This window comes from Mirounga angustirostris, unplaced genomic scaffold (assembly GCF_029215605.1).
Source record: "Mirounga angustirostris isolate CCGP_5_RB_7025 unplaced genomic scaffold, mMirAng1.0.hap1 SCAF_5, whole genome shotgun sequence".
Taxonomy (NCBI): Eukaryota; Metazoa; Chordata; class Mammalia; order Carnivora; family Phocidae; genus Mirounga; species Mirounga angustirostris.
The window spans coordinates 136,692,170-136,764,258 of record NW_026991713.1 but is presented as its reverse complement, the minus strand read 5'-3'; positions in this window follow the sequence as shown (position 1 = coordinate 136,764,258).

Here is a 72,089-nt window from a genome sequence, read left to right as displayed (position 1 = left end):
GGGCTGACCTCCAGCTGGACCTGGAGAAGCAGAGGCCCCTGGGGGACAGGGAGGGGGGAAGGGAGCCAGGCTGAAGCAGTAGCTTCGCGCGTCCCCGCTGCTCTGACAAAATACCACACACGGGGTCTTATACACAGCAGACATCTATTTTGGAGGCTGGAAGTCCAAGATCCAGGCACCAGGAGATCCCGTGTCTTCTCGCTGTCCCCTCACACGGAGGAAGGGGTGAGGGCACTCTCTGGGGTCTCTTTGATAAGAACACTAATCCCGTCATGGGGTCCACCCTCATGACCTCATCACCTCCCAGAGGCGCCGCCTCCTAACGCCATCAGCCTGGGGGATTGGTTTCAACATAGGCATCTGGGGCGACACAAAGATTCAGTCTGCAGCTAGACTTCATTCTATCTGTCCCCTCCCCAGGCCCCGTGGGACCTCCACAGGCCAGCTGCGCTCCTGGACAGTCACACCTTCTCCATATGGCTGGACTGACCCCAGGCGACCGTAACGCCCTGACCTCCAGAGCTAGGGCATCACCGGCCCTATTCTTACAAGTCCCTGACTTGTTTGTTTCCCTACAACCTGCCCACATTTTTATAAAAGTTCCTTTATTAAACTCTCTCACATGCTCCATCAGAGTGTACCTACTATTTCTCTGGGGGACTATTCTTTTTCTGACTGTTAACAGCTAGTGACTAGTCCAAGGCCTGGCAGGTAAAATGGGCTTATTTGTTGAAGGGAATAAATAAATGGACTCACGATCTGACCATATCTCTTTGGGGAAAAAACAAAGGAACGGAAAATTAACTTTAAGATTACCTACCCGCAATGCATGAGTGGGGGAGTGACGAGCAAAACCAGAACGTTTCGGCACTAAGTACTTTTGAAATTTAGGTCACCATGTTCTTAGAGGCAGAACCCTAAAGTAAGAAATGCACAACAGCTCATGTGTCTGACCTCGATTTTTGCCTTTTTAAAATAAGTCTGACCTGTAAGACATATATTTTAAAAACTGACCTAGTTTATGACCTGGTTGGAGTTCCTCAATGAACATATCAAAGACTCAGGTCAAGGTGTACAGTCTATTCTCGAGAGAAGGGACAGTGATGTGGTTCAAAGCACATGAAAAGGTATAGCTTATTTAAGGAGCAAATGATATGGGGCCTGTTATGTCACTAATTTTAATTAGTATATAGGTCAATGCTGATAAAATGGATAATTTTGCTTTCCTGAGGTGACCTCACCTCCAGACCTCATGATTTCAACAGAAGCCTTGTCCATTGGTGACGAGCAAGACCAACTCCACAAAAAGACTCTGAGACATAATAGTTATGGGAGTGGGTGGTGGAAGGCAGCATCAGGGCCAGAAACATCTGACTTAGACCCACCTCTACTGTGTTACTGTGGGGAAGTTCCTCGCCCTCTCTGAACATTAAGTTCTTCACTTATAAAATAGGGATAACAGAGTAACCTTGCATTATGATGAGAATATAATTTCTATAAATGTTCTAGAATTGTGTCTAAAAGCACATAGGGGATACCTAACAGATGTTAGTATATTGTGCATTGGGTTGACGATTACAAAGTAAAATACTTCTTGCTCACTGTTGTAAAAACTCGCTTTGTCTGTGATTCTCTTTAAAAGGCCAGGAATCACCTATGTACCCAAGACTTTTGAGAAACTGTGACTTAACGGAACTGAATGCCCTTTGAGTGCAGGGGCTTTGCTTGAATCCCGGAACCTGTGTTTCTCCTCTGACTTGGGTTCCCCCAGATGCAGGGTTTGGACTGAGCTCACATTCCCACTGTCCAAAAGTAGAGCCTTCTTACGAAACCTTTCCTAATGGCCCAAATTGAAGAAACAATTCCCATTAATTTAGGCTAATTAACTTAACAATTTTTGAGCATTCCAGATGCAAAAAATCTGCTCTGTTAGGCTCTCTGAGACTCGGAGTACATCTTGCGAAGGGAGATGCAAAATAGCTGGAGCTCAAACCCCGAGGCTCACAGACCCAGCTCAGAGCTCTGGAGGCTGATGGGGAGATGCAGCGTGCAGTTCCCGGGGAAGGCGCTGGTCGGAGCCAGTGTCGGACCTCTGTTAGCTGGCTGCAAAACCAGGCTTTGCACTTTTCCCCTTCCCTTCTAAGAGGAAAAAAAAAAAAAAATTCCTCTTCAAATTTCTTTCAGCTAGCAAAAACAGGTACAAATGTAGGTCTTTCATAAAAGTGAAGTGCTGTAACAAGCTTCCAAAAAGCAGGGGATGTCTGTATGTCCCTTTGGATGAGCAGGACCATCAGCAGCAGAGTGGGTATGGCATGCAAGAAGGGAAAACAGCAAATAATGAGATGAGCCAGGCACCATAATTAGCCACTAAAGCTTGATCCTGCTGAGACATGCAGAGCAACAATGTAAACTGTGCCTCAGAACTATGGCAGCCAAGGAAACCGGGCTATTTAGATGCCATGCCCATCCATTTTTGGATCAGCACTGCTCCTTGGAAGGGCGTTGGTGTGCAGGCCAAGTGAGCTCCAGGACCTGGGGGCCACCCTCGGGTGAGACCAGTGGTGCTGGCCATCGGGAGCCACTGCCAAGCTGGAAATGGCAGGTGGACGGGCGTTGGGGCAGAATGCCAGCGCACACCACCCTGGCTCCCTCTCACTACTCACATCTGTTTATGTTCCTTGTCAAGTTCAACCCAGCTGGGTCTTCCTCAAGATGGTGGCTGATTGCACTTCTGAGAAGAAAAGAAGGAGGGGAAGGGCCAGGAAGGAGAGAGAAGAAAGGAAAGAAAGCTTTAGGGGAGGAGTTCTATGAGACCTTCCCCAGCACCTCACCTCCAGTTGGACCCAACACAGTAGTTCATGTTAACCATCTCTCTTCCACCCAGCCTACACACCTCTTCACACTTGGTCAGCGTGTCTGCTAGTTTAGATTTCATGCCGGGGGGAGACATACAGACCTTCATGCCCAAAGGGGTCAGCTCCCTGGGTGTGCTGCCCTAGTTTGGCCATGGTTGATACAACTTCCCACTTACAGTTTTTTGGACTTGCACTTGGACATGTCAAAAGACATGCTAGTGGTTCTTCTGAGCTCTAGACATCGTGGGCCATGAGTCAATCATGTCATGATGGTCAGGGTCAATCATGTCTGCCAGCACCATGATCCCTGCAACCATGAGGGACTCAAGTGGAGTCCTAGGGTCATACATTTAAATCCAGTGCAACTCTTCCTGAGACCACCAGTTCAAGCATCCCTCTCTTGGAATCAAGACCTCCAGGTTGGGGCGCCTGGGTGGCTCAGTCGTTAGGTGTCTGCCTTCAGCTCGGGTCGTGGTCCCAGGGTCCTGGGATCGAGCTCCACATCGTGCTCTCTGCTCCGCGGGAAACCTGCTTCTCCCTCTCCCACTCCCCCTGCTTGTGTTCCCTCTCTCGCTGTGTCTCTCTCTGTCAAATAAATAAATAAAATCTTAAAAAAATAAAAATAAAAAAAAGACCTCCAGGTTATCAGAGCCATCATTTCAAGGATGGGATTAGCAACCTCCAAGCATGTTGTTGAGGGTCATGGTGAGAAAGTCAGCCCTACTTCTGCCTCTTGTTATCCAAAATGGTCCTTTCCTCCATTAAGGATAAAGCCTCAGGTGTGCACAGATCCTTAAGGCAAGCAGCCCAACCCTGCAGAGTCTCATGCCTAAATTGGAGCCTTGGTGCCTCTTTAAGAGTCCAAACTGATGTGTGTGAGTCTGGTATTTCTGAATGTTGCTTTATGTGGTAATCCCTGCACATCCTGCATTCCTGTGCCCACCCATTGTCACCTCATCTTCACTATGCGTGGGAATGAAAGACAGAGTCATGTACCCCAAGATGTCTTGGGGAAGTCAGTCATCCACTTTGAACCTCAGTTTCTTCATCTATAGAGCTTCCCAGAACCTATGGATACGTTGCAGTATGGATGAGAGGAGGTTATGGTTGCAGATAAAATCATTTAATAAATTGACTTTAAAACACAAAGATTATGTGGGATTATCCAAGGGGGCAACAATGTAATCACAAGAGTCTGTATAAGCAGAAGAAGGAGGCAGGAGAGTCAGCATCAGATGGAGCACAAGAAAGACTCCACCGGTGATCTGGCTTTGGAGATGGAAGGAGCCAGGAGCCAAGGGATGCAGGAAGGAATGCAGGATGGAGCCAAGGGATGCAGGAAGGAATGCAGGATGGAGCCAAGGGATGCAGGAAGGAAGCTGGGACAGACCTTGGCTCGAGGACTGTGAAAAGCACCAGCAACAGCCCTACAATACTGTCTCTGTCCACAAAATACCATCAGCTGGGGGCTCATAAACAACAAGCATTAATTTCTCACAGCTCTAGAGGCTGGAAGTCCAAGATCCAGGTGCCGACAGAGTCCGTGACTGATGAGACCCCGTTTCCCGGTTCACAGACAGTATCTTCCCATTGTGTCCTCATGTGGGGAAGGGGCGAGGGGGCTCCCTGGGGGCTCTCTTATAAGGACACTAATTCCATCCTGGGGGCTCCACCCTCATGACCTCGTCACCTCCCAGAGGCCCCGCCTCCTCACACCGTCCCCTTGGGGTTGGGTTTCAACATACACATTTTGGGGAAGCATGAACATTCACTAAATGTGTTTTTGAATGGAATGAATGACATCTTAGGGTTTGGTGATGACTTCATGTCTCTTAACTAGACTCCCATTCTTGTAATTTAGAGCAGGTGATAATATGTAAATGGAGGTCCATCAGCAGCTCTGACTTCCCAAAGTTTATAGAGCTGGAGAGGCAATATCTCAGCACATGGAAGACTTCAAGGAAAAAAAGAAGTCTATTCAGGACAATAACGCTGGGGCTGGGGCACAAGATGCATGATTAATTGCCATGCAATGAGAGAGTGGAGAACACTTTCCCAGCTAGAGGGTGATGAGGTCTGCCTTATCCATAGTAATATTTGCTAAATTGTATGATCAATCACCCAGATGTTAGCTGCTCATCAGAGGTGTTTTATACTCAAATTTAGGACCATGTGATGCCATTGTGCTGTGGAAAAAACTCAATCACGAGTTAGGCATTTTTAACACCCATTTTAGGCTTGTTAACCCTAATAATAGACTCAAAGAAGTGAAAAAATTACTTATAATACCAGTTTCTGTGTGAATCAGGGGATCTATATAGAGGCTTTTTTGCTCAACCTGGTAACTGGAATAAAGCAAAAAGAGAAAGAAAGCAGAGTCATTTTCTCCTTTAATCAATTTGTAGCAGGATTTTTAAAAAGATGACTTTCAGAGCCTCTTGGCAGTGGAAGAGGATGGTGGGAGTGACTGTCACCATGGAGACGGGGTTGTTCGCTTGTTCAGACCTCACTCCGTATCTTTGATCATTGGGTTGTCATTGGCTTCGGCGCCTGCCTCTCTGCAGCCTCAAACGTACACTTATTTATCTCGTTGCCATTTACATTTCAGAAGATCCACTCCACTGAGCATTCTGGGCCATGCCCATCCATCAGCCCGAGCACTGCCTGCCTCCCTCGCTTTGCCCCCCAGCCACGTCCCCCAGCCCTGGGTGCTGGACGCCCTCCCTTCCCCGTGGTCCAGCCCCGGCGACCTCAGGCCACGGGAGGCAAAGGCTGGTGTTAACTGAGCAGGGCTGTGCTGCTGTTGGTCCTGTCTAAGCCGGGTTCGCTCTGCAGCCGATTTTTAAACATCTTCCTGAGTCTTTTCCGCAGGGTTCATCATCTTCGCAGGTTGGTCAGTCACTGGGTATTTGGGCGACAAAGACAAGTGTCCACAAGCTATTGAACATAAAGCATGTTGCATGAATGATAGAGAAGAATACAAGGTAAGATGTGGGTACACATTCAGCGATCAGCACCCACTATGGGTTCCAATGGGTTCTCGAGAAAATAGACCTTTCCCTGTGCTTTGGGTTTTACATAAATTGACCCCAAAGTGAGAATATGCTGTGGAAAGGGGGAATATTGAGGTACCATCTGATGCCTACACAGATCTTGCCTCGAAATCTTCTCCTGAATACTTTCTTTGGAGATGATGGGTTGTATGAAAACTCCCTTGACAATTATTTTAAATAGAGCTTCCCAGAGCCCAATTCCCTGAGATATTTTGGGAAAACTGTGCCCCCAGAGGTCCTAAGGCAGCCCGGTGTAGGACGCACAGCTCTGGACTCATATCCACAAAGACAGCATTCCCTGAATTGGCACTCTTCCTGAAGAGGGCATTAGGTTAGTTTTATTGCCTTTATGCTCGTTGCATAAATAAATAAGGGAATAAACAAATCTGGGAAAATTTAAAGGCTGCCATGTTCCCACCAATGAGAGAAAACCACTCTGAATATTCCTACCTTGCAGACATTTTTCTACAGGAATCATGATGAATATGAAATACATTTTTTTCATGCAGACAAAAATGGCATTGCACTCCATGTACTAACATGCCACACACTTTCTCATTAACAGCTGTGGCCTCCATGGGCCACAGAGGGGTGTCCTTTCAAAGACACAGTCTTCTTCATTGGCTCATTAAACAAATAGATACTGAAAGCCTCTCGTGTGCAAAGAGCACTTCTGGGCCTGGGGATTCAGTCGCAGATCACTGGTCCTGGCCGTGTGGAGCTTACATTCTAGCAGGAGGAAAAGGAAAAACAAAACATAAGCATAATAAACAATCGATCATATGGTATGTTTAAAGATAAAAAGACTAGTAGAGCCAGAGAGCTGGAGACGCTGGAGATGGAAGGATCGTGGTGGAGGGTTCTGGATGCAGGGAGCTGGGGCATCAGGAGTGGCTTGTCTGAGGGACAGGCGTGGCACATAGTGGTGGCGGAGGGAGTGGGCCACCAATGAACAGCAGAGGACAAGATCACCAGGGAGCTCCAGCCACCGAACATCTCCTTCATGTACATCATATGGGCAGTGGTCTTGGAAAGGGTTGCAGTGGGAGTCCAGAACTGCCAAGAAACAAGAGGATGACAAAACTCTGTAGGGAAGATGCAATCTAATGGCTGATATTCAGAGCTGGAAGTTCTAGGAAGGAGAGACGGAGAGATGTCTTCAAGTCACAAGAGAGGAACTAAGAAGACAGTGGTCCTTCCTCCAGCAGTGGGGAAGAATCTGGAGAAAGATCATCTTTAATCAAGAACCAGGGGTCCATCAGGGCAAGATGAAAGCACATCCAGGGACGGTAATGACTGGCCGCTGAAGGGACAGCGTTGACCTCCCCCTTCTCTTCCACACACTGTACTGCTGTACTTCCACCCCGTACTAGCTTCGGTTTCCCGGAGCGAAACCTACAACCCAACTGTCACTGTCATGTGAACAGGTGAGATTTACTAGTTTTAATCAGGAGGATGCCTGTGGCGAAACAAAGCAAAATCCCAAAACATGTAGCCCTTCCTGAAAAGTCAGGCACCAGCCCTCCTGAGAGCTCAGGGAAGGACCTCAGAGGGGCTCAGGGGAAGCGGCAGGGGGGCACAGTCTCCGAAGCAGCAAGCCCACCCAGACCCTTGCACTGGGTCAGCGTCATACATTTCTGTAGGTCTGGGGAGTATCTTTGGAAGCAGTGTTGGGGCAGTTATTCAGCGATGATCTGTGAGTCCTTGTTCTCCATTGTCAGCCTCCCCCCCACATTCCGTACTTCCAAGCACACTGGTGCCGAGGGGAGGAGGGGGACATGCTCTGGGACATCTGTACGAATCTTCACCCATCTTCTAGACTTGCTCAGAAATTAGTTTCTATTTTTACCTCCTCTCTGCACAGAGGGACAATTGTTAGAAAAGTCTAAAGCAGTATTCCAAAATTATGATCCTGCTTGCCTCGCCTCTGACATTGTTTCTACTTTATGTTTACATGTGTACCTTTTCAACTGTTTCCCAAAAATCATCTATTGGGATCCTCTATTAATTCTGTCCATTTCTGACTTCTAATAAATTTAAGTGCTGAGACTATATTTGCTTATTCATTTCTCCTAGCATTATTTGCTTGCTTCTCATAGAAAAAAAAAACCACTTAATTTATTCTTATATATTCTTAGAATTCTTATATATTCTTTTTAGTTTCATAGTAAAAGGATTTCTAAATATGAGCTCTCTGGAACTCAACTTTTGCTGAATAACATGTGCTTGAAACATAATATTATTATACTTAGTTCCTACCCTGTATATAATTACAATTGCTATTTTTTCACTGAATCAAGAGATGGATTTTTTTTTCAAAAGTATCCAAACCAATTCCTTTTTTTGGTTAATTGTTACTTCTGTTGTGGTTAAGGAATGTTTTCTGAATACAACTCCCACTTTGGGGTCTTTATTTGGGTTTTCTTTGAGTCCAACTTTTGTTTATATTCCAAAAGCACTTGGAAGGAAAGTGCATTCTCTTTACAATGCATACTGTTTTGAATAGAGCCTAATAATTATACCACCTTGTTTTTATTTTTAATTTCCATGGTTTATTCTTGAGCTCTGTCAGAAGAAGACGCCTTTCATTATGATGATAGTTTAAATTTTTAACAGTTATTGTTGATACCATAGTATTTATTAAACAAATATTCATAAATGTTCTATTTCCATCGGAGAGGATGAGGGTTTTGCCTTGAACCCTACTTTTCCCAACTTCCTCTAACAATGCATTATTTTACACACCTGTGCTTAGTATATATTTGCTAATCCTTCAATTTTTATCTTTTGTGTGTCCTGTCTTCTTAGATCTCTTTGTAAATAATACATTGTGTTTCTTACTCGATAGGAGAGATTTTGTCTTTAATATCATGAAAATGAACATAGCAGGTATATCATGATTATGATTTCAGTTTTTCTGTTTAATGCCTTCTTGCTGTTAATTCTTGCACTTTTCCCCCAGCCTACTGTTATTCGGAATTTAATAAAACTTGCTTTTATCCTACAAATAGGTAAAGGGTGTTTAAGACCCCATTCTCTACCCCATCAAGAATATCGACCTGCTTTCAGAGTAACTGCTCTGGGTACAAAATTCGGTGGTCTTATTACCCGCCTCCCAAACACACTTGGAAATGCCATAGGAATAATCCGGGTCCTTGGCCCAGATGGCTATCATCAATCTGTCGCAGTAACCTCTTTCTTTTCTTTTAATAATATTTATATTTGCACTAAAATTTGATTCTTCTCCAACTCCTGGCAATGAGCTCCCTAGATGTGTGTCGCCAGACAGACCTGTGGCCGTCAGCCAGAAAAACCAGAGAGGTCACAGGAAGGCTGGGCGTGAGACTCAGACCCTCTGCGGTAGAATCTTCCAGACGTCTGCCCTCATGTGAGCTGGCACTGAGTTCTCTGGTTTTTTCTCTGTCTGTCTGTAAAGCCCTTGGCCCAGCCCAGTGCACTGCATGGCGATACTGCTCAGCGGTGTTGGGCTACGGGTTGTGAAGGCCACCCTGCGCTCCGCACCTTCCCCCGGCCCCGCCCTCATCCCTGCAGCTCTGAGCCTGGGGGTGGAAGGTTCTAGGCTCCCTATGGGAAACTGCCTTCTAAACTCCTCAGTGGACCCTTTCCCCGTCTTCGCTCACCATGCGATCCCTTGTCTCAGATTCTCCAGACACATTGAAAGTAACTGGCTTTTTTGAGAACATCCTTCTCTACTTTCCAGTGATCTTAGATATTTTTCCATACTCTTGTATTTGGGGCTCATTTTATGAGAAAGAGGAAAAAAGCAGAACACTGAGGCTGAAACTGTCACCTTGAACCCTAGACTCTTGTCAGCCTGGTATAGTCCCCCTTTCTCTGAGAGTCCCGGGCAATTTGGGGCATGGAAACCCAGCCTTCTCGATAGAGACAAAGGCCACTTTCACCACATTGCTCCCAGATGCCAGCCCGATATTGATTTTGTTTTAACCACGCTGAAGAATATCGTTAAACATACTAATGAGGGGCGCCTGGGGGGCTCAGTCATTAAGCGTCTGCCTTCAGCTCAGGTCATGATCCCGGGGTCCTGGGATCGAGTCCCACATCGGGCTCCCTGCTCGGCGGGAAGCCTGCCTCTCCCTCTCCCTCTGCAGCTCCCCCTGCTTGTGCTCTCTCTGTCTCGCTATCTCTCTCTCTCTCTGTCAAATAAATAAATAAAATATTTTAAAAAAACATACTAATGAGTGGTCCACAGGGCTTTCTATGTTTAATGAAATCCCTCTTGCTCCTGAATACAGACACCATTTGTGTGGTTGGCTTTCATTTGAACAATTTCTCTTTTGAATTTAGGTCTCGGCCACTACATTCCCGTCCCTACCCCATGACAAGTGTTTTTTCTCTCTCTCCCACCTCTGCCCCTCTTCGGGCCAAATTCCCACCTTCCTCTAGGCCTGGGGAATAGCCAAGGCGCCTGGTTGCTCAGTGGAAGGGTTAAGTTTTGAGACAGAAGCTGGGCAGGTGCTCAGGGAAGCTCTGAGCGATCAGGGGACAGGTGGTACTGACCACACAGGCCTGGAGGTGAACATCCGAGCGAGAAAGGGACACAGCAACAGACCCGTCTGCAGTGAGCATGTGCCCAGAAATGCCAGCCTGAGGGACAGACCCAGCTCCCGACACATCACAGAGCCTGACCCGGACGGGACAAGCCCCAGAGGGACCAGAGCTCAAGACCCAAGGTGCAGACAAGGTGAGGTAGACAGCACTGGGTCACCACCCTGTCTGGAAAACCCGCCATCCGCCCGCTGACCCCCCCATGCCCCTCCCACACAGAGACCCCATCACCCACTCTGGTGCCTGTTCCAACAGTGGCCTGCCCTCCCAGGACTCGGCCACAGCCCCGCGTGTGCAAGATGGCAGGAAAGCATTTGTTTGACAGCTAAATCTTTTATGTCCTATTAAATGCCCGTTTGCATTTTTTAGCAATCTCTCTTTGTAATTCAATGTATTGATCAAAAAAGTGGTTTCTGTCTGTGGAGAGAAATAGAGCTACACGTCTGGCTTTTGTTTGTTTGTGTTTCTTAATGTTTTGTACTCTTGAATTATTCATGTACCCAGAGGCTCCACACGACGGCCACATTTTTATAAATCCCCCAAATAAATAAGTAATAGCCTATTGAGAAAAACTACTTTGGTTTACCTAAGATGTTGGCTGCTGGTGTCTGATAAGTCACATTCAGCAATGCAAGCCAAAGGACAGGCCAGGGCAGTGTCACGTGGCATGCTTCAGACATTAGAAGTAAAAATTACGGCCCCCCCGCTCAGGTGTACATTGGAGATGAACACAGCAGGATAGCTTCTCTGGTAAGGGTTCCTGCTTGCCTTCCTCAGAAACTTCGCTCCCTCCTACATTCTGGACAACACACAGTTAATTGAATGACAGATGACTTTATGAGAGTCTTTCGTTAAGAGAAAATAAAGGCATTTTTGTTCAAAAGCATTTTTTTATTTTACAACTCTTTGCCCTGCAACCCACGAGGCTCCTGGTTCCTCCGAGGAGATTTAGCAAGGGTTGATTCACTTTGGCAAATTGCAATGGAAAAGGAAGATAATTTTCCTTATTATGCTTGTCCCGAGTTTCTCTGATTGAAGAAGGGAGAGGAGGAGGACGTGCATTTTCCACTGACGGAAGCTGCGTTCATCTCAAGACTGGGCGGGGGGGGGCTGCTCATGTCCCCACCCCCCAGGACTCCCCCAGGGGCGTCCTGCCCACCTGTTCCTCCATGTCACCTATGAGGCAGTGGCTCCCCCAAAACACACCAAAAGCGGCTCTGAGGCTGTTGCTTTGTGTGGCTGGCAATACAACATTTAAAATGATTCACCCAACATTAAGATATTTCCCCTTTTTGTGATCGATCTCATGTCCTCTAATTGCAAGGGCAAATCTCCATGACAACGTGCTCGCGGGAGCCAAGCTGTGCAGCCAGATCTGCATGTCCTCCCTTACTCCACACTCTCGGGAGGACCTCATGCTTCTGGATTTTTCCATGGCTCTCCTCCTGGATGCTTCCCTACATGACACACATTTTATGCACACTTCCCTGGCTCTCTCCTTTGTGGTGAAGCGCATTAAACTTTCCCTTAGTTTCACTTTGGCTTAAGATCAATATTTCGACTAAATTCATATCTTTGATATATAGCATTTCACTAGGAGAGTATAAGAAGCCATATATTATTTTGCTCTTAAGAAAAATGGGAATCTGATCTGGAGATTACCTGCTAAGCGGTTGTGAGGATTTATTTGAATTCCTCTAAGAACCTGTTAGTGTATAATTTGTTGCACAGGATTTATGACCCTCCCATGAGATTTCACTCACCGCCTAAGAACGTTTCCCTGACCTGTCAGAGATGTGCCACTGTGCTGGGATTTTCGTGTATTTTTATGTATTCATGCCGTGGCGCTTCTCATGAAGCTTTGGCTACGTGGCACTGACCTGGCTTGGACATGTTTCAACATGACGACAGTCTGGCACATTCCTTCATAATCGAGTTCCTCACATTTTGAAATACAGCCCAAGGGGGATTTAATTTCCTCTGCTCTCGCAAACCTCTAAAATGGGTATTCACCGCAGCAAAAACATCTCTGGGTTTTCTTGATCTAAATCTTACTGGTGATGGGACTATACCAATATGACGGTGGCCAAAGAAAACATCTCAGTCCTGCCTTAGGTTCTTTCTACATTGAAGAGCAACAGGTCCAGGAGAGGTGGGCATGGGTGGGTAGAACAGTGTTTTGCTGCTTTTACTCTGTTTCTCATCCAGCTCTTCGGGATTGTACAATACATTACTAGTGTGTTAAACTCAGCTTGGGCAGCACAGCTCAGGTGACCATATGATTTCTAATGCAAACTGTGCATTTTGGCTTAAGAAGGAAGGGTGTTAATAATTACACAGACAGGAACCCTGGTCAAGACAGTCTCAAGCCACCTGGGAAGTTGGCTCTGGAACAATGTGAGCTATGCCAGGTGGACTACCGGATCCCCACTGTCTTAAACTAAGGGGAAGAGGTTCAGCGCCCAGGAGGGACCTGGGGGCTGAACTATGGGAATTACGGAGCTCATCATGAGCGCCCAAGCCCCTGCCTCCTGTAGTCTCCCAGCAGCCATGCATCTGTTCATGACACCAACTCTAACTATGGTTTTAGATTTCAAGGTCCCTGGGGCACCTGGGTGGCTCAGTTGGTGAAGCGTCTGCCTTCGGCTCAGTTCAGGATCTCAGGGTCCTGGGATCGAGCAGCATCCAGCTTCCTGCTCAGTGGAAAGCCTGCTTCTCCCTCTCTCTCTCTGCCCCTCCCACCACTTGCACACTTGCTCGCTCTTTCTCTCTAATAAATAAATAAATAAAATCTTTTTAAAAAGAAGATTTCAAAGGATCCTGATTGCTGCTCACCTCACAAAAGGGTGGTGGATTTTATTAGCCAACACATAGAAAGGGATGGGCCTCATCATACTGGGAAAATGCTACCAACTTCAGGTGGTAAAGAAAAAAGTTAATGAAAGTATTTACCATCCAAGAGTTAAGAAATCAATTAAACAGGCTGTACCTGGAACACTGTTTGTAAGTCTTAGGTTTGTTCAGGATATTAAGGAGTGCCTGGACTGGTTTATAAATTGCCTTTGACTTGCCATTAGAAGAAGAGCCAAAGCACTGTGGAGAACCAAGGGGCTGAACTGTGCCACTCTACAGGGAGAACCATCCTGAAATGGGGATTAGGATGCCAGAGGGAAAATGGAGAATAAGAAGATTCTAGTATGTCTGATGCACAAGAAAGACAAGCCCTCAACTGTGAGCTGCAGAACAAATCCCAGATGTTCTCTGAAAGAAAAGATACTGTGCATGGGAGATCCTCCCGCCCCATGTTTGGTGAACGGTCCTTTTTCTCCTGGTTGAATTTAGATTCCTTGAACTCTCGGGGCCACTGGCCTAGAATGAGTAACACGGCCACGGGGCTGAAACCAAGACCTTCTTCTACTTCCCTTCCCCCCTCAGGCACCAACGGCCTCTCCAGCAACACAACATGGGACTGGATTGTGTTAAATTCTGGCTTCGAAAAACATAACTTGATAGCTGTTCCAGAGCTGGGACATGATCTTTTCTTCCTGAAGGAAGTGGCTCTCGAGTCAGCAATGTGATGATCCTGTGTTTCTTATTCACTCACTGAGCAACAACTTCTGGGGTCCTCAAGAAATCGATTCTAGTGGTCCACAGCCTGGCTGACTAAAGACCCACTCCCCTCAGCCTTTGGAAGGAGATCCATCTGACAGAGTCTAAGAAATAAGAATAAGAAAGCCCTCTCCTTTGGATATTGACTCATAAGATTAAGAAAATTTTATTCTATTTTGACTACAGTTTAAAAAAATGCATTTTAACACTTTCTCTAAAGATTTCTAGCCAAAGAACTTTCTCCGGTATATCAGGATTTTTTGCGGCACAGAACAAAAATATCCCAAGCCCGCCTAAACAAAAAGAAGAGCCCCTTTCATCTCACATGTCAAGGAGAGGGACCTATCTGTGGTCTCGGATAGGAGTGAAGCTTCCTTGGCTTTCCATTTTCTCCCTTACTGCTTCCTAGACTCCAAAGGTGGACACTGATGTTTAGCGTCCCCAGGGAGATAGCAGCTGACCATGTCCCCCCTGCCCCCACCTCACGCTGTGTTCTGCCCTGGCCCTTTGGTTCTGGGCCCATCCGTTATTGCCAACACCACTTCTTCTGTTGTTGCTTCTTCATGCTAAAAGACAAAAGGCTTGCACTAGGCTTTTGGGCCAGCTTTCCATCCTTGACTCTACTACTGACATTTGAGACAGGATGACTCCCTGGGTAGTGGAGGGTGTGGAGCAGCATCCCTGGCCCCTACCCCCTAGGTGCCAGGGGCACCCACTCCTGCTGAGCTGTGGCAACCAAAATGCCCCCAGACATTGCCAAACGTCCCCTGAGGGGCAGAACCACCCTTAGGGACAAAGATACCTGGGTTGATGCTCTAACTCCTCATTTCCGTGTGATTGTAGGTGAATTAATTCATCCCTTTGTGTCTCAGTGTCTTCATCTGCAAAGTAAACTTAATTAAAACTTTAAAAATAATAATACCATGGAAAGTATTCTGACTTCCACAAGATAATGTAGAGAAAACATTTAACACAGTAGCATGTCATAAAATACTCAAAAAATTATAGTCATTATTTAAAAATAAATCCAAATAACCAGCTAACATTTTTTATTTTAGGAGAAAAATTTTGGGTATCAATTTAGTGTCCATGGGTAGCAAATTATTCTGTAAACAATGTATTCATTCTAGTCAAAAGCTGTGTTACAGTGTATTTGACCTAGAAGAGTCTTGTTATACTTTGCTCCTGAAAACCTCAGCTATTACTTACATATTTATTTATTCTCCACCCTCTCAAATTTCTATTTCCAAAGACCCTTAAAAGTTGTATCAGCATTCTTGAATTTATCCTCACCCCAATATTACCTTTTTCAAAATTTTCAAAATGGAAGAGAAAAAAGAGTAAAAACTGAAAGATGCAAGGGAGAGAGAAACTACTTTAAATCTGACTTTGAATTGAAACATAATCATGAAGGTCTGAGGCGAGAAAGGGACGCACAAGTTCTGGGAAGTGGACAGCCGTGGCGCATAATGATATTTAAAGTTCAACTCTTAAGCTTCAGCAGCGAGAATGTGTGAGGGTGCCTGTCCACCAAGCATAGCAGCCCCTAGGCTGGGGTCTCCGATTTTGAAGAGTATCACTCTCGTAAAAATAGAAACTAGATTTCTAGAAACTCCAGAAATTCTCTTAAGATTTAACATGGGGCTTCACATGATTTCATGAGCATTTTCCCAGCTTGAGGCCAAGAGTGTAGCCATCACCTGCCAGGCTCACGAGTGCCAAGGATGCTGTTAGTCAATTGTTAGAATTGCTACCTGGAGGGCGCCTGGGTGGCTCAGTTGGTTAAGCGACTGCCTTCGGCTCAGGTCATGATCCTGGAGTCCCTGGATCGAGTCCCGCATCGGGCTCCCTGCTCGGCAGGGAGTCTGCTTCTCCCTCTGACCCTCCTCCCTCTCATGCTCTCTGTATCTCATTCTCTCTGTCTCAAATAAATAAATAAAATCTTTAAAAAAAAAAAAAAAAAAGAATTGCTACCTGGAGTGTTGATTCCAGGCCCCAAAGGAAGGTGACACAACTCTACAAACCATATTGTCAAAATGTATCACCTAAGTTCTAGCAGACAGTGGACAGTCGGCCCGTTGGAGGACGTGGGGAGTCCCACGTACACATCTCTCCACCCACCTGCCAGACCCAAGCTATCAGCACCCACGGAAGGAAGAATGGAGCACCACACAGGACCCGGGAGACAGAGGACGCGTCCACACCGCAGAGCATTAAATGTCCGAAGCCAGGGTGTGGCAGGGGGAGAGCAGAGCTGAGTTTTTAGGGCAGTGAAAGTACTCTGTATGACACCGTGATGGTAGATGTGTGTCATTACACATTTGTCCAGACCCATAGAATGTGCATCACAGAGAGTGACCCTGATGTAAATTATGGACTCTGGGGTGATGACGACGGGTCCCCGTAGGTTCATCAGTTGTGACAAATGATCGGCTTTGATGGGAGTGTTGATGGTGGGGAGTCTGTGGGAGGACAGGGGGTACATGGGAGATCTCTGTACCTTCCCCTCAATTTTGTTGTCAACCTAGAACTGCTCTAAAATATAGTCTATCAGGAAAATGGAAAAGAAAAGCAGTGGCCTTTAAAAAAAAAAAAATCACAGATGGTAAGAGGAAAAAAACTCTTTTGTTTCCTAAATTTACCCCATCACTTTGCATACATAGTCACAATTATTATTTGCTTAATAAAAGTTCATATTTATAGGGGGTCTTCCGAGCTCTCGGCTTAAATGCTTTACATGGGTGACTTCTTTGTACCTCAAAAGAAAAGTGAGCTAGGTATTATTTGATCCCCATCTTCAGAGGAGGGGCCTGAGAGCGGAGAGGTCTGGGAAACTGTTCAGGGTCCGGCAGGTGTGACAGAGTGACCTGCAAGACCCAAACGAAAGGCCACACCAGGCTGGGCTCGCTGAAGAGGTCACTGTGACGGTCCCACTTCTGGGAGCACATAAACTGGAGGAGAAAACTGTAAAATTTTAAAGGAACAATCATCCTACCTTATAGCCGGAGGGTTCAGCCATTAAGAACAAGCCACAGAAACCTCATAGCAGGGGAACGAAGTTGGGCTCGGGGACCCCAAATGCATGTCAGGACGTGGGGGCTGGTGAATCAGGAGCTGCACCAATCGCCCTGGTTTGAAAAGCAGTGGTCTTACTCAATTACGAGAGATTTGTTCAGGGAAAAAAAAAAAAATCGAATCAGGACAACTCACTTTGAGAAATACGTGCGGATATCTGGGGCACGTTTTTTTTTATTTATTTATTTTTTATTTTTTATTTTTTTTATTTGACAGAGACACAGAGAGGGAACACAAGCAGGGGGAGTTGGAGAGGGAGAAGCAGGCTTCCCGCGGAGCAGGGAGCCCGATGCGGGGCTCGATCCCAGGACCCTGTGATCATGACCTGAGCCGAAGGCAGACGCTTAACGACTGAGCCACCCAGGCGCCCCATGGGGCACGTTTAAAGACGGAAGCCAAGGGAACCGGAGCGCAGAGGTGCGACCTGACATGGGGATCAGATGGTCTTGGAGGAGGAGGGGGAGCACAAGGATGCGAGGAGCCCCCACATACCCATGCGGAGAACAGTCCAGAACTTGAAAAGCAGCTGCGAACGCAGGAAAGGACCCACCATTTCCAGAGTAAAAGTCGCAGGGAGATGCCAACAGCTCAGCCTGCCTCCCAGGCTCTGGGCGGTCCCGCCCCCGCACCTGCGCGCCCCGATGCCCCTCGCTCCGACGGGACCTCCTGCCCTGTCCCCGAACATGCTCCTGGTCCCTGTCACTGGCACCGCCCGTGTCACCCGTCCTGCGCTGCGGCCTCCATGCGGACAGGACGCGGGTCCCCACAGCAGGCCTGGCCCGAACTCACCGGCACAGGTGCGCGCTGCTGGAAGCCCGGGGACCGCGTGCCCCTGCCTCCCGGCCGCGGCCCCGCATCCGTCCCTGCCCCGCGTGGCCCCACCTCACCTTCCCGCGGGCCCCCCCGCCCCCGGCTGGCTTGCCCCTGGCCTCCCGCCGCCTTGGCGTCTAAGACGTCATCTCCTGCCCAGCTGTGCAGACTGACACGGTGGGACACTGTCCCGAGGGCAAAAGCCTTGTCCCTGGGACACAGCGTTTCTGGTCCTGCACCTGAAGTTTCTGCGCCCAGCCGAGCTCCACACACTGCTGATTGCTCCTATCATAGGGTTGGGGGGGAGACTGGGAGGGGGGCACTTCACTGCCATTGCACACCTGCTCGACCCACCCCTCTGACCATAGGCAGACTCCTGCCTCCGCTTCAACATAGAACAAAGTCCCGAGGCAAATATCTGTCCCAAGTCTCCCCGCCTCTCCCCCTCACCACCCAGCCCCCAGGCTGTCACTCATTTGGGGTGGCCGTGTGTGCTCACTCTGGGTGATGAATCCCATAGGCTCTCAGCCAGTCAGGACTACCCCAGCTCCGGACTCAGACACAGCCTCCCACGAATGGGAAAGGGGCAGCTGGTGGCCAAGTCCCAGCCACTCACACAGAAGGCAGAACCCGCTGAGGGTCTTCTTAGGAAGACTTGGCTTCCCTGACAATGAGGAAGATGCAAGGGGCGAGCTTGCTGAGGCTATCCCTTTCCCGCCGCCCTGCTTTGACATGGACGTGATGTCCGGAGTGGCAGCAAGCCAGTTTATAACCATGAGGTGAAAACATCAAAACAAAGGCCAGCAGGGGAAGAAGGGAGCCAGCGACCTCCAAGTCTGGGACCATGCCGCACTTCTACTTACTAAGTTACTAAGTACTTACTAAGTAAAACTAAGTTTTAGTTACTAAGTAGATACAGTAAATATCCTCTAGGCCCTATAGCCAGAGGCATTGCTAACTAACACAGTGCCCTGCCCCAAATCTGTTCCTTCCAGCATCTCTAACTGGCTTAATGACCCGAGCAACAAGTCTGGACGTATTCACAAACTCATCCTATTTCTTCTTCCCTACCTACCTACTGGCCGGGTTTTCTTGGAGTCACTTCCTCTCTTCCTTTCATTAGTACTTCTTCCTTCTACCTTCCTCATCTCTAGCTTTGGTTACTCCACAATTAAACCTACATTTGAATCCCAATCTTTCAATCCACCTGCCATGCTGCCACCATTTTTGTAAGCCGGACGGCTGATCACCACCCTGTTGGAAAAATTCATGCTCCTGCCCAGCCGAGAATATGCATTATCCCATCGCGACATCCCCCAGAGGCCTCTCCACAGTCCTACCTCTCCAGCCTTCCTGCTCTCGCTGCCTGCACTCAGCCAGATATCCCATATTCAAAACTATGGTTTCCTTAGAACATTGCTACTTCAGACCTCCGTGCCTTTGCTCCCAGCTCACTCTCTACCCGGAAAGCTTTTCTGCTTTTTCTACCTTGCGTGAGAGATCTATTTTCTGAGATGCAACATGTTACTTCTCCTATAAAACTTTTCTGCTCCCCTCCATCGCAGTGGAAATCCACTCTCTCCTGTGTATGCCCACTTTGTAAATAATTGTATCATGTTGAGTGCCATATTTCACAACGTGAGTGAGGCTCTATGTCCCTGTGGGTCCCATGAGGATCGGGACCATATCGCCTTTGTGTCTACAGAGACTAATACAGATCTTGGCAAATAGCACACACTCAGTAATCACTGTAGGAATGAATGAGTGTAAACTTATTGTGTGGATGGTACAGTATTTCACTTTTGTTTGCTGACCTGTCTCTTTGCCAGAGTGGGAGCCCCTTGAAGCTGGGCTTCTATGTTCCTCATCTTTGAATCCCCGACACATAGCATGCTGCTCAGTAAACAGTAAACATTCAATAAATGTTGCATCAAACAAAACAGGATGGAGGTCATTCCTGCATCATGGGAAGAAGCGAGCTCATGTGTTGGTCATCTTACGTAGCTCAGACACTGCTTTGTATAGAAGGGAAAGTGAGACATGGTGGCCTAAGAACATGAGCTGAATTGAGATTACCCGCTCTCCAATTCCCTTCTGTCAAATATATTCTGTGTGACCTTGGCCAAGGTGATTAACCTCTCTTAACTCAACTTCCTCAGATGCACTATAGGCTTGAAAGTGCTTGCCTCACATGGCAGAGTAAGGATTAAATGGGGTAGGAGGTTTAAACTGCTTAGCACAGACCGAGTATCCACGTCATAGGGCCCCTGTAGCAAGCACCCCAGCCTGGGGTAAAACAATAGACATTTACTGTCTCCCCATCCTGGAGGTTGGGAGCCCGAGGTGTGGGCGTGCACAGGGCTGGTGTCTCCCGAGGCCTCTCTCCTGGGCGTGCAGACGCCGTTCCCTCCCCGGGTCCTCACGTGGTCGTCCCTCTGCCTGTGTCTGTGTCCTATAATCCTCTTCTTATAAGAACGCCAGTCAGATTGGATTAGGGTCCACCTAGTGACCTCATCTGACCTTAGTCACCTCTTTAAAGACCCCATCTTCAAGTACAGTCACACCTTCAGGTCCTGGGCATTAGGATGTCTACACACGAATTTGGGGGAACATGATTCAACCCATAACACCCTGGCAGATGGAATGCCACAGGTACATAACAATACAGTTTATAAGTACTATTTTTGAGTAAATGGTCATTTATTCCTAAATTTATCACTTCATTTACTGATGCATTAAAAATACATGAGTCAGGTGCCTTCTGTGTACTAGACCAGATCAGCTCCCTTTGAAGCCAGGGAGGGAAAGAAACAAGCAACCACAGTGTGGTTGGTGAATGCACCTTGGACTCCACAGCTCTGGTTGTGCGCAGGTAAAGAGTGAAAGCCCGGGCTGCCACAGCCAGAGGAACATTTACTGATATTACTGATGTTCCCCAGGAAATGCAAACCTCCATGTTCCCGAGCAGAAGGGGAGCCATCTGTCTCCACCACCGGCTTGCCAGTGGCCCTTCTCACCGGAATCACCTGGCTTTCAAAGCAAGAAGGCCGGGAGGGCTCTGAGGGCGCAGGGAGCTGCAGGCTGTGCGCATGGAGAGGCCAGACTCAGCAGCCTGGGTGGGAGGAAGTAAGCTTCTTTCCAACAAGAGCGAACAAGCTCCATGCTCAAAACTTAACCTCTGAGCAACTGTGCACAAAGAGGCGAACTACACCTCACACTAAAAGAGCTGATTTCAAAAAGTGGAATTAGCAGTGAACAACATCACACACACGTGTGCACATGCATGCACACAGTGCAGACATGCACGTGTGTGCGCACGCGTGCACACACGTGCAGACATTCATGCATGCACACGCATGATGCACGCACACATGCACGCACACACATGCACATGGCCTGTGCCACAACCAAAGGTCCATCCAGAGTGATGAGAGAAGCAGCCGCTGTCCCGGCTGCATGGGTGGGGAAAAGATGCTTGAAGGACACATTACAGACTTATTATTGTCACATAGAGTTTATCACACGGAACCCTCTTAAATTCACTGCCAACTATCATGTGCTAAACGTTTATATGGATTCAAATACTCTCACCTGATTTTTTTGTTGTCTCTTTTAGTGATATTTTCAAGAATTTTTGGGGTGTTGTGATAGCTGGTCTGGACAAGGTAGACCAAACCATCCACCACACTGAAGGAAAGCAGAATATGCCACTGAAGATATGCCACTCAGGCGAGAAGATGATTTGGCTGAAGGCACTTGAAAAACCTCAGGTCCAAGAAGGGTGCTCTGCCCTCCCCTTCTTGTCCTGGAAGCAGGATGAAAGACCCCCCCCCCCCATAGAGGATGTCCTCCTGTGCCCAGGGGAAGGTAACGTTCACATCACCAAGGACGAGCTGAAGCCAAGAGAATTCTGTGCAAATAGACCTTGTTAAAATAATCCCATCTTGGGGCGCCTGGGTGGCTCAGTCGTTAAGCGTCTGCCTTTGGCTCTGGTCATGATCCCAGGGTCCCGGGATCAAGGCCCACATCAGGCTCCCTGCTCTGCAGGAAGCCTGCTTCTCCCTCCCCCACTCCCCCTGCTTGTGTTCTCTCTCTCGCTGTCTCTTTCTGTCAAATAAATAAATAAAATCTTTAAAAAAATAAATTAACTAATTAATTAAATTAAATAATCCCATCTTCCTTTAGCATCCTTATATATTGAGTTATTTTTCCAAAATTTCCTCTGTTGGTTCAGTCTGGTAAGAAAGCTTCAGGTTTGCTTCTTCTTGGGTCTTTCTTCATTGCTTGTGAAGTCTGCACGTCACCTACAACTTACACTAAATGGCCCTGTGTGCTTTTCCCCTGCTTTGGGTTAATGCTCAGGCCCAGTCTGCTCAGAGACCCTAAGAGTATGGAGTGAGGGGAAAGTTTCCACCTGATGGAACCTACTAGAGCTGTGTCTATGTGGCCCCCAAGTAAACCGTACCTTCGTGCCCTTCGCCTAGATGCGGCTAATCATGCTCTGTATATGCCAACCTCAGATTACCCTAAAGACCGCCCAGCCCCCGGGCCACGGGGAAGGCTGTGGTCGGGCGGACAGCCGGCTAAGTGCTAGGCCTGCACACAGTACCATCAGCACAACCCAGGGCTTCCACGGGTAGAGGCCAGACCGCCCTCTGGATAAAGTCCCTGCTCGCTGGGGGCTACACAGAGGGTGAGGAGCTGAAGGTCGCCATCCTACGTGGGCGGCAATGTCGGAAAACCAGGCGTACGTGAACAGCATTCAGTGTTTTAAACAGATGAAGTGAGGGGCGAAGTCTCTCGGACTCGTTTGCTGGTACGCATAATTGTCACCGTGCCATGCACTAATTGGGCATAAATCCTAAGTAGCACACCCAAACGTCCATGATTGGAATGGCGTGCATAGCTGAGGCCAGCAGGCCAGCATCCAGGGGCCATGCCAGGGAGCGAGAGATCAGGGCGAAAAGGGAGGCACCCACGCCCGAACCCAGAAACACGGCCCCGTAGCCACAGTTCCTCGGGGGACGGCCCACCAGGCTCACCGCCCCAAGCCCCCGCCAGGCTCCTTCCTGAAACTTCTGTCACTGCTGAGGGAGGGGTGGTCCCAGGCTTCCTCCGCAGCCTGGTGGCCGTCGGCAGGCCCCGGGGCCCCACGTCAGCCTGTCCCAGCGCTGGGGACTCAGGCCACACTTCCTGCCTGGGAGCCAGGCCCCTCGGCGCCTGCAGACTCAGGGAAGATGCGCACTGAGCGTTCTCCTGACCACCGCACCCAGGAAGCTACTGAGAGGCCGCAGAGATGGCTCTGACGGGACCCAGCCTCCTAGAGATTTCTCCTTCCTCGTGCTCCCAAGAGGGTGGCGCACAGGTCATGAAAGCCTCAGGGGCTCGGCCCAGCACTACCACGCGTGGAAAAACGTGTGGGGTGACCTAGGACAGAGTTCCCCGCAAAGTCTGCACCTTCTGCAGATGTTTCTGGGCACAGCGGCCAGGAGCTCGAGCTCAGCAAACACTGGACTTCATTTTCTCCTCGTGGCAAATAAGGACAAGGGGGCTTGACGACGCCCCTACCTCTAGAAACAGAAGAAAGGCGTCCAAGGCCAAAGCCAGTCACTCTGCCAGCAAAGAATGGCTTGTTTCAAGGCAAATTCTGTTGCTTTTGTTTTTTTTAGAGATGTGGTTTTTAACCAAAGGAAAGCAGTTTTGTTTTCTGAACTGAATTGCGTAGAAACCCACAGATCAGCAGGTGAGTCGCAGGCTACTGATGGTGAGGCGTTCCCGTGGACACCCCTGGACCTGGGCCCGGGCACCAGACCAGAGGGCCGCTCAGGGGCTGACTTTTAATTTTATGGTTTCGGGATTGCATCAGATAAGATAAGGCTTTCTAAGTAGAGCACAGCCCAGCGAGGCGAGATCTTATCTCCTCTCCAGCACAGTGCGAGAAAAGCGCAGGCAAGAGAAACCAGATATGCTCACGTGTGCACGCATGTGTCCGTGTGCACACATGTGTGCATGCATGTTTGACTGCACGCACTTGATTGCATGTGCATGCGTGTGCACACATATTTGTGTGCGCTGTGTGAGTGCATTTGTGTATTTGTGCGTTTGTCTGGGTGTGTTCCCAAATTGTCCTTACATAGGACAGAAATAAGTGATTTTCCAAAATGGAGAAATCATCACAAGTAAACTTTGAAGGCATATTAAAAACTGGTGACCTGGAGCTGGAAATGAAAGGAGAAGCAAGGGTCTTTGCTTCAGTGAAGATGGTCAGGATCCTTGTCCTCTTCTGGAAGCCTGTGGCAGGGCAGGGACGTCAGCAAGACATCCTTGAAGTGCACAGCACCCACCCAAGATAGAAAAGTTCTGCTTTCTGAATGCAGCCTCCGTGGGCAGCCATCCTCGGGACCCTGGACCTCTGGAGAGCCTTGAATTCCTCTACAAATGGAGGTCAAAGCTGAATCCTGGACGACTCCCAGAAAGGGGCTTTGAGAGTGAGGATGTGAGCCCATATTTTCCAATTACAAAGCAAAATGAACAGCATAAATGTACTGATTTATAACCTAGATGCCTCCTACCAGTTTGAGTCTGCATGCTCGTTTTGGAGGAACCCTCATCAAATTTGATTAATCAGGTAGCTGTAAAATGTCCTGATAATTGTAGCAAAATAGTAGAAAAAGCAGCCAGACGTTTTGGGTATAATCTTAAGACCATCTACTTGGAGGTGTTGGTTGGTTCCCTTAAAATAGGTTAGTTCTCAGCCTAGAGATACTCTTTTTAAGGGCACGTTTTCTTCAAACCGGTTTAATCAGTGGTGGTGTGCATCCTAAGATTGGTCCTCCAGAGAGAGACATGCACTGTCAATTCTATGGTATATTAAGAAGAAAATCCTGGCAAAGAACAGGAGAGGAGGACAGAGGGAGGGAAGGAGGGTGGGAGGATGGACGAAAGAGGTTTTACAGCAGGAACAGATATTTTTACTCTATTGTAACTAAATGTGTAACGTTAAAATGATATGGGTTGAGGGTGCCTGGGTGGCTCAGTTGGTTAAGCGACTGCCTTCAGCTCAGGTCATGATCCTGGAGTCCCTGGATCGAGTCCCGCATCGGGCTCCCTGCTCGGCGGGGAGTCTGCTTCTCCCTCTGACCCTCCTCCCCCTCATGCTCTCTGTCTCTCATTCGCTCTCTCTCAAATAAATAAATAAAATCTTTAAAAAAAAAAATGATATGGGTTGACCCCAATTTACCCAAATAATTATCTTGCTTTACTTCTTCATTTCCAAGATGTTTCTGGCCTAAACATATATCCCTTCAGTGTTTGTAAGTCACTAATGTGCTGCCTCTTCTCTGGTTTGGAGCTTCCCTGCAGATCCTGGGTCTCCAGACCATCTGTCCCTAGGTCATAACTGCAGGGAGAGTGCCGGGAAATCCTGCACAGGCCTCCAGGGCATTAAGGAGAAAAACAATCCCCTAGAAGGATAAGTTCAAACACAGCCAAGAAATGGTGCTGCCCGACCATCTCCTGCCTGCAGTACTTGCATGAGGCGGGGACCTCTACAACCCCAGGGTCGTGGACAGGACTTTGCGGACATCTTCGGCAGCTCTGCGGGATGGAGGAGAGGCTCTTTTATCTTCCGTGACTCTCTCTAGGGGGGCGGGGAGTGCAAAACACAAGTGCAGTAGCTGTTCCCTGCAGACGCTGGGAGCTGTTGTTGCTAAGCCCGGGAAGGACCGGCTTCCCGCATCCCCGTGGGATGCTCAGTGAGGCAGCTCCTCTCCTATGAGCCAGAAGGAGGGCGAGGAAGCGGGTGCATGGAGGGGGAGCATTAGACCATGATTGGAGGGATTTATGGTATCGCAGGGCGCACGCTGTCCATGTTGTGGAATTGCCCTTACCCTGAGGAAACCTCGATTTTATCATCCCTCCACTGGCTTTCCCTGAATAGCCCCCTGGGCACTTGGAGAGCGTTCCCGGGACCGCGCTCTAGACAAAGCCCGCGAGAGGGGAGCCGCCACGCCTGGCAGGGACATCTAGGACAGCGGGGAGTGAAGACGCCTGACCAACACGCGAGTCCGTGACCGACGGGGTGACACTGAGTCAGCGGCCAGGGCCTCGGCCAGGCAGCGGGGCTTTGGGAGCCATCCTCCTGGGCGCCCCTCAGTGACCCCTGCCCGCCAGGTGGAGATTCCCTAGAGGTCAAGGCACTTCCTCGGGGACAGGGCTGGGGCGGCGGGCGCGTGCAGGGCCGGCTCTGCTCGGCAGCCCCGAGCTCTATTTCCCGACTGTCTGTCAGAGTGACTGATCGTGCTCCTTGGTCTCTTCTCTACCTCATTTTCAAGTGACTCCTTTTTTTCTCTAATTCATAAATCCTTACTTTCATGGGAGCCTTCTATATGATACTTTATCAAATGCCTTTTGAAAGCCTCTGCAGAAAATATAACCTGTGTCGCGGACTTCCTTCTCTCAGCTATTTCTTCGGTAATGGAATCAATTTTTTAGAAAGGGAGCCACGCAGCGGGGCAGGGACGGTTCCTGGATGTGCCGCACCTCCCCCACGAGGCTCCCAAAGCAAGTCGTGCGGGCTCCGGGTAATTTACCCTCATCATGCGCTCTCTGTGAATGCCACAGATAAATTCTCGACTTTTCCTGCAGTGAAAACCTTTACTTCCTCCAAACCCTTTAATAGACACTCTCAAAAATCATCTTCTCTTCCAAATCTCCGGGAAGCATACACACTGTCTTCACATAACGACACGCAGCGAGGCATCCAGAAACAGCCACGGGATGGACGGAGGCCCTTCCCTTGTCGTGTTCTGATCCTTCTGCTGCCCCAGCCTGGGGATAAGGGGCTTTCTCTTGCTCTCTCTCTTCTTAAGATTTTGTGTTTTTTGGAGCAGTTTTAGGTTCACAGCAAAATTGAAAGGAAGGCACAGAGGGTTTCCCAGATACGTCCCACCCCCGCACAGGCATAGCCTCTCCCCTGTCAACGTTCCCACCAGATGGTGCATTTGTCACGGTCAATGAGCCCGCACAGACACTCCACCACCGCCCAGAGTCCACGGTCCACAGAAGGGTCACTCTTGGTGCCCTGCATTCTGTGGGCTTGGAACCATGTCCATCGTAACAGTGTGAGACGGAGCAGTCTCCCTGCCCTACGCGCCCTCGGGCTCTGCCAGCCGTCCCTCCCTCCGAGCTCTGAGTGTGTGTGCAGAGCACAGGGAGATGGAGTCTGCTCTGGCCCATGGTCCTGAGCCGCAGGAAGACCACTGTGCCGCCACATTGTCCCCCCTTACCCGCCTTCCGAAGCTGACCCCAAGACCCCCTGGGGCTCTGCGCCCATGCACGAGGGGACACGCACCCCAGATCCTTTTCCTTAGCTGCTCAAGTGTTACAGTCTGTCTGTAAGGGGAGAGAACTTTGCCTATACGACCCAAAAAGAAAAGCCAAGTTCAAAGTGGTTTCATTTATGTTATCTCACACTCAAAAAAAAAGAAAAGCTAAATTCACCTCCTGATAAACTTGAGAGGATTTTTTATAACATCCCTTAGAAATCACTTCCACTTTAGCCTTTATGTGATAAGAATATAGGGTAATAATAGCACAGTGATTCGGGGGCCAATTTTCCTTAAGTACTTCTTCCGTGAGATATCGAGCCCTTTTGATATTTGGAAGCGTCAGGACTCTGGCCTCTGAAAAAGCTGCATAAATTGAGGAATTTGGACAATGAGGTTTGGTCTAGTGTTCCCGGCTCACGACTGCTCGATGGCTCACAGTTCCTACTGATTGGGCAGCACATCGAGATCCCCCACAGCCTCGGCTCCAACCCTCCTGAGCTCGGGGGTGCCTGCACTGCCTTTGCTAAACCCCGCTGCTGGAGCCTTATAATTCAGCTGCAAAAGTCAGTGTGAGCTGAAGCTCAAGCTACAAGCCGAGAAGGCCTGAAGAAAAAGATCACTTAAACTGCGTTTTCGGGCAGGGGGAGATTTAGAAGATGGTGAGCTGACAGTAAGAGAAAATAATACTTCATCCCTTGTCTCAATTTTCTGCTTAATCTCAGTGTCCCGGAGGAAATGTTGATCTTCTTCCAAACTATCTTCACTCCATGAAAAATATTTTCCTTCTAAAACTCTGACAATCTCTTCAGATGAGAATTCATTATTTAGAACATGTAATGTGTGTATATGGAAATTCATCAGCGCACGTCCGAGTCCGGGCATGTGATGAGCTTGGTGAAGTGGGTGTGAGACAGCGAGCAGAACCCAGAGCAGTGGTCCCCGAGTGTGTGCATGGATCACACCCACCGAGTCACCTAAGACCCCTCCGAGCCCCCTCCTGAGCTCAGAACGCCCGTCTCTGGAGCAGAGTCAGAGGATCCACAAGCCCCCGACCTTGACAGGCAAGCTCGGCATGGGTGACACAGGAAGAAACGGGTTTGGGGGTGGTGGGGGGAGAGGCTGCGGGTCGGATGTGGCCCCCGTGGAGGGCCAGGGGGTCGCTGAGCCCGGGTGGCCCAGCAGCAGCGGGAGCGTGGGGATCAGCTGGAGGGGGGTCATTCCTGCTCGGGCGGGACTACCTGATGAGGACCCCAATCTGCGTGCCCGGGTGGATTCTGGGGCAGCCCCTCCGGCAGTGAGAGCCGAAGGGGCTGTGCAAAAGCAGTCAAGAAAGAACCAACAAGGCTGAGGCCCAGGTCATGGAGCACCTGGCGGGGGTATAAATCCAACCACACGTTTTGTTTTTCGGGCGTTCTGTCTCCAACCCCACTGTTGCCCAGCCCCGCAGACCCCGTTCGTTTGTACCCGAAGTCAGGATTTGCAGCCCCCAAGCTTCAACACCTCCATTTACTCGCCTTCCTTTGTAAGGCACCCACGTTTCCAATCCCTCAGACGCCAAGTGTCCATGGCTTCTGTGACCCGGTCGCCCCGCTCTCGGCCACCCACCAAATCTACAAGTTCCACAGACATCGACGGAAGCAATTCGCCCCAATTCTCCCTCCCGTCTGGCGCCACCTCCTGGTGCACACTGTACCCCACGGGAGCCTTTATAACCACATCCATCCCACTCTGGAAAGATCTACAGGACTCACCTCCTGGATCAAGAAAGCCCCAACTGCCACCAGCCACCACCAGCTCACTATTACTGCCATCGTACCAAGTGGCCTGCTGAGCTTTAATGCAGCCACCAGAAAGTCCCCCGGCCCCCGCCACATGCATCCCAAAGGGCTGCCTCCTCCAGCGAGGCCTGGTGCCCTGGGCGTGTGCTGTGCCCTGCAGCCCGGCCTCGCCTTGCCCTTGTGCTGGGGATCCGTTCTCTTCCTTCTCTCTCTCTGACTCAGCCTGACCCCTGGGACTCCCTCCACCCCAGGGTTCCCGCTGTCAGCCCCATGCTCTTTCCCTGCAGCCTCTTCAGCCAGGACTTCTCCACCTCAACCTCCCATTTGTTGTTGGCATTTTATTAAAAGGTAGGACATTTTCAATGATTTAGATTACGAGTTTGCAAGTCTACCCACGGCGCACTTTAACACAGAAAAAGTCACGTTTGAAGCGTCATCCCCTCATCACCTCCACAGTGACGGTCCAGGAGGAAGCAGGGGGCGGGCCGGCCTTCGTGGGGGCTCGAGGGGGCTCAGGCTGTTGGAGGAGCTCGGGACCAGCCCTCCCAGGACCACACTTCTGCCCCTGACTGCAGTCGAGCCAGACATGGCCTTCCAAATCCTCTACGTCATCGAGATGCTGGGACCCACTTGCTTCGCGTTCTTTCCTTCCTCTGGATCCTCCTCCCTGGTTTCGCATGTATGGAAGTGGGTCCCACCACCACGCACAGCAAAGTGGAAGTGATAGGGAAGAAACCTCTGATTCCAGCCTCTCATCCCACCTCTGTGTCCGTGACTGATCCCCTGCCCCACTGTGAAATGTGTCCCCATGTTTCTCACGACATTTTTCTTCCCGTGTTAGGATTGTCTGCCCCACTCTCCTATGAGACAACTTAATTTTCCCTCTCCCCTCAAACCTCCAACACCCTCCTTCCCTTCCTTCCTGAGAAAGGGAGCTACTAGACTAGAACCCGCCTGCTTCCCGGCATGGCCTGTTCACGTTCCTGCCCCCAGGACGACAGAGCTCCTCCTCGGGGCTCAGCGGGGACCACTCCCCCATCACCTGTGGAGTTGGGGCAGCACCTAGCAATCCTGCCCCTTCTCTCCGCATCAGACCCCCTCTGCAGAGGGACACTCCTTGGGCATGAAGGGGGTTGTTCCTTTCCCCATCTTAAAACACACCCCTCTTCACCTCACCTTCCCCCAAGATCCCACCCCATCCCACTTCTCCCCCCTCCCTTTTACAATCATATTCCTCGTCAGTCTTAACCCTCGTCTGGTGTCTCTTCCCTTTAAACCTCTGCAGTCAGGCATGGGTCCCCTTCAAGACCCGAACGCTGGTCCCAGTTTCCTCCCCGTGTCTACTTAAAAATAGAACTACAAGGGACGCACCAGTGGCGCAGTCTGTGAAGCGTCCGACTCTTGATTTCGGCTCAGGTCATGATCTCAGGGTCGTGAGATCGAGCCCTGCATCAGGTTCCGTGTTCAGCAGGGGCGTCTGCTGGAGACTCTCTCCCTCTGCCTTTCCTTCCACTCATGCACGTACACCCATGAGCGCTCTCTCTCTAAAGTAAATAAATGAATCTTAAAAAAATAAATAAATACTAAAAATAGAACTACTCTATGATCCAGCAATCCTGCTTCTGGGCATATATGCAAAGGAGATGAAATGAGTGCCTGAAAGACGGTATCTGCATTCCCCGGCCCATTGCAGCATCATTCACAATAGCCTAGACATGGGGACAACCTAAGTGTCCGTTGATGGATGAATGGATAAAGGAAATGTGATATTTTTATTTATTTATTTTTTTAAGATTTTATTTTATTTATTCATGAGAGACAGAGAGAGAAGCAGAGGGAGAAGCAGGCTCCCAAGGAGCAGGGAGCCCGATGTGGGACTCGATCCCAGGACCCTGGGATCATGACCTGAGCCGAAGGCAGACACTTAACCATCTGAACCACCCAGGCGCCCAGGAAATGTGATATATTATTCATCCATACAAAAGAAGGAAATTTTGCAATAGTTGACTCCATGGGTGGACCTCTAGGGCGTTATGCTAAACGACATCAGTCAGACACAGAAAGACAAACGCTGCATGCTCTCACTTATCTGTAGAATCTAAAATAGACCCACAGAAACGGACAGTAGAATAGTGGTTGCAGGGGGCTGGGGGTGGGAAATGGGGAGATGGTGGTCAAAGGGCACAAACTCAGTTTGACAATGGATGAGTCCCGGGGTCTCACGTGCAGCACGGTGGCTGTAGTTAATAATAAAGTACTGTAGGTACTTGAAAGTCACTAACAGACTAGGTCTCAAGGGTTGTCACCACAAAAGAATAAAAATGTGAATCATGCAAGGTGATGGAGGTGTTAATTAGCTGGGTGTAATAATCATGCCACAATGCACTCATATATCAAAACATGTTGCACACCCTAAGTACACAAAAATTAAAATTAAAAAAAAAATTTATAGGGCGCCTGGGTGACTCAGTTGGTTAAGCGACTGCCTTCGGCTCAGGTCATGATCCTGGAGTTCCTGGATCAAGTCCCGCATCGGGCTCCCTGCTCGGCGGGGAGTCTGCTTCTCCCTCTGACCCTCCCGCCTCTCATGTGCTCTCTCTCATTCTCTCTCTCTCAAATAAATAAATGGAATCTTTAAAGAAAAAAAATAATAATAAAATAAAATAAATAAAAATAAAAAAAATAAAATAAAATAAAATTTATAAAAGGAAACATCGTCTATGAGCAGAAAAGGAAACCACTGTGGAACCTCCACCCACCCTGCACTCACAACGAGAGCTCACCACCCTCCGGCACACTATGCAACTGATTTCTTTCAGTTCATGGCTTTTCCACTCATTCATTCCCAGCAGAACCAGTCCTAGATCCCCGCCCCTGGCCGCCGACCCCACCAACTACCTACACGAAACCAGGGCGCTGACCACGAGCTCCCAAATTAACTGTTTATTGAATAAACCATCATAAAAGCAACAAAACACCAGGGGCCTGACATCCTCTTCACATCGTTATAAATCTGCTGTCTTTGCTTTCAGTTTCCGTCCCTACTCTTAGTTTTATTATCCTTCTAAGAGTAGGAAGGGACCCCCGAGGACACATTGGTTTAACTAAATTTCACTCTCTGGTTTGCAGAAGATGCTCGTGCTAGGCAGAGGAAACAATGAGACAGTATTACGTGCACGCACGGCGTCTGCTCCCGGGGCTGAGAAAAGCCCACAGGTGTCCGTTACAGGGGTGAGAACTGTCTCTAAGGTTATTAGCCGTGGTGACGTCACCTCGGCGATGTGCTCGGGATCATGTGTTCTATGATGACGCTGCTTCCCAACTTTATCCCGGGCAAGTGAGAAGACAGCAACTGAGCACGACGGGTCCGAGGAGTAGACGGTGACGCGCAGTAGCCTTTGGAAGTAAAATTTCGTGACTTCGGACTCTACAAACATGACTCTTAGTAGGACCATTGTGGGGAAGAGTTGGAGCCCTGTGTCCCGCTGGTGGCAGGCGGTAAGGAGACGTGTCTCTGAATTTAATTTCGATTGCTGGGCGCCTGGGTAGCTCAGTGGGTTAAGCGACTGCCTTCGGCTCAGGTCATGATCCTGGAGTCCCGGGATCGAGTCCCGCATCGGGCTCCCTGCTCAGCGAGGAGCCTGCTTCTCCCTCTGACCCTCCCCCCTCTCATGCTCTCTCTCTCTATCTCATTCTCTCTCTCAAATAAATAAATAAAATCTTAAAAAAAAATTTAATTTCGGTTGCTTGCATTATGAAAATAATACTACACGAGCTTTTCCCCAGACTACACACCGCCGCTCCTCCGATGTGCACACCCTCCTCCCCTCCGCTGAGAACAGCTGGTGGAATCGGAGGAAACGCACGGAAAAGCTCCACGGGGCCGCTCGGGACGCTCTTGCCAAAGGAACTGCAGTCACTCATCTGTCATGATGACCCACTGATCCTCGTGTGACAGTGAAGACACTCACCAAGCTTCGAGGAGCCAGCAGCCTGGGGCAGCAAACACGCACAGATGACTGCCTGCCTCGGAAAGGTGCCCCTTTTACAAAGAGCCAAAGTCACACTGTCTGTGGCGCAGAGTTAGAACGCAGCAGCTGCCCAGCCCGGGGCTCGCCCTTCACACGCGCTACTCCCTTGCTGCGAGGCATAGACTCCCCGGGGTACTGAGCAAATGTCCTAGCCACCCCCGCCGTGTGCGCTCCCCCTTCCCGACATCCTCCCGGTGTTGCTTCCAGCACGGTGCTCCTGAGTTCTCCCCGACGGCTTCGAGCCCCTCACTTCCCCCACTGCTACCACAGCAGGTGCAAACTCGGACACGGATCCGGCCGGGCGGATCCGCACAGGCCGCGCACACTCGAGGAAACACGCGTGTGCTCAGTTACACCAGTGCTTGACGCCCGGGCTCTCTGCAGGTGGCCAGTCCCGAGGAGGAGAGCCACTCTGCTCCCACTGAACGTGGTCCTGGAGGCGCCTGGGCCCCGGAACCCCACATCTTTCCATTTCTCGAGAAAGGCTAGAAACCTAAAACTTGAATTAAAATATCTGGAGTGGTAAGTGCTGGAAACGAATGCAATAAAGGCAATGCATTAACTTCGTGCTCAACAAACAAGTCCATCTGTGGACCGGGAGTCTGGTTGGTCTCCTCTGGCCTATGAGCTGAAGTCAAACGCCTGAGCACAGTGCCCCGCTTTCCCCGAGACCCTTGCCCATCCTTCCCCTTCGGGCGCCAGCCTGGCGGTCAGAACCGCCTGACCCCGCATGTATGCACAGGCTTTCTTACCAACCCTGGGAAACGACGTGCAGCCTCGTGCTTGTCCGTGGGGTTGGAAGAAAATGCTGTGCGTGTATTGGAGCCAGAGAAATAGGGGATTTCGGTTACTGGAAGGTACTGGCCTCGTGAACCCCCGTTTTCCCTACAGAAGGAAGCTACGGGCCGTGGATACCGGTGGGAAGCAACACAGAATGAATAGCCTTGGCTGCCTTCTCCATCTCCCGTTTCAGTGCTGGGACGTCCAATCATGTATTCAGAATATGCCTTAGCAACTCCATGACTAGGATTGAAAATACAGCTTTTCTGTGAGTTGCAAACTTACTGCATGTGCTTATTCCTCCTCCTTAACACATAGGAATTTTCCCTTCACCAGCTGCAGCTTTCCTTCCCCGTGGCCACACGCAGGGGAAGGAGCAAGGGGGCTCTCTGGGGTCACCTAGAAGAGCACTAACCCTCACGGGGGTCCCACCTTCATACCTGAGCACCCCTGCCCCGAGCCCTCTCCTAACACTATCCCATCAGGATGTTGAGGAGCTCGGTTTGCACACACGGATGTGGGGCACACAACTTATACTCTGTAGCAGGGAAGATGCAGGTAAAGCAGGGATCAGGGAATATAATGGGGGGAAGGATACAGTGTGGGTAACAGGACGCCAGGAACAATTGATACAGAAACGTGAGTCTGTAATTCCGCTTGAAACAAGACCAGTGAATCACTCAGCAGCGGGGAAATACTTCCATTAAGAGTATTTTCTCTACTTGCTTTTCCCTCCCCCCAAAAATACCTGTTCAGCAATACCAAGAAGAGAAGCCTGTGGGAAATCTGAAGGACAGGTCTCTGTAGGCGTGAGCTGCACCGTCTGGAGGAGGGGCCGTGCATAAATCGAGCGTGTCCTCACCATGCTGGGGGAAGATCGCTGGGTCAGCGGCACACAGCCGACCGGCGGGAAACCATGCATTTATCAGAATCCGGGCCCAGCAATCATCCTGCACGCACGGCTGGGGCACGAGCAGACAGCCCAGGGGGGGCAGGGACCTGGGGGCCGCACACAGTGTCTCTGGAAAGTTTTCCTCCTGGCCATTTCTTTATCCGTGTCCCTGGCTGGTCCCCAGCTGCAGCCTGAGTCACGCCAGCCGCTCTGGGCCCCAGACGGCCGCGTCCCTGCCGTCCGGGACAGGGATCAGGTGCATTGTGATCTGGAGTCCTGTGTTTGGCACGTTCGCCTCCCACGACGCTCTGTGGGTTTCTCCCCGGTCGAGAACCTAGGAGGTGATAACAATCTTCCGAGAGAGGGTTTATCTGTCCTGCACAGACGGACAAAAGCTTTGTCAGTTTCCCCAGGATGGTTTAATCAGATGTCTTTGAATATGTGAGACAGAATGAAGTCCGCTTAATAAACATGTCTTGCTTTAAAAAAAAAAAAAAAAAAACCTCTTTGTAATAGCTCAAGATTTGTTTCCCTTTCTTCCCTCGACTTTTTAAATGCCTTTGAAAGCTGACATTTGAAGCTGGGGATGTCTGAACTTCCCTCGCTCTGCGTGCACACACAGATGAGAAGGAAGCCCACCATTGTGATCCCTCTCTTCTTCTTGGCGTGAGAGATAAGGCTTGGCAGAATGCTGCCACGCGGCCCTAAAATTTAAGAAGACGTGCAACCCAGAAGCGCCTGGCGCTGGGCTTTTAGGAACGCTCTTATATTATTTATGTGAAGAGACAAAGGTACAAAAAAAAAAAATTCTCCTTAAATGGAAGAAAATAGGAAGCGCCAACACCAAGCACAAAGTAATCAGCCTCCACGAGATGCATGAAAACAGAGGAGACATGGGGTTTTTCTAAGGGATGAAGCTTTCTGGGCACTGGATATTTTGAGACCCAGAAAACAATAATTTCTATGGTTTGCTTTTGTCCTTCTTCAAAAACTGTCACTCCACATCTTTAAAAAGGCTACCGTCTTAAAAAATCACGAGCTGCTTAGAGCTTCCCCCACCCAGGGTAACAGTGCACATGATCCTTCAAAACTTCTAGCTGCCAAGTTATTCACACACGCATCCAAGGAGGCCCATTATGCATCGGGGAGCCGATGGTGTGGGGCCCTCACATGCCGGCCGGTGTCTCTGGAGGTCAATCCACAAATATTTCTTGCACAGGTAAGTGCTGTCCTGTCAAAGGTGGGCTAGTGCTCAGACCAACTTGGAAGCATCGGAGATAGCCCATTTGGATACCTGTGACCTTGGCCTATTGACTTAATTCTCCGCACTTGGTCCCTGTCCATAAACTGAGACACCTCCCACACGCACCCAGGGCCCTGAGGAGGCATGAGTGATGTCCGGGGTGTGAGCTCCAGGGGAGGACCTGGTATTCACGTGACGTCAATCCCAACATGCCCCGCACGCATGGGCGATGTTTTTTGCCCTTTCCATCCTTCTTTAGGCCACAATGATTCCCATTTCTCTAATATATGGCCCGAAATTATTTCTAAATAAACTGGCTCAAATGATCTGAATAATTTCCTTTGCTGCTGTCAGTCCTTCCTGATTTACAATGCCTTCTGACACATCTTTGCATCAATTCACAAATCACATTCTAAAACAACATTCCCTGGGAAATGTGAAATTTATGAGACACTATCGTAGGCCGGAATGACTCACGCCGACAACTCGAAATTAATCGACCCCCATACATCTTTATAATGCACACTTTTGCTCACTTGTGAATCTTTGTAACACCGAGGCTGACAATCACCCCGATACGTAGGAATGAGTGGTGATAGGATGCTCCCTTAATTTGTACTCAGTAATTTAAAAATTCATGTGCTTTTGCATAAGACAGCCTGGAGTCGCAGGGCAGTGACGATACACTCGGGACCTCAACGTCCAACCTCGCCCCTCCCTTGCTGGCTGTTCCCGAGGCCCCGAGAGCCGCCACCACGCCCCAGCCTCCCTCACGGGTGGAACGGGACATGTGATCTCCAGTGAGACACAGGCCAGGTCACACCACGGATCTGCGATGACTAGTCTTAGGCATCGGCCTGGCTGGGCTAAGGGATGCCCAGAATGCTGGCTAAATTATTCTGGGGTGTCTGAGAGGGTGTCTTAGGCGAGATGAGCATTGGCATCAGTAGGCTGGGTAAAGCATTCGCCCTCCCCAGGGTGGCGGGTGTCCTGCAATCCTTGGGGGGCCGGGATAGAACAAGGCGGAGGGAGGGAGGATCGGTCTCTCTGTAGAGCTGGGGTGTCTTCTGCCCTCGAACGTCAGGCCTTCGGACTCAACGGACCTTCACCCTGGGCTTAGCCACCGTAATGGCACAAGCCAATTCGCACAAAATCTCCACTGGTGTGTCATCCACCCATCTATCTGTCTCCTGTTTGTTCTCTGGGGAACCCTGACTAATACGGAATTCTAGGAGATTATTCTTTTCTGGGAAAAGCCACTTGGGGGCACTATTTCTCCCCGTTGTGCCTTGGGCTTGGACGGGCAGCCTGGAGCGGGTCAGCGTCAGGCAGGTGAGAGGCACCAGGTCTGGGGAGAAGCACAGGCCTGCCCTACCCCGTCCGGCCGTTGTCCTCACTTCTCGTTACCCGTGACGTGGCGAAGCTTTCACGGGTATTGGTCCCCTGCGGCCGCGTGCGTCCCTGATGCAAACGGTCACGAGCAGTTAGTTACCCAGAACTCCAGCCCGTCCTCACTTCCCCGTCCCAACACCGCTGATTCTTGTTGGCCACGGAGGCCTCTGCGGTCGTGCATACCAGCCCCTCACTCTGTATTTGCCAACCGCGCAGGCTGGTCAGGGGGTGGTTTGAATTTTGGTCGTTAATGATTTTTGTGAACATGGAAACTAATCTCATGACTGGAAATGCCTGATGTAGGGCTGTGCCCCTTCACCCCAACAACACAGGGAATTACGGAGCAGGGCAGAGGGGACCAGGGGGGATATGGGGAGCAGAGAGCAGAGGGGACCCATCAGGCCGACGGTGACGCAGCAGAGACGGGGTCATAGCCCTGCGGTGCACGGGAAGAAAGGGAGGGAGACATGCAGACTGGGCGAGGAAGACCTTCCCTCCACCCACGCGGGACAAAGCAGGCAATGAGTCAAGGAACCCACAGAGAAGGGGTGCAGCCTCCTCGGGGCCTCGGTGGTGTTCCCATGGCCCAGGGGTGCTGCATGGCAGGGGTGTGAGCTGGCGAACGTTCCCAGGACATCCCTACGGTCCAGCCTGCAGACCCCAGGCCTTTGCCGGGAAAGCACAGCTCTTACTGGGGACCACAGTGTGAAGAAAGCCAGCTTCCTTAGAGTTCCTGAGACCACAAAAATGCAATTACCAATAATAAATCTGTGATGAGGAAATTTAAAACAGACAGACAGACAGTCAACTGGGGGGAAGCATGCATCAGCGCATTTCTGTGTCATGTCTTGTTGCCACCTGTGAACTCAGAAAACCATCCCATGCTTTCGTGTGATCAACCACCACAAAAAGGAGACGACTAAAAGTCTGGAGAAAAAACAAATTCTGGCCCTTCCTAGTAATTGTGCATTCATGTCAAAATTTCTTCACGGAAGGGCGTCTGCAGTGCATAAGCAGTAAAGGTAAGTATTACTCATCTTGGGGGAAAGAGTGATCACATGTCTATAAGATCCAAGACCCTGATGTGTAAGTTATAGTTTCAAAAATGCAGAGAAAGCCGAGTCTATGTGACCAAGGGTTAATTCAGCAAATTGGATTTTCTAATTTGTGTTTTTCTAAACTAAGAAACGAAACACCAGCTACTCACCTCTCCTCTGGGCTGGAAGGTTAATGGTGCAAGCGTGAGGGGTCCACATCTGAGAGCGGGAGGGCGGGGGTCTCCTTAGCCCAGCGGTGTGGACGGCATGACTCCAGGTGCCTTCCTCCTTCCCTACCCCATCCCACCCATATAGATGGCCCTTCCCTATCTGACTTCAGAAGTAGAGCAGGACTTCCTTCACCGCGCCCTTCCCTCCCCGTGTGTGGGGTCCGTGGGAGCCCACGGCAGGAGCTGGAGGAAAGGGCGTCTGCGCGCTCAGCATCCACCAGCCTGGCGCAGGGCTGTGTCCAACGTTGCAGGAGTTAACCGAGCTGGCCTCTCAAGGTCGTGCTTAAAGCCCGAGACCGCTCTGTTGGGAGAACCACAGAATGATTCCTTACTGGGGCGTGGGAATAACAGGGAAAATCTCTAATTCTTCCTGATCAAATGGAGCTCATTGTAGACCCGGGGCTCTGTCTCGTCCTGCCTGGGGCAGCTGGGGGAAAGTGTCCAGAAGCCCGGCCAGGGGCAGCGCTTCCTAACACTCCTCCCGTCCTGGGCTTCCTCGCCAGCCCACCTCTGTCTTCACACCCTACAGCAACGTGGGATTTCCTAGGATGGGTGCCGAAGAGCGCAGCTCACAGCTGACCCCTGAGCTGAAACCATCCGTCCTGAAACTGGCTGTTTGCAGGCAGGTGAGGTGACACGGTCGCTCAGGAGTTTGGTGACAAAGCCAACCTGTGGGTTAAGATGGCAGACGATGGTGCCCCAGGGACCTAACCTGAGTTCTGCACCTGGCGGGTGGATGGCCATGGTTTTGGCTTACCCGTCCAGTCGTCACCGAGCTTCTTGCCACCCCCACACCCCCCATCACCTCTTGTCATGCCCTCTCCTCTCATTCTTGGGGCTCTGGAAGCTTTCTAGTGCCGTACTCCCTCCTTCTGGGCCCTCATCCCTCCCTTTAACACAGGCCCATTGAGTTCTTGATGTTTGCCTCGCTCTAGGGAGAAAAGAGCGGGCCATAGACATGCTGCCTACCCCCCTGCCTGAGTGGCCTTTGGGCCCAAGGGTCCCCTGCCTGCTCGGTAACCACCCACCCTTCATACCTTAGTTCACCATCGTTTGCCCAAGGGAGCCTTCGCAGCTGCCCGTAGACAGGTGCCCTACCTGCACTTCTGGGGAATTCCTCCTTCCGTGCATTAGTTCACCTTGCCCTCTGCAGCTGGACACCGAGTCCAGGATGCACTTCAGGAACCTGAAGCAGCACGTGGAGGTAGCAGGGGCACAAGAAATCCTCAGGGGGTTACTGAGGCCTAGCACACAGGGGTCTGTTTTCCCAAGGTTCATAGTCTACTCGGAAACAGGTCACTTACATTAGTCTCTTTCTATTAATTAATACAAGGAGTCATTTTTAACGAGAGCAAGGATGTCTATGTGTGCATTTCAGACAGTCGTGGTTCGTGTCCCAGAGAGTTTCTTGGTGTCCTTCAGAGAGAATCCTGGGGCCACCCAGACCATTTGCTCCTCCTCTGTTGTTGTTATTTTATTGACATTACTTTTAACATAGCAAATACCAATACATCATTCCCTGACTTCTTAGATTTATGCTAATTTATTCTACATATAAATGCAGTAAGTTTTATCAGTTATTTCAGGGGCTTTCAAAACTCAATTCATCAAATGCTGTTAAATACTTCCAACTATATTACAAATTTAACTTAGTATGGTTTCCTTATATTCATTTCCAAGCCATCACTTAATAAAGAAAAACTTCCCACATATTTAACAACTCAAGTAAATGCAGTAAACTAAATCCGTAAACACAGCGATTCTCCCCTTCTCTTCAACACGGCAGTCCTGCGTACAAGTGTTACTAAATGATCATACGCCTTTCAATTTAAAATAACAAGTCTAAATTTAACTGAGCAATTACACATTTTAATTTGGAATCATGAGCCTAATCTCTGAAATAGTCCATATGTCAAAATCTCTTAAATATTACAATTACTTAAAATACGAAATATAAACAGATTGTCCCCTACAGCCAGGAAGTGTTGATGCTCTGGGTCTGACTTATTTTATGTGCGTGAGTCTTCAGGCGGAGCCTTCCCAAGGTTTAAAATACATGGCCATTGGGGTGCCTGGGTGGCTCAGTTGGTTAAGCGACTGCCTTCAGCTCAGGTCATGATCCCGGAGTCCCGGGATCGAGTCCCGCATCGGGCTCCCTGCTCGGCGGGGAGTCTGCTTCTCCCTCTGACCCTCCTCCCTCTCATGCTCTCTGTCTCTCATTCTCTCTCTCGCAAATAAATAAAATCTTTAAAAAATAAAAATAAAAATAAAAATAAAATAAATAAAATAAAATAAAATAAAATAAATAAAATACATGGCCATTAAGAAAGGAATCACACCAGCCCCGTGAGCAAGTGCCTGCCCACCTGAGGCAGGAACGTGAACCCCAGAAGGCTGATACCCTTTTTTTTTCTAATTGTTGCTCTGCCAAAAGGAACTTTTATACTACCCCCTCAAATTGGGTGATTTTCCAGCCCTTTTCCTCTCGATATTGTCACTTCTGGTCTAATTCTTGTAAAACCTCATTCCGTACTAGCCCCTGCTTAGGGTCTGACACCCTGAGACCATACCCCTGGTCAATGCAGTAATGCACCCGATTCAACTCACCTACTTGAGTCTGATTTAGCAGAATCTGGCCAGAAGTGCCCCCTCTTACGTCCCCTTAATGACAGAAACACAATGTTTATTTTTTTCAAGATTTATTTATTTGAGAGAGAGAGCATGAGCAGTGGGGGGTGGGGCAGAGGGAGAGGGAGAAGACTTCCCGTGGAGCAGGGAGCCCGATGCGGGACTCGATCCCAGGACCCTGAGATCATGACCTGAGCCAAAGGCAGACGCTTCACCAACTGAGCCACCCAGGCACCCCAGAAACACAATGTTTTTCTTCTCGGGCTGTGTGTTGGCTTCACCCTCACCCGCTTCTTCCCAGTAACGCCCAGAATGAAAAGGAAAGCTGATCTTGGTGTGTCCAACTCGTCCTTCCCAAATGATTTCTTCACTTGGAGATAATTAATTTCAAAAAAAAAAAAAAAGATGCTTTGTTCATCTTCAAAAGAATTGACAACAGTCAAACCTGAATAATCTCCCCAGTGACCCCCAAGGGCACTGTAAGTATTTAGCGACGCTCACTAGTTCCTTGGACTGACCTTCTTTCAAATGTTGTGAAGAAATACCCACTTCTCCAAAAGCCTACACTTGGTTCTAACACTGAATCATGTCTGTATTTTGAAATCCTGTGTATTTGAAATCTGGCTGTGCACCTTACATTCTCCTCCTCGATCTGGAAGGGGTAACTCTTGCTCTGAGGAGTAAATAAAAATAAGCAAAGTTGCCTCTGGGGTTAGAGGTCCCCCCCTTGAGAACGTTATCCTGCTACAGCCTAGCTGAGGGACACCCTCTCGTTGGGCCTCAATCTCCCCTTCTGCAAAGACGCAAGTTGGGACCAAAGTGCTTGTAAGGTTTCTTCCTTCTTGAAAGGCCACGAGGTATGAGTCGGCCAGGAAAGCAACAGGGACCGAGGACCAATTATGTTTTATCATGGCCATTGTAAGTGGAAAGCCAAAGAAGCTGGAATTTCCCTTCCAAATCACCGACTTTTCTGTACCACTATTTCGTAAGCAGACCTGAACCTCCTGAGATAAGAAAAAACGTGAACTCTCAGATGACCGAATGGAATATTGCAAGGGAAATATGCTGTGAGATTATGCCAAGATCCTTATCCTGATGGAAATGTGGTCAGGTTCTCCTTATCCTTGGAAAACCGTTTAAGGTCGGACACTAACGTAAAGATGGGGACTTTCCAGAGGCTGCACTAGTGTCTTCCCCAGACTTGCTTATACATCCAAAGGTTTAGGAGGTTTCAAAGTAAATCCTTGCACCGGCCAGTGCCACAACGCAAACCCCAACACGACCCATTTCTCACGAGTCTCAGGAGAGGGGAGAACACACGCAAGCGTCTATACTCCAAGCCCTGCCCCAAGCGCGTTACACACGTCCTCCTGTAACTCCTACATCATCATCCTTCATGGAAGACGGGGAAACTGAGTCCAGAGCTCAAGTCTCCGCCCCGACACCCAGCTGGTGACGGGCAGAGCTGGGGTTTCAAACCCACCTTTCTGAGCAGCACGCCCCGCCTCTCCCTCCGAGGGGAGGTCTGTGTGCCTCACGCGGAGCGGGCTTCGGAATGACCCTTTTAAATCAGATTTTCTGGGGCCCCTGGGTGGTGCAGTTGGTGAAGCAGCCAACTCTTGGTTTAGGTCCAGGTCATGATCTCAAGGTCGTGGGATTGAGCCCCCACATCTGGCTCCCTGCTCAGCGAGGAGTTGGCTTGAGATTCACTCTCTCTCTGCCCCTCCCACTCGTGCTCTCTTTCTCTCTCTCTCTAAAATAAATAAATAAATCTTTAAAAAAAAATCAGATTTTTCTCCCTTTTCAGAAAATGAAGTGACTTCTTGAAGACGGGTGCTAGTTGTAATATCATGAAAATAGTCTAGTTCTAGAAAGTAGTCTACATTTCTATTATAAAGATTCTCTTTCACCCCAGGCTTATTTAGAGAAAAAAAAATGCTTCAAGTTTTTGATGGGCTATCTAGGGCAAAAAAAAAAAAAAAGAAGAAGAAGAAGAAGGAGAAAGAAAGAAAGGGGATATATGGAAAGGAGTTCACAGAATGAACAAATAAGGAAAGAGCCTCTAACATACTAGCCAGCAGTAAATACCTAAGAGAAAAACAAATGTAAATAAAACGAAATGCTCAAAAGCATTTATGCAAGGCGATCCTGCTAGCAGAGAAAACTCTGCACCCACATTTCCAGACTCAAAACTTGGCCAAAAATCCTCTCCCTCACTGCCGAAGGTAGGAAGTTGGGTTCACATGAGGACCCCACGCCCACGCTCCCCCCCCCCGCTGACCCTCGAGACACTCTGGAGAAACAAGGTGGCGGGTGTGACAGGAGGACACATGGCCTTCAGCTCAAATCTCTCTCAGCTGTCACGGATGTAAGCGGTTTCTATTTTGATTTATAATACAGGACTCTGATCTCATGCTATTAAAAAAAATAATAACAGCTAAACAGCTTCGAAATATGTTTTTGAAACTCTGATTCCAAGTGATTGACCATCATAGTACTTTTCATCTAGAAATTCTGAATATTTTCTGCTTTCCCAAGGAGGGACGATGATGCATTTTTTGAGACGGGAAGAGGAGAGTTTGCATGGTGCAAATGGCCTCCATTCTGAGAATCTTGTTCCTTCAAAAGTTGCATCATCATCCTCTACTCCCCAAGGGCCTGGGGAAATTTCAAAGGAATGGCTAGCGTGTCCCTAATTGTCCTGAGTGGCGATGGTCCTGGATACTCCGGCCTTTGCCTGCCTTGTTCGCTACCCACATGGCCTCCGTCTTCAAAGCCTGCCGCGCCCCCGTCCTCAGAGCACACAGGAGCCTGTGAGAGCCGGGGATACACGTGTTGGCACTTGGCCAGCAGATGAGGCTGGGACAAGGATCACAGACGGCAGTGTGGACAGCACTTGACCCTAAGCCACCCGGAGGCCAGGCTCATGGTGACCAAACTATGCCAGTACCCTTATAAATACATGGCAAGTGTTTCAACAGCTTGGTTTTCTCCATCGTATTTTAACCCTTCTTCTATTCTGGATAGAAACCCTATTTCCCAGGAGGAATTCCATGAGGCGTTCTTTGACGACCACTCAGGACGTTCTCACCAGCTTTGCCGAAGCTGTCAGTATCTGAAACATTACCGTGTGTTGTGGAAAAAGAATAACCCAACTAAGAGTGTCCCGGTAGAGTTGAAGAGGGAGAAAGAGCATGTTTTTAGGGGAAATGTTATGTTGTTTGACAACAAAATCATCCGGTAGAACGATGGGACTGCACTCTGGAATAAGAGCCACAGATTCGTCAAGGGGGATGTCTTCCAAAGATAAATGACACACAGATGCGCTTCTCTGAGGACTCTGAGGGCTGGAACGCCCCCCAGGGAGAGAGGGGTCTGCAGAGCCCAGCAGAGCACAAAGCAGAAACTGCTCTGCAGCTGTGGGTCCCACACTAAACATAGTGGGGGGAGCTCCTGGGACCACCCAAATACTTTAAGGGCATTTGAGCTGGATCCTGCCCCGTTCTGTACGATTTCTGTGCAGGCACCGCAAGGACGCGGTGTGTTCAGTGGTAGGCATGGTGGTCGGGCTACAGCATGGAATGAACAGCGGTTCTCAAAACTAGCTGTGTGTCCACATCTCCTAGGAAGCCTGAAATGAGTGTGCATGTGTGTGTGTGTGTGTGTGTCCAGACCTCACACCACGCCCACAGAAGCAGAGCTCCAGGGCGGACCTGCCACCGGTATCTGGGAAGCTCCACACCCAATTCTGGTCCGTGGCTAGGCTCAAGGACCCATGCTCCACGCAGTCCGGGGTATGGAGGCACGTACCTGGTAGAGTTTGAAGAGGCCCAGTGGTCTCAGTGGGCAGGAGTGGGCACAACCATATAAAGGATTAGGACTCCACAGGAAGCATAGGGGACCCTACAGCGAGCACTGGGGAAGCAGGATCGGGGGCAGGCAGGTGCCCCTGATGGCCCGCAGGTGGGGGCTTGCTGGGGCCCTCCTGCCCGTGGTGGGCTGGCTCAGGACTGAATCACGGTCCCAACAAGAAACCCTGAGCTCCGTCAGCTTCTTATCAACTTGGAGTCTTGCGTGGCGTGAATCACCATTGCACGAAAAACAGCAATCCCTCGGCCTGCCCTTGTCACATTTGGTAAGGGTTGTTTTGTAAAAAGGGAAGAGGGGAAACGAATGGGCAGATTTGAGGTAAGAAGGAGTATTACCTGGTAATTAGCCAAGAAAACCCGTTTAGAAGCCTGAAGCTAAATCCGGTTTCTGCCGAGCTCGCCCGGCCCGTCTTGCGCATGTCGTGAGCGCCCTCCTGTGGGCACAGCGGGAGGAACAGAGCTGGGCCTGCGGGGCGGCGCCGCTCACCCCCAGCCTGTGCGTTCGGGAAGCGAGCCTAGGGCTGGCTCAGGGTTAGTGGCTGGAGGCCGCAAAACAAAGAACCATCTGCTTAGTTGTTCTCAATTAGGCAATTTTGCAAGAAAATTGAGCAAATTATCAATTTGACACTGCAATCACCAAAAATAACTGAAATCTCTCTTCTCTTCTTCCGACGTCAACTCGTTTTAATTTATGAGGGAAATGAAAGGGGGGCAGAGACAACTTTTCATTATCAAGACTCTGCTGATTTGTCTGTTCGCTAAGAATCCGTGAAACATTGCAAGTCTAGATTCAGTGCGGGTCAAAATCACAGCGTGCGAAGCGGCTCCCCGAATCTGAAAATTTCCCAAACACCTTGAGGGTCCCCACGTGCGGGGGTCCCATGCGGGCTGTTCTCCTGCTACTGTCCTCCTCCGCCCCCGATTTGAGCTCCCTGTGAGGTTCTCCTGCACGTGGAGTCTACTATTAACGTTCTCTCTGCGCATTTTAGAAACTCTACTGCCCAAGGACGTGACCTTGGCCACGAAATCTCCCTGGTTCCTTTCACACTGATTCCCTGACATCCAGAAGAATCGACTCATACTCAGCGAACAATCCAGCATGTGGGATGCTCCAGGACCCCAAACACCCGGTTTGAAGACACCCCCCCACACCCCCGAGTATCTCCATGCACGTGTGGAACTCACCAGACCAGAGCCTCAAGTGTCACTTAAAACAATGACTGTGTGTGTGCAGGACACCGTGGGTGCCCAGAGCATCTCGTGCTCATTCCCACACATCACCATGCCCCAGCAGAAGGCACATGCTACCTTCTCCCTGCTGCAGGGATGACACGGAGGTGAGAAGCGGGGAGCCTCTCTCCCAGGCTAGGGAGAAGCACAGAGGAGGGCAGGCTCTTATTCACACCCCGAGCTCACCTGCATTTCCAATCTGCCCCTCTGGTGTTTTCAGAGCCACAAGAGAACCACATCTGGACCCTGGATTTGTCCGACAGAAAGGCGACTGGCACGCCGCCCACTTCCCCGTGGGTCCTGTACGTCACCCGCATTCCTGCAAAGGGCAGGGGGCGGGAACAGCCCGGGAGTGCTGGTAAACCCGCATCAGTAAATGCGTGCCCACGCAACATCAGAAGTGTGGAGCCAGATTATTCAATGGCGGGGAGTCAGTCAGCCTGGACCGATTTTCTCGGTTGTTGGTGAAGCTGCACGGACGTGTGACGTGTGGCTGGTCACACACATGGTTCTCCTGGGAAGCGGAGTCGAATCCAGAGTCCTGCCCCGCCTCTCTCTCCCGGCTTCCAGCCTTGATTAAAAGTAGGGCTGTTGGAGGACAGTCTTCAATTTCCCCTTGTGTGGTTCTGTTCCTGCAGCAATTTCCACGGCCTGTGTTTAAAGGTGTTTCTAATTGAGCAGGTGCAGGAAACAAAAGCGGCCGGGTGCTGTGTTTGTCCTGTCACAGCACGGCCATGCATTATAAGCAGTTGCTGAGTCCTGTAATTCCACCTGCTACTGTGTGTGTGCGTGTGTGCGTGGGTGTGTGTGCGCGCGCGCATGCGCAAAGCCCCCCAGGTCAAGAGAGAAGTCCCTCTAATGTGGGGGAAGAGGAAGCTTCTGGAGGCAGATCATGCTTCTTGCACATGGAAGCTCAGAGATTAATAGAGAAACCAAGAATATGTGACCATGAGTTTGGGTGCCTTGAGTTTGGAGAGTGATAAAACATTATTTCCAAGGCTAGACATATGACCCCAGGGCAAGTGTCCAAGAATATATTTAACTCATTAATAAATGCAGAGACAATGTGATATTAAGACGAGTTGAACAGAAACTGGGAGGAGCGAAGATGTGCCGTCAGAAGGCTGAATGAACTCACCAATGGCTACAGAACCGCTAAATGTCCTGGAGGCAAATGAAAATGCCTTGCTTATACTTTCCTCAGGAAGGCAGTTGACTGTCTCTCCATCAGAGGAAACCCTCAGGCTTTGCTACAAACACCATGTGTGTGGGTATCAGTTTCCTGAGTCACCTTCTGTTTCTGCAGATCTACAGAACACTGTTCAGTGGACAGTGAATGAAAAGAGTGCCCCCCAGACTGGGACACCCCAGGGCCCGGCAGGCCACCGGCTCTGCCCCCCCGCCCCGTCCTGCACCTGTTCCCCAGGCCTGTGCATGCGTCCTGGCAGGATTAACTAGTAGTCACTGACAGAGACCTGCAGGACTCAATTCTGGAGCCCAGCATCAAGTGGGAGAGTGTGATCCCCTGGAATCTGTGACCGGAATGGCCACCCCACTTGGGATTGGCACAGCAGTTACTAATAAATTCCTGTGATGCAATCCTCAGAGGAAAGCGCCCAGGCTATGGGAACAAGAGGGAAGGAGGCAGTGACTTGGGGAGGGCAGCGTTGGGTCCTTGTGACCAATAGGGAGGGACACAGGTGTGCACCCATATCCCAAGGGCAGGGGTGCGGTGGCGGGGCAGCAGCCCGTTGGGGCCCACAGATCCAAGGGGCACACAGAAGCTGGGCTGCCAAGCCATCTGAGTGCTCGTCTGGTCAGACCTGAGCACGTCCTCGAGCCCTTGGGCCAACCTGCCCCAGTCCCCAAGGAAACACACAGAAGGGTTACCCCATCACCAGCGGGGCAGTTACCTTAGATTTGAGTCAACCACCCTGGAATTCACACCCAGAGACATCAAGTCAAGGGAAAATGTTCCCTCTCTGGGCCACCGGGGATTCCTGATCTACTCAGCTACAGATGTCAGAGAATGCGGGCTGCTGAGAGCAAGGCCCTTCCTCAGACGCTCGCCAGACGTTTAAAGAACGAAGAAGTCCTGAGAAACAACCTAGCTCCTAGCGCTGCGAAAGCTACTTTCTCCGACAACTATCTGGGCACCTCTTGTGCAATCACTCTTTGGTTCTGATTAGAAAAATAAAGCATCCTCACTGTCAAAAGAGGGAGAGAGAGAGAGAGAGAGAGACTGGAGGGAAAGGAGAGAGGGAGAAGGAGGGAGGGAGGCAGAAGGGAAGAGGGAAGGTTTTTGTCTGCCTCCCATGATTCCTCAAGTCCAGCTAGAGAAACCATTAACAGTTCGGTCTGGGCACCTCTTTAATTCATTTTTGCTGAAAGAAATGATGCCCAGATTAGTAATGTTCAGCACACCTGAATTAACACTGAAATTATTTTTGCAAGATTGGAATTGTTCCTGCTACGCCTGAAGCCCCAAAGCGAGGCATGACAGTGAATAAAAGTGAGGACATAAAACGTACATGTGGCACAACATTGCAGCTCTCCAAGCTGGGGGCTCGGGGAGGGCATGCACTGATCCCTTGCAGATCTGACCGAGAGCTCCTTCAGGCTGGCCGCCCTACGCTGTTTCTCATGGGGCAGGTGCAGGGACAGCAGAAGGAGGGCGGAGGCCAGAGGAGAGCAAGCTCACAGCCCAGCCCCACGTCTAATCCAGGCCAGTGTTTCCACCCCTTAGAAGCACAGAGTTTCATTCAGTGCACAAGCCCGAAGCACTTGCCAGGTGCCTTTCAAACGGGTTAGCCTAAAACAGAGATGGTGGAGAGACAAACCAGAAATGTTTTACAGCACTTGCCGCCGCCTACTTTGCCAAAGTCACTCAACAGCATTGAACACCGGATTAATTACACTCATAGACATATGCAAAGGCTGTGGCCAGCACTTTAGGGATCTGATGGTATATTCCAGCATAAATCCCCAGCTGGGCCCGGTTTTTCTGGACACCGCCTTCCTTTTCATTCCCGAGAGCTCTCTGACTGAAAAGTGTCCTCGTGCATTTTGCATCCTTGAAATACAAACTGTTTGATATAGCATCTAAGTTTAAGGGAACCTGTGGGATGAACTCGAGAGAGAAGTGAGTGTGTTGTTGGGTTTGGTAGGTATTTTGCATACAAGCAATCTTTTCCCTGTCCATGTACACAAAATCTCGTAGCAGAGATGCACATTTTTTAAATAGGTCACGGGGGTGGGGGGCGCCTGGGTGGCTCAGTCGTTGGGCGTCTGCCTTCGGCTCAAAAATAGGTTACAGGGATGATAGGTAAAGGACAAACTTCTCAAAATTGGTACACTGCTAAAAGGAATCTTGAAAGATAGGCTAAAATGCCTTCCTGTCGAGCATAAATGGAGGGAGCTCACATTAGCCAGTGCAAACTGCCCGTGCCCCACCTGACACCTCATCGGGAGCTCAGGCTCCACGCACCGTGCCTGCCTGATTGATACCAAAGCTGCAGGAAGGAGGGAGAAGGTGCTTTCAGCCCAGCAGAGAAAAACTAACTGCTTACACCTTTGTGAAACAATGGGAAATTGTATTATCTCGCCCAAAAAATCTAGAAAGAAAAGAGTTCAGATTTTTTACTGTAAGTAAGGCGGGAAGAAAAGTTAATGCCCATTGGACATAAAACACAGTAGCTATCTGAACCAGAGACCACAAAAACAGTGATGACTGATCGGAGGGGGAGGGGGTCGTATTTAATTGTCTCTGCCTGTTGTTACGTTCTTACCCCTTTTCGGGTCATATTTTTTCTACTTGCATTCACTGATTTGAAATAAATGGGTGCTGATATTGACATATAAAGGAGAAGAAAACTCTGGAATTGTGTATTGGTTCATCCTCTGCAAAACACTTCACCACAGGTGCCACATGCTAGTGGATCTTTCTGAATGCCCATGTGAATGCACAGAACACTTTCATAATTTTTTTTTTTAAAGGAAAGAAGGGAGGGAGGGACAGAATTTTTGGATATGGAAGAATAGGGCCTGTATTTAAAGAGCAGATAATATACGTCTTCATCAAAGCTATACTATTTTATCTGTTTTAACTGATTGTGTGGGTTCATCGCCCCAGACTGCTCCCTTGAGCCCCTAACCAGAAAGAGCAGTAAAATGCACCCCCTTGTGTCCTCTGTCTACCCTTCCTCTCACTCTTAGAGTGTCCAGAAATACCACAATTCAACGAAAGCATCCTCTCAAGTACATTGCTGTGTTTCCACCTTGTCTGTAGGATGTTCGTATTCCCTGCTGTGTGTTTCTGCATGTTTACACCGATACTGAAAACGGGGTGGGAGCCGGGCACCTTCCACAGTGGTGCTTCATCAGCATTACCCGAGAAGCAAAGCTTTGCATCCCCATTGGCCACATCTCCAAATCCAGCGGACTCCCTCCCTGAGCCCCTCAACTGGAGATGCGCCAGCGTATAGTCTTCCCTACATCTACCCCCGGGCCCAACTTTGTTTCCATTGTGGGCTTTGTCTTCCCTCGCAACCTCCACGAGTGAGGTGGGGTGCCTCCAAGATGGCCCCAGGGATCCCCCGCCCCGGGAACACACGTTGTTGGTCTGTGAGGGGCCATATGTCCTTTCTTTTTTTTTTTTTTTTTAGATTTTATTTATTTATTTGACAGAGAGAGACACAGCGAGAGAGGGAACACAAGCAGGGGGAGTGGAAGCGGGAGAAGCAGGCTTCCCGCCGAGCAGGGAGCCCGATGCGGGGCTCGATCCCAGGACTCTGGGATCATGACCTGAGCCGAAGGCAGACGCTTAACAACTGAGCCACCCAGGCGCCCCAGGCCATATGTCCTTTCTGTGATCCTGTTGGAAAAGACTGCCTTCCTTCTCAGCCACTCTCACTCTGTACTCTCTCTGTCTCTCTTGGTCTTTGTCTCTCTCGGCCACCAGCTTATGCAGAAATATGTAGCGAGCGCCGTGAGCTGTCCCCATGTTCAAGTCCTAAATGCTGCCCCTGCATGTCTCCCATGCTGTCCCCTCCTGGTGGTTTCACTGTTCTTCTTCACCGCCACAGAGCCCCCGGGACGCCAGCTCTCTTGCCCTCACCATTGTGGGTCCCTGCGGGCATCCAGGCAGCAACTCTCTGGACATATTCAGGTCACTGCAGTTCAGGCAATATCCCTGTGCACAAGACCCCGGAGGATAAGATTGTGATCCGGGGGCCCCAAGCTCACCACTGTGGGGGCAGATGTGGAAGAGACCGACCAGCACCACAGGCCGGGGAACAGGGTCCCCGAGGACAGAGGACGTCTCTGCAGAGATGGGGCAAGCCCGCCTGACAGGTGCTTCTTCCCCAGGGAGGGGGCAGGACACTGACCCAAATGTCACCTACTTTTCTCTGTCACACTGTCTCATGTCTGCCAGCCCGTTCTTGGTCTCCCGACAGTTGAGTTTCTCATTCCTGGTGTGAGGGTCTTCCTCGGGCATCTGTCCATGTCCTCATGGCCCAGTCACCATTCCAGCCGGCCCCCTTTGTCATGACTTCTGCCACCACCTCAATACTCGTGATCCTGTTTTCCTCTTATTTCTGTAGAGTCAATAAGGACTTTTTCTATTAAGACAGAGATGGGTGCTGGAAAGAGAACACAGAGAAAAGTGAGAAGCAGAACACTTTCTGTGCCGCCCTGTATGGGACGAAGGGCAGTAGGCACCGCGCCCAGCATGGAGCCCCACGTGGGGCTTGGACTTACGACCCTGAGATCGAGGCTGAGCTGAGACCAAGCGCCAGATGCTCAACCAACTGAGCCACCCGGGCACTCCTGTATACTTTCGTGTTAGAATTACATTTCTGGACCTGAAGGGGAAGGAACGGAGATGTGGGGATCTGGTAAGAGGAGATCGGTGGATCCCCGGGGCTTTCAAGGCAGACCTACAGCTGTGCATCCATGTCCACTGAAGAAAGAACTGGAGAAATCCTCCTGAGTGTGTCCAGGTCTCACCCGTTAGCGATTCTGAGCACAGCAATTTGAGAAAGGCTACCCGATGCTCTTCCTACTGCAGGTATCCCTTCTGCCTCCTTGCTAACTTTGATGAGCATCTACTATGTGCTGGCGTAGAGAGAGGAGAGCCCTGAGGGGAGTTGAGCTTAAACCACAATAACGTTCCTTCCTTCAAGGTCTTCCCGGGCCTCACACCTTCACAAATCAACAGTTAGGATCAGGTGGAGCCTAAGGCAGGTGTCAGTTTAGCTTCGAGAGGCGGCTTCCACAGCTTCGATCCCCATGGCCAGTCTGGCCCTGACACCCCCGCCCTACAACACCCAGGGTCCTTGCTTGCCCACCCTCCCTGTCACCAGGATTTTGACAATTGCACCCCTAGAGGTTGGCAAATGGGCCAGCAAAGCGTGTGCCGCACATTGTGATGACCATCCGGTCCCCGCCCCTCACTCTCCTCCTCAGCACAAACCACTCTAGTTGGACTCATCCTTTCCCCAATCCCATGCTCTCCTATGATGTTTTTTAGTCAAGCAAAGATGCACCTGCTATAAATATGAAGATACATTGATTAATACTCCAAGCTGGCATCTAAGAATCAGATACCTTAGAATCAGAAATTTGAACTCTGGCCAACCACTTTGGTACGGGTTGAGCAAATCTTAGGGATTTACTGTTAATGAAAAATTACTCTACTAAAATAGAAACAATCTGAAGGATTTGAGAAGGTGTGGACTCAGCTGCAATCATTCCTCCCAAGGCCGTTGGTCAACAACACCTGCAGCCGTGCGGAAAGAAAGAATCCGTAAAGAAAATGTCAAATAAATATTCAAGATATTTGTACATTTCTCCCAGAAATCCTAAATGCTCTGCCTGATTCAGCTAACAATTCATTAAAATGGATTATGTTGAGCACTTTATAACCTATTTTGCCACTCTCTTGTCTGTCTAAATCCACCCTTTGTGATAAATTTTTTATAGTTGGGTCACTTTTTTCCATTGTGCTTGGTGTCTTACTCCCTACATGAAGAATAAAATTGCATATTAACACGGATTTGATTGGTATCCCTGACACTGAACCATCTACGTTCCTTGAATATTGATCTTCAATCATGGGATTTAGGTCTTTTGATTCTTTTCACCTCAATTCAATAAAACAGCCAACGTTAGCCTGAGCAAAGCTCACTGACTGGTGGTACAGGGAAACAAAAAGGAGGGAAATGCTGTTCCTGTCTTCAGACAGATTACAATCTGTAGGCATTATGACCACATATGAAGGGTCAGCTCAGGACGCAGCTTTTAGGACAGGCTGGGATCTGTCTTCTGTCACTTATTGACCATGAGACCCTGAGCAAATAAATTCCATAAGCACCAGGTTCTCCATCGATGAAATGGAAGTAAAGATAGTAACCTTGCCAGATTGGGATAAGTGGGCACATAACCTTTTAAATACTACCCCCCTGGGAAGATGTTATAATTTGTCTGGGAGGCAATGGTCGCCTGTCTTATGAGGTTTGAATAAAATCACCTGGAATCCCCTTCTCATGTGAGGAAGACAGCATTCTTCACAATGTCTCTGGAAACTGGATTTCTGTTTTCAGGGTGAACTTCCTCCAAGTCTCTGCTTTTATTTCACTTCCCACTTATCTCTTAGTGTTCTTCCCTTTTCTCCAATGCATAGTAACCCCACTGTGGAGGCCAGCTCTGTTTCCCACAATTCCCCTCACTCCACTCACCCACTCATGGAGTGTAGAAGTTTGGACAATGATTAGATCACAGAAGAGCATCACAGAGGAGGACATCAGACACCTCTGCTCCTAACGGGCTTCTGCCTCCCCATCCCAAAGAAGGAGGCAGGTCTCCTCTCAGACTCTAGTGCATTGCCCTACTGCCACTTTCTGTCCTTTACCTTCTTCCTTCTGGCTGCTTCTCCCCACTGGACCCATCTGCCAACCACCAACACGACTGTTCATTTTTAGGCATTGCAGTTCACCCCTCTCTTGGTATCCTTTCTTCTCCTTCCCAACCATGCCCTAAGGGCTCTATCTCTACAACCAAAATGGCAACTCCAGGAGAGCTGCTGAACTAGGCAGTTCTTACTCCTAAGAGGAGAATCCGCTTCTTAGTTTTTAAGTTGACCTCTTTCCTCTGCTCAGACATTACTATAAAGAAGGACTTGACAAATACTATTGGCCGCGAGAAGACTATTCTCCAAGCTATAGTAAAGCGGGGGATGAAGTGACAGAATCTGGGTAAGTTTGGTGGAGTGGGAGATATTTGAATTGTTCTTTGAAGAACATGTGCAAATTCGATAGAGAGATCTTGGAAAAATGTTGTTTCCAGCAAGGGAACGATGTAACAAAAGACACAGTGTTAGAAATACATGGTGTTTGGAGAAGCATAAATATTCTGATGTGAATGAAGTGTTAGGTTTAGTGAATGAGAGAGGGAAGAGCAAAAGTAATGAGATAAGGATAAGAAAGTGCCAGGTCATGTGTGCAAAGAATTGGAATATCATAATAAGCCCTTCGGACTATTCCATAGGCAGGTCAAAGTTCCTGAGCTCTGAAATGGAGTTACCCAAAGGGGTCTATGAACTCAATAAAGGATTGGTGTAGATAACCCCTAAGGTTCTTTCCAACCTGAGACCCTTTGGTTCTAAGATCAGACCTGTGGATTTAGATAGGAAATTACAAAAGAATGATGGCAGGGGTGTGAGACTGGAATGGGAGAGCACACAGGTGACCACCTTGAGGGCTGAAGTAGGGTAGTAAGAACCTGAGCTACAAGGACTGCAGTATGGATATGATGGGGAGGATATTCTGGGGGCATTTTCAAATGAGGATGTATAGAAATGAGCAGTGATAGGTGGGAAAAGGGGGAAAATGTGATTCCAAGGGCTAGAACAAGATTTTATAAGTTGTGGTTACATAGCTTCATGAATTTTAATATGCACGATTCTTTTAAAAATAATAAATTCCAAAGCCTCACTGAAAGCCATCAGAATCTCCATGGATTAAATGTGGGGAGAGGGACGGGAGTGATCAGTTCTATTTATAGATCTGCCTGAATGATACAAACAGCACAAAGGTGTCCAGAGGAAGTCCATTGTTCTGCATATGGACATTTCATTGTTCCAGCACTCCCTCCTCATGGAAAGCCTTTGAACCCTTATCAAAAATCAATTGCATAGGGATGCCTGGGTGGCTCAATCAGTTAAGCGTCTGCCTTCGGCTCAGATCATGATCTCAGGGTCCTGAGATTGAGTCCCGCATCGGGCTCCCTGCTCAGTGGGGAGCCTGCTACTCCCTTTGCCTTCTGCTGCCCCTGCTTGTGCTCTCTGACAAGTAAATAAAATCTTAAAAAAAAAAAATCAATTGCATATATGACTGGACTCTCTGGCATTTTCTCTTGATCCATTTTTCTATCATTATGCCAATACTACTCCCTTACCAATTAATACAAATCCCCCCAAACTTACTATTTTTTTCAACGTCATCTCAGTTCTTCTGGATCCTTTGAATGTCCAGATTAATTTTAGAATTAGCTTGTCAGTTTCTACCAAAAAATAGAATAAATATAGAATCTATCACTCTATTTATTTAGTACTTTTTAAATGTTTCTCAGCAAAATGTCTTACTTTTTAGTGTACAAAAGATCTTGCACATATTTTGCCATATTTATCCTTAAGTATTTCATTTCTCGATGCTGGTGTAAATGCTATTGCCTTTTAGATTTCAACTTCCAATTATTGGTTGCAAGTATACAGAAATATAATTAATTTTTGTGTATTGATCTTATATTCTGCAACCTTGCCAAGCTCACTTATTAGTGAGTTTTTGCTATTATTAGTTTAATAGCTTTTTGTAGATTCCAATGGATTTTCTATATAGATGATCACTTCAGCTGCATATAAAGACAGTTTTAAATCTTCTTTTCCAGTCAAAATGCATTTTATATATTTTATCTTGCCTTATTGCATTAGCTAGCCTCCGGAACAGTGTTGAAAAGTGGGAAAGAAGACATCTGGGCTCATTTCTAATAACAGGTGAGGGACTGCAATTTCCTTCACTAAGTATGATGTTGATTGTACGGTTTTTGTCCAGGCCCTGGATTAGGCGAAGGAAGTTTATACCCATTCCCACCTTGCTAAGAGTTCCTATAAGGCATGAATGTTGAATTTTGTTAAATGCTTTTTCTGTGTCTATTAAAATTATCAAATGAGAAAATGTGGGGTTATTTTTCTCCTTTTTAGTTTGTTAATGTGGGAAGTTCATTTCTCACTTTTCACATGTTATACTGATCCTGAATTTCCAGAAAAACCCACTTGGTCATGATGCTGCTTTATATATTGTTGGACTTCATTTGTTAGCATTTTGTTTATAATTTTTATATCTATATTTTAAAAAGGATATTGGTCCATGGCTTTGGCTTCAGGATAATGTCATCCTTATAAAGTAAGTTAGTAATTATCTTTTTGGTAACATTTTGTGAAAGGTTGTGTATAGAATTGGTATTATTTCATATTTGAGTGCCCGGTAAAATGTACCAGGAAAGCTATCTTGGTCTGAAGTTGGGGGGATGGGGGAGGGGTTTTTTTGGTTTTTTGTTTTGTTTTGTTTTCTGAAGATTTTATTTATTTATTTGACAGAGAGAGGGCACAAGTAGGGGAGTGGGAGAGAGAGAAGCAGGATCCCCACCAAGCAGGGAGCCTGATGCAGGACTCGATCTCAGGACCCTGGGATCATGACCTGAGCTGAAGGCAGATACTCAACCGACTGAGCCACCCAGGCACCCCCAAGGGGGAGGTTTTAACTACCTATTAAACTCTTTAATAAATATAGGACTATTTAAATAAATAAATAAATTTTGATGCTTTGTGTTTTCATTTTTGTTAAATTCAAAATACTTTTTAATTTCCCTTTTGGCTTCTTCTTCGACCCATGGGTTGTTTAGATGTGAGTTATTGTTTCCACATACCTGAGTCTTTTCTAGATCTCTTAATGTTACCGATTTCTAATTTAATTCCATCGTGGAGAGATAGCATGTTTTGTATGATTGAATTCTTTTACATTTATGAAACGTAGTGTATATTCCACAGTGTGGACTATCTTGTAATGTTCTGTGTGCACTTGAAAAGAATATACGTTCTGTTGTGGAGGGTGAAGTATTCCATAAATATCAACGAGCTTAAGTTGGCTGATAATATTAAGTCTCCTATATTCTTACTAATTTCTTTATCTACTTGTTCTATGAACTGAGAGAACGTTGGAGTCTGTGATATACTGCAGACGTGTCTATTTCTCCTTGCTGTCTCTTTCCATTGTTGGAAAAAACTGAAGCCCTGTTATTGGTTGTATAAACATTTAGGATTGGCGAGTCTTTTGAAGAACTGACCCCTTTTAATTATAAAATGTCTCTCTTTATCCCTGATAATATTCTTTGTTCTAAAATCTGCTTTGTCTGAGATACCAGCAGCTCCAGCTTCCTTTTCATTGGGGTTAATGTGTGCGCAGGAAAGGGTTAACTCAGCAGACCTGTGCTGCTTAAACCCCGCACAGTGTTTCTATTTTCTTGTTATATTGCTACGTGCGTGCGTGTGCGTGTTAGCTCAATGGGCGTCTGCAAAGTGGCGCTCTATTCCTGGAACGATGTTGAGCTTACTACGGGTATTTCTAGAGGCACCAGAAACAGCATCAGCATTGCTTGAAGAGAAATGTTGAGCAGAGGTAGAATCGAACAATGATTCAGCCCCGAGGAGTCATGGAACAGAAAGATCTGTCTGTCTGTGAGTCAAGGCAGATGGCCAAGTAGCCAACATTCAAAGAAGCTCGTTTCGGTAGACCAGTCTATAAACTTAATTTCTTTCTGCAGATCTGTCTGTGCTTCCCTCGTGAAAGAGAAGGGCCCTGTAGCTAACGTGCAGACTCCGTGGAGCAAGAGAAACAACATCTGGAGCTTTAGCCAGAAGCAAGGCGGGCTGAGGCGGGCGGACGGTGTCCAGGGGAGACCAGCCATGACACCCGGAGAGTGGCCCCGTATGCCGCCACCAACAACATATGTTTACACAGTAATGAACATTGGGCTCATTTAGAATAAATTTGCATCCGTCAAAGTCAAACAGCGAGCAAATGTTATGTTGTGTGTAAAGGGCCCTCAGGATGCCGGAGGAACTTGAACCATATCCCCATTCAACTTCCAAGTCATTGCAGAGGGAACATGCGGGCAACACGTAGAGGCTGGGCTGGAAGTCCCGTGTCCCTGAGGCCAGAGCAGTCTTGCCGTTATGCAGAGACCCCTTCCCGGGAGTGTTCTGGAAGGACGGAGACCAGGGGATTCAGGAAGAACAGGTGTCGCTCTGCCGTGGCTTCCGTGGGGCTCAGCTGCCTCTTCTGCAGATGGAAGGTTCCAGAAGATGAATTCTGAAACCACCTGCAGCTGCAAAGCTCTATGGCTCATGGATACAGCATCACTGAAAACTAAGCATCTCAGTTTAACAAGCTATAGAGAACCAGGCTTTCCCCTGGTTTCCAGCTTTCTGGTGTTTTCTAGTCTCTGTCAGGTGGCATCTCCCCAGGGCCGTTACCAGGGGCTGCTGTGGGGTAAGGGTCTCCCAGCCTGGCACCGTCAGAGGTCTCAGTGTCCCCACTGGACAGACGGAGAGGACACTGTGTGCGCTCAGAGACTGTGCCAGTGATCCCTGAGGACACAGCATGAGCTCGTGCCACCTGGGCTGGGTGACACCACCTGTCACCGGCTGAATTGCGTCCCCAAAATTCACATGTGCACGTCTTAACCCCCCAGGACCTCAGAAGGAGACCGTATTTGGAGGTGGGGTCTTTACAGAGATGACTAAGGTAAAATTAGGTCACTAGGTGGACCCTGATCCAGTCTGACTGGGGTCCTCATAAGAAGATGAGATCAGGACACAGACACGCACGGAGGGACGACCACCCGGGGAGGGGACGGCGTCCGCAGGCCCAGGAGAGAGGCCTCGGGAGACCCCAGCCCTGCGCACGCCTGCACCTCGGCTCCCAGCCCCCAGGACGCGAGGCAGTGAACGTCTGAAGTTCAGGGCGCCCGAGCTGCGTGCTCGCGACGGCGGCCGGAGCAGACCGACACACCACCTCTGGGTGCTCAGAAGCAGCACCTGCAGCCCCCCGCCTCCTGCTGGCCCTGCGGCGCGCCCTGACCACCGCTCCGGGAGCCGCAGCTCTGCGCACACGCTCAGCGCACAGGACGGAGCGCGGCCCGAAGCCTTGCGGACACACCGCCGCACTGTACCCCCAAGGCGGCAATTCGCTTTCAGCTCACCCTTCAACGTGTCGTGTGACATGCCTTCGTCTGGGCGTTATACCCCAGCGGCAGTGTGTGGCCTCCGACACGCAGGGCCCCCCCTCCGCGCAGCCTCACACACCCCCATCCAGACGTAGGCCTCTCCGCTCCTCCTGAGGCCCCTCCGCCCCCTTCTCCATCGCAGCTCCCTGGGCTCTCTCCTCCTCTTGCCGTCTGAAGGTCTGCGCACGCCTGAACCCGTATGTGACACCCAACCCCAGGGGGAGGGCGTTGGGAGGGGGTCCTCTGGGAGGGGAGGAGGTCATGAGGGCGGGGGCCAGGTGACGGGGTCAGTGTCCTTATACCCGGGACCCCAGGAGCCCCCGCCCCTCCCGCCCCGTGAGGACACAGCAAGAAGACACCGTCTGTGAAGCAGGAAGGGGGTCTCACCGGACCCTGGAGGCTGCCGGCTCCAGATCTCGGACTCCAGCCTCCAGAGCTGTGAGAAATGCCGTTCTGTTGTTTATAAGCTGCCCAGTCTGTGGCGTTCTGTTAGGCAGCCTGAATGGACTAAGATAACAATCCGTACATTTAAACAGATACATTAATCTGCTCAAATCCTGTGTTCCCCATGGACTCTACCCCGTGAAAGCAGAGGCCATGACTAATTCACCGGGACCCCCGGCCCCTCGCCCCTGGCCCACCCCACAGCCAACATGCAGTAACATCTGTCAGGTGAATACCTGGGTAAATGCAAGCTTGAGGGGCACCTGGGGGGCTCAGCCCGTGGAGCGTCCGCCTCTGGCTCAGGTCGTGATCCCAGGGTCCTGGGATGGAGCCCCGCATCGGGCTCCCTGCTCAGGGGGAGTCTGCTTCTCCCTCCCCCTCTACACCACTGACTTGTGCTCACACTCTCTTCTCTCAACTAAACAAATAAAATCTTTAAAAAAAATTCTCAAGATTAGGGTTCAGTTTTGCTACTCCAGGAAAAGCGGCCGACTTACCGGCTCAACATGATTTGGGAAAGGAAGTTGCTTTCAGCAGAGAAGAGATCCCCACTTGGGGGTGGACGAAGCGGCCGTCCCAGAGAGGCCTTTTGCAGCGTCACAGGCTGGAAGGCGAGCCACAGGTGCAAAATACTTCAAGACAAAGCACCTCGGGCAAGTTCTGACGACTTGTAGCAACACTTCCTCGGGAGTCACGTGCCACGCAGGAGCAGAACCCGGAGAACGATGAGTTTTTACTTTCACTGACTCCTGTCACATGTCGCCTTTCACAGCCTTCCAGACGGACCTTGTAGCAAATAAACAGTCAGGGAGTTTGTGCATGCCCGACGTCCTGAGCATACAGGTGCGATGGGTGGAGACGGAAGACCCCGCCTCGCAGGCTTTCAAGTGTGAGAGAGAGATTTCCGGCAAGATCGATTTGAGTCTAGACTCAGATGCAAAGTTTATAGGTACACATTTTCTCTTCTCAAGATTTCAGCGCAAACATGGCACCATATCTCTCCATACCCAGTTGGGAAAGATGACTTGTAAAAATTTTACACACGATGCTCCTGCCCGGGTCCCACAGGTATAAGATCATCCTGGAGGCACCCGCCCGGGCTCCATCCTGGAAGACAAACGCAGCTTTGCTTTCTCTCAGTGAGCTTATGGGTCCCAAGTGCTGAATTAACACAAATGAACAATTTAGCTTTCCTCTAGAATATGAATCTTACTAATTGTGGGTATGAAAACGAATTCTGAGCTCTGCACCACTGAGTGGAGGAAAGTGAAGGCGGATTTTCAGAACTCGAGACAGGAGCGCACACAGAAGACTGTCTTCCCAAAAAGGGAGCGTGCCTGTTTCATGGATCGGGCGGGGTCAGGTGGGGTCTGATGAAATGTGCAAACCGTCAGGGGCTCTCTTTCCTTATTCAGGAGAAATAGTAGCAAGTGGACAGGTTTACTTCAGACATCTGGAATATCAAACCACTCACTTCTGGGCTTTGTTTTTTTTTTAAGATTTTATTTATTTATTTGAGAGAAGAGAGGACGTGAGCACGAGCCAGTGTGGGGGAAGGGAGAAGCAGACTCCCCACAGAGCAGGGAGCCCGACGCGGGACTCGATCCCAGGACCCTGAGATCATGACCTGAGCTGAACGCAGACGCTTCACCATCTGAGCCACCCGGGTGACCCAGTAATCTTGGAAATTAAGTACATCAAGTTGTAACTCAAACGTTAAAAAAGGAAGAAAGAAAATATGGGAGGAGAGAATGATGAAAGGAAGAAAAAAAGAAGAGAAGGAAGAAGGGAGGGAGGGAGGGAGGAGGAAAGGAAGGAAGGGAAACAGAAAACCTCCCCCACAGTGTAGGAGCACAGCTGCTGGATTTACGGCAAATATAGCCACACGTGCTCAGTATCTGAGACGAGCATCTAGCTCTCCTGTGGGAACCCATAAATGATCGTTTGTCCTGTATGTTTTTAACAGCGAGTTATAAGGCCACTTCCACAGCAGCAACACAACTCCTGCCTCGGAGGCCTGCACGCCCCTTCAGCGGAGACTCAGCCCAGCGGGAGGCCCCGGCCAGCAGGAAGGTCTGAGGGCGGGAGGGAGAACAGGTGAGGGACCAGAGCAGAGGAGTCCATGCTCAGGACCCTTCTGGGAGGGGCTAGCCGTCAGGACCATGAGCCAATCTAACATGCCCGGAGACATGGGTTAAAATTGGCTGAAACTCTCAAATCACATCAAAGTAGCAGGCAGATTCTGGGAATTGTACAGATACCAGTGCAATGGGAAATTTAAACTCCCACACGGCACACGCGGACACACGCACACACGTGCACACACACACAGACACACTGCCCATAATGACATCTTGGAAGGGCATCTGCCTAACCGTGATTACAACCAAACCACGGAGACTGTAGGGTTCGGCAATCACCGGCAGGTGGGATGGCGTGTCATTTTGCATCAATCGGCGTGATGAATCTTTTACATAATGTGAATCACAGTCTAATTGTGCGTCTGATTGCACCTACCATTGGTGTGCTCAGAGGCCCCCTACCTGGCCATTGGAGAAGCACAAAAATAGAAAGGAAATCACAAAGACACAGCTTTTGTCCATCGTGCAAGGAAAAGAAAACTGCCCCCATGTGAAGCCAAAGTGGCCTCGTGGATGGAGGAGAGGGAAGTCCAGTGGCTTAGCCACAGTGTCAGTCATGCACAGGACAGGGGAGAAAATCCCCGGGAAGGCACCTCATCACACAGGGTACAGACTCTCTAAACTGCCCCCTGCTGTGTGACATGGAGAGACAGGAAAGCCCAGGGGACCTGGGCGTGCACCCCGCTCTGCCTTCTCCTACCTTGTGAGCCTGAGCAGTTTCCTCCCCCATCTCGCCTTGACATCAAGGGTCAGGAGTAAGGGAGATCCTACAAAGCATCTGAAACAAAGCACGGTGTGTCCTCGATGAACGTTAATTGCAATCCTTTCCCTTTGTGCAAATTCAGTCCACTTAGGAACATATGGGTCAGAGGATCAAAAAATAGGTTCTTGGTGCATCTATTAACTGAGCAAACTCCAGTGTCCTGGATCTTCATCCTTCCCACCTCCCCCACCGGTTAGGACACCAGCTACAGCAGCATCTCCACTCCACGAGAGCAGCCACGGACCGTCACCGGGCTCTGAGTTGAGATGGGGAAATCTCATCTGCCATGAAATCTGGCCTTCGTTTTGGTCTGCTGCAGAGACGGTTACTTCTGGGCATTCTGACGTTTCCATGGGCTTGGTTGTTATCTTCAGGAAGCCACTAGAGAAAAACGGATCTGATGGAAAGAGAAACACCATAATGAATGACCTGCCAGAGCCTCCTGCGACGTGAGTCAGCCTGACCGGAGGCTGTGTCCTGGGCGGGGGGAAGCCAACGGCCCTCCCCGGTGGGTCCACTTGTGTCCAAGGACCCTGCAGAGGTGGGGTGCCAGAGTGAGGGGCATGAGGCTACTGGGTGCCACCCAGACAAGGCCACCTGTTTCCCATGTGGTGGACGTGAGATGTGCCTCCCAGATGCTGCCTGGCTTCAGAGAGTGGGGTCAGCAGTGAGCTCTTTTGGGGTCACAGGGTCAGGTGGCCAGGATGCCAGCCACACACAGAAACCCTGACCGACGGCATCACCCCAGAGTCCCCACCGGGGCAAGCTGTAGCCAGGACTGCACTGCCAGGCGGCCCCCCTGGGCTGCACCCTGCCACCACCACGGCTGTGGGTCCCAAGCTCAGCATCTGTTTCAGAAGAAGCCAACCTATGGCCACCGATGACCAATGGTATTTGGCAGTTTTGATGGTGTGGATACCCTTATGCCCGCATTCAACCGGAATTATTTCCATAGAGGCCCCATCTCCAGATACAGCCACGCTGGGAGGTAGGGCTTCGCACACAAATTTTGGGAAGATTGGTTCATCACAGCACCTGGGAGGCGACTTCGCGCCTGCAGCTCTGTCCAAGGAGCCTCCATGTCATTTGCCCACCTCGCAGGGTTTCTCTGAGGATCAAACAAAATATGTACGAAGAGGCTTTACAAACCATGAGAAACTGTACAAACATCTGTTAAAAAAGAAAGAAAGAAGACGTCACCCAGGTCTACAATGTACGGCACATAAATCACCGGGACCAGAATCATTTACGAGTCGGAGTCTTTGCACACGTCTCCTTGCCAAGAAAGAAGGCAATGGCTGCATAAGAGAAATCATATTTTTTAATGATCCAGAGGAACAGCATGAATCCTCCCTGGTCAATTTTCCGCATTTCCTACCAGACAATGAGAAACGAGGCCAGACTCTCATTAAAATTCTAACGACAACAATGTTCATGAGGTTAAGGGTGGCCAGCCTGGACCATTCCAGGAGGCGCTTCTGTCGAATGAGCAAATGCAGCTAATCCCCATGCATCTCGGGCCCTAAACGTTCTGCCGAAACTGGGTTATACTCTCTGCATCAGGCACCGCACTAAAGAAAAGAAATCCAAAGAAGGCCCTTTCTGAAACCGTCTACGTGAAGAAATGCAACTTTTTCTTTCCGGAAAGGGGGTGTCCCTTTGTTCGAAAGCTGAAGCATTTATGTTATGTTTATTTTTTCCTAGTCATGTTAATTTAATTGTATAAAAACAGAAGCAAGCTGGATCCCCTGTGGAAGAAGCTCTCTACCCCACACAGAATGTATGACACGTAAGGTTTGGGAGCAGAGACTCGGTTCCCCTTGTCCTAAATGCTGAGAAGGACCCATGGTCTTGGGCCTCGATTTCCCCTCAGGATCTCGGGTTCTCAGCTCAGGGTGAGCAAGGGATGACCTCACCATGGGAAGTGGGGGACAGGCCCCCCCCAGGAGCAAGCGCTTCCTGGATGGGCTACAACCCAGTCATCCAGCACATTCATCGCCCAGAACACCTGCTGGTGGCCATTGAAGGTGAAGATGACATTCTAGAGTTAACAAATGTCTCCTGGATGGGGTGTAATTTCTGTCCCCTCGCCTTGCTGACACAGTTTATAAGTCTGTCCATGTTGAAAATCCAAGAAGGGCTGGGGAAGATTTCTGACATTGGCTTGACCTCTGTCTGCTCGGCCCACAGGAAGGGTGCACCCAGAAGGTCCCCAGAGAGGACAAGATCTGTGCAAGGAAATCATCAGACTCCTCACCACGTCCTCCTGACCCCCCCTCCCATTATTTCTCACAACCACAGCTGTTCTCGGCGAAGGAGACAGAAACAGAGGAGGAAGGGATTTCGCCCGCCTCATGTCCTTCCAGACGGACAGGCTCCTCGTTCTCCAGACGCTGCGAATTTCCCAAATGTCTGGGATATTTCAAAATGCACGTCTCGATTGATCAGATCAAGCCAAAATCGCTCCGTCTCAGACACCTAACTCCCGGTCAAATTAACTAGACCCCAGTGTCCAGCCACAAGGGGACAAGCTGGAGACTCAGCGGCAGCACCCTGGGGCCCTAAAACCCTTGGTCATAAAGTAATTAACATTTTCGTCCAATATTTTAAAAAATCAACATTCATGCAGAGAAGTTCATGATGAACAAAAAAAAAAAAATCAAAATTTTAAATCAAGACAGGAACCAACTGTGCTGAGCTGAGTCAAAGGAAAGGCATGAACCTCCATGTACGTGTCTCATTAATTTTTTCAATGGCTAATTTTTTTTTCCAAATCAATAAGGTCATTGAAAAATTCGGAAAAATTGGAAAATAGGAATATTCAATTTCACAGCACTGTTTTAAGTTTAAATGATTTGTATTTACACCGGAAGCAAAATTTATTATAATTTTACTTTCTTGACATGAATGGAAGCAAGGTAATCAATAGTATTTTCAAAATCTATCCTTTGCTTATCCTGTCTTCAGTTGACAGAATCACCATGTTTGGTAATCTCTTTTGACCAAGTATCAACCTTAACATTTTTTTTTAATTCACTTCAATTTATTAAAACATTTTTTGTGACACACCATTGTAAGTCATACTGTTAAAAATATTCTCAACTTGTTTCAAATTTCAGGAAGCAAAACTCACAAAAGACTTTTGCAAGATCCAAACACAGTGCCAGATTCATATTACCCATTATTGACAACTTGGGCTGCGGAAAATCAACTATTTCAGGCAAAATTTTTCCAGGACTTGAATTTTCGGGATTTTCAGAGCCGAGACAGAGACTGCTGTTTGAAAAGCAGATATTCTCGTGTTAAATAACTTATTTTTAGTTAAAAATTCAAAATCTGAAGACAGTTTGTTTAATTCTGCATTTCTCCACTTGAAATGCAAAATTGGGAGGCGTATCGGTTCCTAAACTTTGATGTCATATCCACTTTCCTGTAATAATTGGTACGCTCATCTGATGACTCATACATTTCCCATTTCTTTCCTTTTCATTTATTTTCAATATTCATATCTTTTGGTAAAGTTTTAAATTCACCTTTAAATTCTCCTTTCCATCACTATCTCTAGGTTTAATTCACAATTGTTTTTTGAAAACGAGGCAAGCAAAGAAGCCAATTTTGGAAACGCTGGGGATGACTTTGTTTCCATTAAAACCAAGAATGTAAAACTATAATAAATTCTGGTTCGGGTATAAATACAATATTTAAATTTAAAATAATGTGAGCTGTAATACTCTTAAATTTCGATATTTTTTCACCTCCCTTAATGTTCTGGGGGAATAAATAACCACTAAAAACATCAGAGGAGTGCACATTTTCCCTGCTGCCTCGGATGGCAGGACGGTGGCAGCGGCGATGGTCGGCAGTGCTCACGGATGCTCCGACCTGGGCAGGCAGCTTCCGCGCGCTGGTGGCCACTTGGTTTGTCCATGCTGGATCCGATGCTTCATCGTCAGGGTCTGCCCGGCGCTCCCCGCACCCCCGCACACTCTCTCTAGTGGTCCCCCCGAATCTCAGGCAGGGATGCGGACAAGCGGGAGGGGACCGTGGACACAAACGTCACCTTGTTTCCATGCGGTTCAGTCTTGTACTCCGAGACCACGGCAGACCAGCCCGGTTTGGTCCCTGCTCTGCCACCTCCACGCTCCGTGGTCCTGGAGAGGATGCACCCGCTGTGCCCTAGGGTCCCGGTCGCTAAAGTGATGAAGTCTGCCCCACGGGCTGCGGAGAGGGTGAAGTGCCTGGCGCAGACTCGCGCACCAGCTCCCAGCAGGTAGCAAAGCCTATGTAAATGCCATTACGGCGGCACCTGCTGTTTTCTGTGGTAAGAAGGCGTCATGACCTCAACTCTCCAGGTGACTGGCTGCATAAACAACCCTGATCCATGGCCTGGATGAACGCGTGGTCGGGACCCTGAGGGCTGCTGGCCTGTTCTCACGCCTGCCCCACCCCGATGGTCTCTACTGCCCCAGGGCACCAAGGGCTCCTACAGAACGCAGGAGTCTCTTGTCAGTGAATTCAAATCTAACTCTCCCTACAATGTTGTGGACTCTGTATTATCCCTCCTGCATGGAAGTACTATGCTTGTTAAAGCCTAAGGAGTGACTCTCTAATGGTGTAATTTCATGTCCCATGGCCCTCAAGTGAAAGAGGATGTTTCCCGAGGTGTTCCTTGAATCTACTTGTTTATCTAAAAATGAAGGGCACTGTGCTGGGTGATCTGGGGAGGCCTCGCTGGGGTGTGGGCTGGACAGGGCCTTGGTTTAAGCTGCTGCGTGTGTTTCTGGGGCGGCTGTCACTGGGCACCACAGACCTGTGGCTGAAATACCCGACACTGGCCCTCTCATGGTGCTGGGGGCCTAAATCCAGATGCCCGTGGGGCTGGTTCCTTCTGGAGGCTCCAGGGAGACTCCATTCCTGGCCTCCCTCTCGGCTCCTGGTGGCCTCAGGCGACCCTCAGCTTCTAGACACATCACCTCCTCCTCTGCCTTCATCTCCACGTGGCTTCTCCTCTGTGTCTCCCCATGTCCTCTCCTTTTCTGCCTCCTTTAAGGACACCTGTCCCTGGATTTAGGATCCAGGATGATCACATCTGCACAGGCCCTTATTCCAAATAAGGTCACATTCTGAGGTTCCAGATGGACACAACTTCCGGGGCCCACCATCCATCCTGCTGCAGCTGACAACCATGTATGGGAGCCTGGGCAAGGGCCACCAACCCCGCCGTGACCCAAGAGAGCAGCAAGCTGCGGAGAGTCTCCACAGACGGGAGGTGCAGGCATGGACAGGGTCACCGGCAGGTCACCTGCGGCCACAACTCAGAGGAGGCCTGGCCCAGCCACCGGCCACCCTGGCACCTCCCAGGTCTCTGGTCACCCTCAAGAGCATCAGGGAGAGACACAATGCATTCTAGGTATAGGTCAGGGTAAGAAGATTCTGTAAGGTGATCAGCCAAATGAAAGCTCAGCTTCTTTTGGGGGGAAGGTGTTTATTTTGTTGCTGTGGCATTGAAAGGGGCATTAATAAGTTTTTACAAAGCGGCCACAGGGACCCCTGACCTGACCACGCCCTGCTGCCTGCTCCCCAGGGCGCCCCAGCAAGGGCCCAGGGTGAATCATCCCGAATCAGCCAGCAGCAAGGGCACTGTGGACACATCTCCTGCCCGGGGTGGGGTGGGACGGAGGCTGCTGAGAATGGTCTCCCCGTCTCTAGGCCAGGCCCCACGGCTCCTACCAGCTCCTTCGCTTCAACCAGCAATTCAAACACTATCTCTGCAGAGTAACGTCTGCTTCTGCATCTCAGACCCACACCCCACATCCTGAGCTATCGTGCCCGTGGTCCAGGGAGGATGCCTTTGGGTGAAAAAGAATCACTGCACTGCTCACTAGCCACCCCAGCTAACAAGTGCGGCGCAAGGCAGCGACCCTCCAAGAGCCCTTAGGAAAATCCGTGCTGGAAATAGTCTGAGTTAAAGTGAAAAGCCTGGACACGTAAGGTTAGCATTAACAGCCTCCTGTCCGAGTTGAGAAGCAAATAGAAATGTCCACTCTGGGCCACATCAGCATGCTGCTGTAAGACAGGACAGCTGCTTCCTTCCGGGGGAGTTTGGCACAATCCATGTATAATTATAAATTATCCACCAAGCATAGAAATTAAGCTAGTCTGACAACCCCACGAGTTCATATGGATAAATTGCCAGGGAAATGACAAAGACGTGATGAAATCGCTCAGTGAGGACGCAGCCCATCCCAGTCACAGGTAGAAACGGTGGGCGCGGGAGGCCACCCTGGCCAGCTGGCTGTCCCAGGTCAGGTGTGGCGGGTACCCGGTGGGGGACAGGGGACCTTGTCCGTGCAGCCCTGACGCTGGGTGTTTCTGCTGGGCAGATGGTCACAGACAGAAAGAGCCTAATGGCATGCAAGGCAGGGGCGCCTGGGTGGCTCAGTCAGTTAAGCATCTGCCTCTTGATTTCGGCTCAGGTCAGGATCTCAGGGTCCTGGGATCGAGCCCCACTTTGGGCTCCCTGCTCAGCGGGGAGTCTGCTTCTCCTTCTCCCTCTGCCCCCCCACCCCCGCCCCGTTCATGCTCTCTCTCTTTCAAATAAATAAATAGAATCTTAAAAAAAAAAAAATCCACACACAAGCTCAGAGCACTGCTCCACAAAGGAAGCGCTCTGTGACCTGCTATTTTTCTTACAGGAGCTGTGAGGAACACTCACCAGAAACATGGGGCCTTGAACTGTCTTCCCACAATGGTATTTTCAAGCCCAAACTCTGGGTCCCTGGAAATGTGACCTTGTTTGGAACTGGGGTCTTTGCAGATGTGATCAGTTAAGTGGGGTGGACCCTAAGCCAACATGAGGGTGTCCTTGTAAGAGGAGGAAATTTCAGCTAAGACATGCCCCTGGGAGAAGACCGTGTGCCAACAGAGTCAGAAGTCGGAGCGATGTGTCCACAAGCCCGGGAGCTCCCCGGGTCACCGGCCCCACCACCAGAGGTGGGGGAGGGGGCTGGATCAGGCAGTACCCTGAAGCCTCCAGAAGGAACCAACCCCACTGACATCATGATTTAGGGCTCCCGACCTCTAGAACGGTGAGACAATAGAGTTCTGGGGTTCTAAGTCCCCCAGGTGATGAAGCCCCAGGAAACTAATGCAAAGGGACACAAAGGGTAACAATTTTTGGAGAAAGCAGGATCTGAATGAAATTGAGAGGGGGGAGATGATCTGACACCAGAGAGCTGGATTTAGAAATTGCGGCTGTGTGGAATGGCCGTCAGGCCGGTTTGGCCGCGGGACAGCGCGCCGTATGCGCGCCTGTGGTCAGGGAGCCAGGTCGAGCGAGCGGGATGACGGTGCTGTGCGCGTGTGGGTGTAAATAGCAATAGCACTCTCCCCGCTAGCTTCTGAGCTCCTCGGGCTCGGAGTGCATTGCACATTTCCTGCTGACTTCAACAACCAGCACAGCCGGGAAGACAAGGTGCGGCGGGGAGTCTCAGAGTCTGGGTGGCGTCTCGTCAGGGTGGAGAAGCCCCCACACACGAGGGGGATCCGGGAAGCTGCCGTGCGGCACTGGGAACAACGCAGTCCCCTGCACCGGGGAGGACAGAACCGCCCGCGTTTGCCAGGGGCATTTCAGTTTGGAGAAGAACAGACTGGTTGAGGTAAAGTACTCCATAAACTAGTCGTTTAGGGAGGAAGCGGAACGATGGTCTGAATGCTGTGTTCCCCCAAATTCATGTGTGGAACCCCTCAAGGGGGAGGTCTTAGGAGGTGGGGTCAGCGGGAAGGGATGAGGCCGTGGGGGTGCAGCCCTCATGTTGGGACTAGTGCCCTTGTAAGAGAGACCCCAGGGAGCTCCCCCTCCCCTCCACCGTGCCGGGACGCGGCGCGAGGACACCGGCTATGAGCCAGGAAGCACTCTCATCAGACCCCAGATCTGCTGGCGCCTTGAGCTAGGACCTTCAGCCTCCAGAGCTGTGGGGAACAATTGCCTTTTGTTTAAGCCCCCCCTTCTGTGATACCCTGTTACAACAGCCCCAACAAACTAAGACAAACGGCTCAGAAAGTGTTCGATTCTAGAGCTCATGTAAGAAAACCGTGGGAAGGAGAGACAATAAGGAAGTATTCAAGGCCAGTTTATGCATAACCTATGAAATATTCCTGCTAAAATGCTGGCTGCAAACACATCCAGGCTCCTAAAAAAGCAGTGTCCCATAGAGCTTTCTGCAGTGATGGAAATGGTCCGTATTTGTGCTCTCCAGTGGGGCAGCCGCCGAGAAACAGGTGGCTATTAAGCCCTTGAAGTGTGGCTAGGGAGGCTGAAGAGCTGAATTCATTTTATCTTACTTCGGTTCATTTAAATTTAGATAGCTACGCATGGTTAGTGCCTACTGCACTAGACCTTGCAGCTCTGGAGCTTGCTGCCACTGATGGGAAATATGGGGGACAGAGCGTTCACGAAAGGCACCCCAAGGAAGCAAAAAGACACCTCTAGACTGCAGATGCGTGAGTGTTCTCCAGAGAACAGAACCAATAGGACGTGTGCGTTCCTTTAAGAGACTGGCCCATGTAATTACAGAGTCTTAGAAGCCTAAAATCTACAAGGCCAGCCAGTGGACTGGAGGCCCAAGGAAAAGCCAGTGTTACAGTTCAAGTCTAAAGACTGCCTGCTGGGGGCGCCTGGGTGGCTCAGTCGTTAAGCGTCTGCCTTCGGCTCCGGTCATGATCCCAGGGTCCTGGGATCAAGTCCCACATCGGGCTCCCTGCTCGGCAGGAAGCCTGTTCTCCCTCTCCTACTCCCCCTGCTTGTGTTCCTGCTCTCGCTATCTCTCTCTCTGTCAATAAATAAATAAAATCTTTAAAAAAATAAAAAATAAAGACTGCCTGCTGGCAGAGTTCCCTCTTGCTTGGGAAGGTAGGTCTTTCTGTTCTATTGTGGCCTTCACCTGATTAGATGGAGCCCACCCACATGATGG